Raw genomic sequence first — 72,089 nt, forward strand, 5'->3', positions numbered from 1 at the left:
ACCTTATTTCCATTGTAAAATCAGAAATGGGGATGTTTGCTAATGATTGCACTATGTTCAGTACCATTAGCTACTCCTCAGATATTGAAGCCATGCATGTCCAAATGCAGCAAGAGCTGGCCAATATCAAGGCTTGCGATGATATGCGGCAAGAAATATTCATGCACCATAAGTGCCAAGCAATGACCATCTCCAACAATCTAATCATCATACCTTGACATTCAGTGGCGTTACCATCACTGAATCCCCCACTATCAACATCCTGGGGGTTCTCCTTGGCCAGAAACTCAACTGGACTTGCCATGTAATTACTGTGGCAACAAGACAAGATCAGAGACTAGGGATCCCGTGTCGGTTAGCTCACCTCTTGTCTCCCCAAAGCCTGTCCACCATCTTCAAGGCACAAGTCAGGAGTGGAATGGGATACACTCCACTTGCCAGGATGAGTGCAGCTCCAAGAACTCTCAAGAAGCTCGACACCATCCAGGAAAAAGTAGCCCAGTTTGATTGGCTTAGATAGGGTGGACGTAGGGAAGTTGTTTCCATTGGCAGGGGAGACTAGGACCCGGGGGCACAGCCTTAGAATAAAAGGGAGTCACTTTAGAACAGAGATGAGGAGAAATGTCTTCAGCCAGAGAGTGGTGGGTCTGTGGAATTCATTGCCACAGAGGGCGGTGGAGGCCGGGACGTTGAGTGCCTTGAAGACAGAAGTTGATAGATTCTTGATTTCCCGAGGAATTAAGGGCTATGGAGAGAGAGCGGGTAAATGGAGTTGAAATCAGCTATGATTGAATGGTGGAGTGGACTCGATGGGCCGAATGGCCTTACTTCCGCTCCTATCTCTTATGGTCTTATGATTGGCATCCCTTCCGCAAACATTCACTCACTGCACCACTGACGCACAGTCGCAGCAGTATATATCTACAAGATGCACTACAGGAACTCACCAAGGCCCCTTAGGCAGCACCTTCCAAATCGACGACCACTATCATTTAGAAGGACAAGAGCAGGAGATACATGTGAATCCCACCACCTGTAAGTCCCCCTCCAAGTCACTCAGTGATTTGGAACTATATCACCATTCCTTCACTGTCACTGGGTCAAAATCCTGGAACTCCCTCCTAACCTCACTGTGGGTGTATCTACACCACATGCACTGCAGCAGTTCAAGAAGGCAGCTCAACACTGCCTTCCCAAGGAAAATTAGGGCTGGGCAGTGGAAGGTGGCATAGCCAATGAAGTCCACATCACTTGAATGAATTAAAACAAAATAGCGCCTGGAATCAGCCGTGCTGGTATAGTTAGGGTCAGTCAACAATTTCCTCTGGTTGAAAGCTGGGATTTAGCTGTGTAGTTATTGTGAGCGGAATGTGACCACATTTTTTCAAAGTGTCAGGCTCAGACCGAAAACTGGTGTGATGCTGCACAATCAGTTTTCACTCCAAATCGTGAGGCTCACTAAATGAAAAGAATGAGTGAGCATGGTTTACGCCATAACTCTGATGGGGCGGGGCCTGATAGAGCAGGCAAGGCCGGCTCCACAGAGATCGTGGCGCAATCTTTAAAGGGTGTCCCAATCGGAACTGAAGTGGAAAACCGCTCCCCACCCCCATCAGCCCACCCAACCACCCATGGAGTTATCAGGGACTCCCAACCCTGACACTCATCGGGCTCCCCCATCACTGTGGAGGTATTGCCGGCGTTCCCACCACTCTCAGTGTCTGCTCCACCCTGTCGTGCCTGCACGTTCCCCCCCCCTCACTGCCCGCTCTCCCCGCACCACCACACTACTGGAAATCCCATCCCCCACCAGGGCCCACCCTGGCACTGTCCCCTGGCATGGCTCTTTGGCCCTGCTTGGCACTTCCAGGGCCAAATGCACCATTGAAGGCATTCTTTCTGGTTGTATCACAGCTTGATATAGTTCCTGCTCTGCCCAAGACCACAGGAAACTACAAAAGGTCGTGAATATAGCCCAGTCCATCACACAAACCGGCCTCCCATCCATTGACTCTGTCTATAATTCCCGCTGCCTCGGAAAGGCAACCAACATAATTAAGGACCCCACGCACCTCAGACATACTCTCTTCTACCTTCTTCCGTCAGGAAAAAGATACAAAAGTTTAAGGTCACGTACCAACCGACTCAAGAACAGCTTCTTCCCTGCTGCCATCAGACTTTTGAATGGACCTACCTCGTATTAAGTTGATCTTTTCTCTACACCTTGCTATAACTGTAACATTATATTCTCAGTCTCTCCTTCCTTCCCTATGTACGGTCTGCATTGTTTGTCCAGCATGCAAGAACCAATACTTTTCACTGTGTACTAATACATGTGACAATAATAAATCAAATCAGGTTGGCACTGTGCCAACATGGCAGTGCCAACCATTCCAGGGGAGGTCAGAGCACATCTGGGGCATGTCCTTCTGACCTTGGGTACCTTTGTGACCCCCGAGTGATCCCCTCAACTGAATATTGTTGTTAAAAAGCTGCAGTAAACTTCACGTGCGTAACGTCACCATAGCGAGGTTTGAATATTCAGTGAAGGGGGTGATCATGTGGCGGGGGACTGGACATTGATAATTCAATTTATTGAAATCCATTAAAATGATGTTCTCGCACCGGAATTACATTCACAGGCGTCTTTGAATAAACTGAGGTGGCGCTATGGAATTGACCGTAGTACTTTGGTTATCCTTAGCGAATCACTTGAAACAGGAATGGTCTCTAAAGTTCAGCAGAAAAATGATAGAAATGCAGAAAGTTGTCAGAAATGCAATGGGGTACAACCAAATCCAGCAACGCAATTGCACCTATCTGTACTAAGAAGTATAACAAGAACATTTATTTCTATAGTATTCCAAAGCTTTAAAAATCAATGTTTAAGTTCTCAATTCTTCCGGCTTACAACCTCCCACTTCCACTTAGGTCATGTGATCCTGTTCTATGTGCCACCAAAAACAGATTCTCAGGCCATTATCACATTGTTGTTTGTGGGAGTTTGCTGTACAAAAGATGTTTGCAACATTTCCTGCATTATAGCAGTGACTACCATTTGAAAGTACTTTACTGGCTGTTCAACACGTTGGGACATATTTTGGTCATGGCAGACACTAAATAAACACATTTCTTCCTTTCTAAATCTGTCTAGTTTACCTGGAGTATATTAGCAGCATACACCCAGAAAAGCCACCACGTCTACCTCATTGGCTCTTGCTTTGACATATACAAATAAGATTAGTGAATACGGATTGTGTGGAATCCAGGGGCGAAATTCTCCTACCCGCCCCGCCACATTTCTGCCCCGACCGGCCGGCGGGAGTCTCCGTAACACCGGCCGGTCAATGGGGTTTCCCATTGTGGGGCAGCCCCACGCCGTCGGGAAACCCCCGGACGCCGGCAAAACGGAGACTCCTGCCGGCGGAGAATGACGCCCCAGGTGTCTCACAAAATGTCATGTTGCAAAGAATTAATTTCCCACCTAACAGAAAAACCCTGCTGCATCGATCATGCTGAAACAACACAGTTCCATAAATGAGTTTGGAGAACATGGTGATAGGGCATAGAATAGAGGAGGAGTGAGTGAGGTACAATTGAAGGAGCTGAAGTGAATTAGAGGCGCCAAAAAGTTTGATCTCCATTAGTATTGAAGAAGGTGGAGAAGAAAGTGTCTCGGATATCAGTGCACTGTTTATAATGATTCAAATTGAACAAAATGCAGAAACAAAGGTAACCATGTTTGCGATTGCTGGCAAAGTTGGCCGGGAGTTTGAGGAGTGGTGGGATGACAGTGGGAAAGGTGGGCAGAACATTGGGGAGTTAAGATAGATTGTAAGTCTCGGTTTGATACCTCAACTGAAAAATGGCATCCCCGACACAGTATAACACTCCCTCAGTACCAGACTGAGATGCCAGCCATGGAATGGGGCCACTGTGTTTTCTGACTCATGTCACGACCACCTGGGCTAGTGCATGGTCAATTAAAGCCCCACTCCATCCAGAGTCGTAATACAAATGAAATTAATAAATAATTGTATGGAAAATACCAGGAGTCTTTGGCCCATGGCCACCCAATAATTACAGTCACCAGGTGCTATAGATTTAAGCACTATTAATTTTTTATTAATAACAGCAACCATAATTACATATGCAGCAAATAAACTGGTGAACTATTATTTAATTCCTACCCCCCCCTATTTAACTTGGCCCATTCTCTACACACACGCACTCGCAAGACAGACAAACACACACAGAGGGGAAAAGGGGTGTGTAAAAATCATGATGGAAGTAAAAGCTGAGCGGATCAGTTAGATTTAATTAATTTACATCTTTCTTTCAGATGGTTATCTTCTGGCATATCTTCCTTCAGTGTGGGCTTTCGGTTTGAGGTTTTTGTTTTCCATCTGCAATGCTTTTCACTGTAGACACATCCAGGTTCTCTGTAGCTTTTCTGGAGAGAGAGAGAGAGAGACAGACAGACATAAAGAGACGTTCAGTTTCTTCTCTGAGCGTCAAGGACCGGTCTGTCTTTTCCTTTATCCTCTGAAAACCATCCCACTTAGGTAGGGCTCAATCACCGCCTGTTGCCGGACAGGATGCTCTCGCCATACAGCCAACCAATCAAACCAAGTCTCTCCGATCTCGCGGGTGACACAAAGTCTGAGTTCTGCTGTTCGAAAGCTAGCACAGTGTACTATTTTGTGACGCTTGAGTTCCTAACTTCCTCTACTTGACTTAAATGTACATGTCCATTAAACATCCATGGATCAAAAATTATAACGGCAAAATAAAAGAAATGGGAAACAAGGGAATCGACAGGAAGGGCCCTTACACTCTTGAGGCAAGAGAGAGCGACACTTTATACTTATTTGAGAGAATAGTGTACCTTAGCTTTCGAAAGTCACAATGAATAGGAATAAATTGATACTTGAGACTAAACACCCAGATTCAGGAAGAGGCTGTAAACACTGGAAATATTTATGCTTATGGCAAGGCACAGGGGAATCGTATTGACATACTGAGGGAACTAAGGGTTAAAGACAACATTTTACCCGAATAATCATGTTTTTACAATCATATACTCTGCAATAAGAGGACGCAGGCTGAGGCTCAAAAAGCAGAAAGCTGAGCGGATCAGTTAGATTTAATTAATTTACACACGTACATGTTTGGAATACAGGGGTGATGGAGACAGTTAATCAATAAAGCTATGAGGAATCAGGATGGGGCCTTCATCAAGAAAATGATTGAATGACATGAAGAACAAACTGAGGTTTGATCATTTTTGGTCTTCGAAATAAGCTGAATGAACAGTTTTCTCCAGACCCGTGTGTTCCTATTTATATTTATAATTTTAGCTAGGGTTAAAGCTGGTTTACCAATCTTGCTTACTCTAATAATGGAAACCACATTAGTACATGCCAAAAGAGAAAACAGAATACACACTCCTTCCTGGGTTCATTTACATCGTTCATTAAATTCAATATTGGCGGCATATCAATTCTAATCAAACTGCACCATTAAAGGAAGACAAATTGATTCTATTGATTGGCGTGATGTAACATATGGCAAAATAGCCCTGTGTCTGACACCTGGGGCGAGATTCTCCGACCCCCCGCCGGGTCGGAGAATCGCCGGGGGCTGGCGTGAATCCTGCCCCCGCCGGTTGCCGAAGTCTACGGCACCGGAGATTCGGCGGGGGCGGGAATCGATCTGCGCCGGTTGGCGGGCCCCCCCGCGCGATTCTCCAGCCCGGATGGGCCGAAGTCCCGACGCTAAAAAGCCTGTCCCGCCGGCGTAAATTAAACCACCTACCTTACCGGCGGGACAAGGCGGCGCGGGTGGGCTCCGAGGTCCTGGGGGGGGGGCGCGGGGAGATCTGGCCCCGGGGGGTGCCCCCACGGTGGCATGGCCCGCGATCGGGGCCCACCGATCCGTGGGCGGGCCTGTGCCGTGGGGGCACTCTTTCCCTTCCGCCTCCACCACGGTCTCCACCATGGCGGAGGCAGAAGAGACTCCCTCCACTGCGCATGCGTGGGAAGCTGTCAGCGGCCGCTGACGCTCCCGCGCAGGCGCCGCCCGGAGATGTCATTTCCGCGCCAGCTGGCGGGGCGGAAGTTCGTCCGGCGCCGACCTAGCCCCTTAAGGTTGGGGCTCGGCCCCCAAAGATGCGGAGCATTCCGCACCTTTGGGGTGGCGCGATGCCCGTCTGATTTGCATCGTTTTGGGTGCCAGTCGGCGGACATCGCGTCGTTTCCGGAGAATTTCGCCCCTGTTCTCTGATTCTTGCCATTATATTCCACAAGATGTTTAGGTATTACATTTGCATTGGAGTTAAGTTGATCACTCTTCACCTTGACCCACATAGAATCATAGAATTCCTACAGTGCAGAAAGAGGCCATAGTCGAATCTGCACTGACTCTCCGAAAGAGCACCGTACCTAGGCCCAATCCACTGCCCTATCCCCGGGACCCCACCTACCCTTTAGACACGAAGGGGCAATGTAGCATGGCCAATCAATCTAACCTGCACATCTTTGGACTGTGGGAGGAAACTGGAGCACCCGGAGGAAATCCACGGGGAGAATATGCAAACTCCACACGGGCAGCCACCTGAGGTTGGAATCGACCCGGGTCCCTGAAGCTGTGAGGCAGCAGTGTTAACGACTGGGTCACCGTGCCACCTGACTTTGATTTTGATTCTCCGTTCCTTCACGCCAGCGGGACTCCCCATTCCCACTGCAGTCAAAACTGCAGTCAATGGAGATTTGGGTAAGTGCCAAATTCTCCAACCTCACTGGCAGTGGTTGTGAGGCGGACTCGCAACGGAGGATCCTGCCCTTAGCAATTAAATGTTACAGATATTACAGAGCAGAGCATCAATATTTAGCAGAAAACAAGTATTTGGTGGCAAATTTTCAGCTGTGTGCAATCATTGTTATGAAAGGATACTTCTGTACAATGCTGGACGGGGACAAACCTTTTCTAGGCTAACATTCCCCTTTGAGAGGGAAAGCTGACTGGTAGTGATTTAACCTGAGGGTCACCACACCTCAGGCGAGGGGCAAGGTTGAGAAGGAAGGGCCTTCATGAATAACCTCAGCCGGTACGGGAGTTGAACCTGTGCTGCTGGCCTCGCTCTGCATCACAAACCAGCATCCAACACACTGAGCTAAACCGGCTCCCAGTCGTGTCTATGTTCACTGTCATAACAATATAAGATTTAGCACATTCTTTTCTTTCTTCAGTCTGCACTTTGCGGGAAGAATTTAAGAACTAGGGGCAAGAGTAGACCCTTAATTAGCCCCTTATCCTGAGGCTGGGTCCTCGGGTTTTAGATTCCCAGACCAATGGAAACTATCACACAGTGTCAATCCCATCAAGCCCCTTCAGAAGTTTCTTCAATATTTTATCTCTGGTGATATTAATTTTCCTAATTTCTTTGCTCTGTTTAAGCCCCTAGGTTGCAGTCTATTTCTGGTATGGAACCTGTGTCTTCTACTGTGAAGGAAGGCACAAAATATTTGACCAATGTCTCCGTTATTTCCTCATTCCTGATGATACGTTCACTTGCCTCTGCTTCCAAGGGACCAACATTTACTTTAGCTACTCGCTTCCTTTTTATATACTTATAAAAGCACTTACAATCATTTTTGGATATTCTGGGCTAGTTTGTCATCGTTCTATTTTTTCCCTTTTTTATCAACTTTCTGGTGGCATGTTCTTTGCATGCTCTGGAATGGAAATTACCAGAACCTTCTGAAATACAACATAAATGACCATTTTTAGCCATTGATGCCGTTTCTCTGGCAAAATCTACAAAACTTTTGGCACCGAACCCCTGTAGTAATACCAGGCGATTGCACAAACGAACAACTACACAATGTTGTAAAGGGAATTTTCTGAAAGTCCACAGAAAATGGGTGGGACTGTTAACCTATCGGAACTCTGCACCACACAGTTTCAGCCATGTGCAAGTGAGATCCACAGACATGGCTACAGCTCAAACATGACTACCCATGTGGGAACACATGAGAATATCCAAGTTCTGTTGTGAATGGTTCCATCCCATTCCGTTACTGCCACCCTCCTCTTGCATTATGAAAATCCTGAAGAAACTGCAAGAATCCCACACCCTCATTCATGGAAGCCAGTCACCTCCTGCAGTTGACATTTGATTAACATATATTTTGGGTGCATCTGTCCGAGGTGTCATCTCAACATGAAAGATAGTGTTCTAAAGGACAATCATTTCAAAGTGCTTTTAAGGTTTAGTTTAGTACCGTTGCCAGTTCAACCTTAGCTTTCAAAATTCATGGGTGGAATTCTCCATCGACCGACACCAAAATTGGGAAAGACGATTGGGCAGATAATCGCTCTTGCTGCCGAAATCGTGACGGGCAAAAGCCGGGTTCACGCCAAATCGGCAGTGGCGTCAATGCGTTTCACTCCGCATGTACAGAAACGCCGTTCGCATGCATTAGATGGTCTGACCCAGTATTCTTCGGGGCCTCCGTGTTTCTCCGCCTCCATAATAATAATCTTTCTTATTGTCACAAGCGGGCTTACATTAACACTGCAATGATGTTATTGTGAAAATCCTCTCGTCGCCACATTCCGGCGCCTGTTCGGGTACACAGAGGGAGAATTCAGAATGTCCAAATTACCGAACAGCACATCTTTCGGGACTTGTGGGAGGAAACCCGAGCACTTGGAGGAAACCCACGCAGACACAGGGAGAAGTTGCAGACTCCACACAGACAGTGACCCAAGCCGGGAATCGAACCCGGGTCCCTGTGAAGCAAAAGTGCTAACCACTGTGCTACCGTGACGCCCGTCAGGGCAAGGTCCCGTCAACGAGGTTCACTTGTGCCTTTACAAATCGTGGCTCACGAGGCAGAGAGAGGAGGTACATCACGGAGAGGTGCGACTGTGGGCTGCCAGGCCTGACACTGGCCAGGCTGGCTTGGGAACCCTGCTAGGGCCGGGGAGGGGGAAGGCCGTGGGGCCAGGGTGACCCCCCATGAGACTGAGGCGGTGTCCAGGCATGAACAGCCATTGTCGCATCCTGCAAGGCAGCTGTCTTGCTGCGAACCCCACTGAATACCAACCGTGGCACCAGGTTCTGCAGAGTGACACCAGCTGTCTGAGTGCCCCCAATCGCTAATACCAAAGGACAGGGCATTAAACGACCCAGCCAAGGGCAATGCCCACAGTATCTCCGACAGGGAGGTGGTGGGAGGGGCTGTGGAGCTAACCGCTGGCATTGGCAGCACCAACCACGGTAACCCTGGCAGCAGGGACAGGCGCCAGGGCCAGACGCACCTACAGTGCTGGGCACCGAAGGTGCCAAGGGATGGGGGGGGGGACTTGGAGGGGGCATGCGGGGGCATGTCCACAGTGTCAACCGGGGCCACTGTGTAGCCCGGTTTGACCTACCTGACTTAGTTGGGCATGGGGATATGTACCATGCAAATATGTCGGCATTTACACCTGCAGACAATGGATATTGGAATACAACCATCAATGGTGGCCTTTCTCCTCACCGGCGGGGCCCTGAGGGATGCATTGCGGCTGTACGAGCTGGCGCTGCTCGAGGAGGAGGAAGCTGCAGCAGCGGAAGCAGCTGGTGGGGATGGAGAGCCAGTCGCCCAACAGGATGAGGAGGAGGAGATGCAAAGGAGGCGCCGCATGAGGCCTCGTGTACCAGCAGCGCCTGTCATTCGAGGACCTGCCGGACCAGGCATGCTGTCGAAGGGAAAAGTACAACATACCTACCGGATCATGGCACACCTGGTGCTACTACTGCTGGTCAGGGTGACGGTCACCCTGAACTTTTATGCCACGGGTCCTTCCAGGCGCTAAGTGGAGACCAGAGCTCTGTGCACAGGTGCATTCACACTATCATGGAGGCCCTATATGCCCAATCGGCACAATGCATCCATTTCAATGTGGACCGAGACCACCAGGATGCCCGGGCAGTGGAGTTCGTCACCATCGCTGCGATGCCCCATGTCCAGGGGGTGATCGACGGGGTGCATGACCCCTATGAGTAGCTGCAGATGACAGGCCGCTCTACACAAACCGAAAGGGGTTCCATTTGATGAACGTACAGCTGGTATGCGACCATCAGATGCACATGATGCACGTCTGTGCCCGGCACCTGGGCAGTGTGCACAACGCCTTCATCCTGGCACACTCAATATTTCCGGCCTCTTCGCGGTGCACCCTCAGCTGGGGGGTTGGCTCCTGGGCGACAATGGTTATCCGCTGCGGTCATGGCTGATGAGGCCCATCCGGAGGCCACAGAACGATGCCCATGCAGCGACCAGGGGCATGATTGAGCTGTGCTTCGGCATCCTGAAGATGCAGTTCAGGTGCCTGTTCCGCTATGCAGATGCCGTCCAGTATGATGCTGGGAGGGTCACCAGCATCGTGGTGGCCTGTTGCTTCCTGCACAACATCGCGCAGCAGAGGGATGACGTGCTGGAGGAGGAGGATGAATATCATGCACGAATATAGTGCACAGTGTTGAATGTGACTATATAGATACATGCCCTACCTATCGCTGAACTGTACCCATGCCAACTTAACTGGTGACTAATTTTCTGGCATTACGACCCCGACGCCATGTCTAGATGGATCCCCAGATGGTATATCAGGAGTGGAGATTCCTACTGGGATTCCCGCCTTGTGACCTTGGGCCCCTTTGGCAGCCGTCTTCTGGGTCAACTGGGTTTGGATGAGCCGATTGCTACTCCGATGTCCCAGGTGGTATGGTGCCTGCTGGTCCCCAGGCTACTCCATGTGATGGGGTTGCGAGCGGAGCTATCCCTTGAGGCTCCCCTGACACCTGGTGCTGCCAGTCCTGGGGTCCCACTGCCATCTTGACAAGAGTCTGCATTCTGGCGGCCGTAGCGCACAGGGAGTGGACCACCTCCATCTGAGACTGTGCCACATCACGCTGCGACTATGCCACCACCTTCTGGGTCTGTGCCACATCAGCCATTGATTGTGCCATCTCCCTCTGGGACTGTGCCGCGTTGGATTCCTCTAACTGCACCTGCAGGTGCTGAATACTCGCCGACAACCGCTCATGTAGCCCCTGGCTCTGCGACTGCATTTTCACTATCGATGCGATTGTATGACCAGATGCCCGAGACCCATCTGGATGGCAGCTAGTCCCTGGGGTTGGCTTGCCCTCCGACCGTCCACCCCTTTGGGAGTTCCTACCTCCAACTATGTACTGGAACATATGTGTGGTGACCACAGATAGTGTCCCAGGAGCCTCTTCACTAAAGAGCACAACCGAGGTGAGTGTCTCTGGGATGTTGGAGGGTGTTGGAGACAGCTGAGACAGGAAATCAGTGTCATCATCGGACTCGAGCTCCGGGGTGTCCTGGGTCTCCGGGACATGGGTCGCCTCCATCTCAGTATCCGCGTCGTTGTTTGGCACCCAGGGCTCTGACTCTGGCTGTGGCTTGGGGCCGGGGCCACCAGGAGGCCCCGCCACATCACCAGCAGGTCCTGCAGGACACAAGACAAGACACATGATTAGACTGCGGGCGGTGGGGTAGTGTTGGTGCTGGGGATGTGGGGGTTGTGAGAGGGTGTTGTTGGGGTGAGGGTGGTATAGGGGTGAGTGTGCAGAAACAGAAAATGCACCGGGTGAGACAGTCCGGCCCATACAGTCCAGGGGTGGGTAACTGGTGGCTTCAGTGGCCAGGGCACCCAGAGGAGGTCATGCAGTTTTTTATGGCTGTCCAGTCCAGATGGGTGACACAGTAGCACAGTGGGTAGCACTGTTGCTTCACAGCTCCAGGGTCCAAGGTTCAATTCCCGCCTTGGATCACTGTCTGTGCGGAGTCTGCACATTCTCCCTGTGTGTGCGTGGGTTTCCTCCGGGTGCTCCGGTTTCCTCCCACAGTCCAAAGATGTGCAGGTTAGGCGAATTGGCCATGCTAAATTTCCCTTAGTATCCAAAAATGTTAGATGGGGTTGCTGGGTTACGGGGATGGTGTGGCCTTAGGTAGGGTGATCTTTCCATGGGCCGGTGCAGACTCGATGGGTCAAATGGCCTCCTTCTGCACTGTAAATTCTATGATATGATCTATGATCTTATGATCTATGATCTACTCATCGCACTTGCTGCCTCTGCCTCCTGCGCCCAGGCACAGGGATCGGTAGCGCCTGGCTGCCTTTTTCCCGGGTCAGTGTACAGGGTGGCCAGCCTCTGCTCCAGGGTGTCCAGGGGGCTCTCAAGCTCGACATCGGTGAACCTTGAGGCTGCTTTCCTTGCAGCCATCTTGTTGATAGGGATGGTGTGTGTGGGGAGTCAAGTGCGTGTATGCTGCAGCTTGTCAGTCACGAATGTGTGTGTCAATCACGAATCCGGCAAATCTGGCACCGTTTCCCATTGGAATAGATTGTGTTCCACGTGGCGCCGGTGCTAGCCCCTTAACAGTGGTTGAATCAGTCCAGGTGCGGCGGCAGTTTTGCTCTGGTAGAAGTCCACGACTCCTGCCCGGGAATCGAGTCAGCCCAATCTCCCATTGTGTTATTTCCCGTTAGTCATCCTCTCCATTAAATTTCTACTACAATTTTCCACTTCCACCGCTAGCGAGCTTCTGACATCCATTCCGATCTGCATCCTAGTGTAAACAGCACAAACCTATTTAAATTTTGATCTAAACTATGACAATTGAAGAATGTCCTTGTTAATGTTGATTCTTTTTTTTAAATGTTTATTAGGTATGACTGTTTATTGCAAAGGGTAAAACTAAATAATCATAGCAGGTAGCTAAGGTTATTAATAGCTCTGCACCGGTCAGTTCTAATGCTATATTTCACTGAAATATGCAAAAATAGGGAGCCTGTTACTTTACAGATCTAAATGTCGAATTTGATTTCAATTAGTTTAAAGTGTGCAATAATATGTGAATTTGATTATAATAACATCAAGTTGTTGTGTGACAAATGATCACTGCATGGTTTTGCATTATAAGATTCAGAAATGCTTCTGCAGTAACATTTGTCATTCAGGCAGTCATCACTGGGAATGATGCATTTTGTTAATGTGACCAAAATAAAAGAAAAATGAATTGTTAAGTCTTTGCACTGTCATTCAAATCATGATTATAACGCAAAGTAATTACGTGGTACGGTGCCTATCATACCCGAGAGTTGGGATTTTATTTTTGGTGACATACGTTAGTGAAAGGAGATGCATAGATACCTTTTACAAAATTATTCTTGTTTTCCAAAAAATTCATGGCCCAAACTCTTCCCATCTCCAGTCTTACACGTCGCCAAGATTCCTGTGCTCCTCCGATTCTGGCCTTTTGGCCTTCCCCGATTTGAATTGTTCCACCGTTGGCCGTGTTTTTTCAGTTGTTTAGGTCCTAAGCTCTGGAATTCCCTCTTCTCATATTCTCCATTTAAGACAAAGATGAGGAGGAATTTCTTCTCTCAGAGAGTAGTGAATCTGTGGAATTCTTTACTGCAGAGGGCTGTGGACGCTGGGTCGCTAAGTATGTTCAAGGCTGAGATAGACAGATTCTTTAATCAGTAAGGGAATCAAGGGTTACGTAAAGATGGAAAGTGGAGTTGAGGATCATATCAGATCAGCCATGGTCTCATTGAATGGCGGAGCAGACTCGATGGGCTGAATGGCCTACTTTTGCTCCAATGTCTTATGGTCTTCCCCTCGAGGTGCTGCTCAAGTCGACACACTGTGGCCAAGCTTATGTTCTAATATCTCCGTATGAGTCTCATGGTCAAACTTTTGTCTGTTACTTCTCCATGAAGCATCACGGGCAGCTTATAAATAAAAGTTGTTGTCGGTGTTTGACACGTTGTGGTGATTCTGTGGGAACTTAATGAATACTGCATGAAACAGTGGTGAACTAATCAAACCCAATGATCTGATAATGATGTTGGTGGGAGTTCAGAATTTATTTCAAAAGGATTATGAAGCATCTGGGCTTTCTAAATCTGGGAGCTGAGCTCTAATCCACAACTGCAGGATGGAATGAAAGCTTCTTCCCGTTCACACATGTGATGATTAAAGGAGTTTATTAAGTAATACTTAGCTAAAGCCACGATTGCCTAGATTCTAGCACTGATTAACAGATCACAAGGATTGCTCGGTAGAAAATGGAAATGCTACGATTGTATTTTAGGTGCTGTGACTTAATCCTAGACTTTCAGTCAGGAAATGTTGGGCTGGATTCTCCGATTTGGAGACTATGGGCGGGATTCTCCGGAATCCGGCTGGCGTGCCGTACTGGCGCCAAAGAGTGGCGTGAACCACACCGGCGTCGGGCCGCCCGGAAGGTGCAGAATCCTCCGCACCTTCAGGGGCTAGGCTGGCACCGGCGGGTTTGGTGCCGCGCCAAACGCCGGCGAAGGGACTCCGCCGGCCGGCCCGAGTTGGCACATGCGCGGGGGCGCCAGCATGTTCTGGCGTAATCTCAGTGCATGCGCAGGGTGGTTCTTCTTCACAGTGGCCATGGCGGGCCGTTACAGCAGCAGGAGCAGAGGGAAAGAGTGCCCCCATGGCACAGGCCAGCCCACAGATCGGTGGGTCCCGAGCGCGGGCCAGGCCACCGGGGGGGGCCCATCCCGGGGCCAGATCCCCCCTCGCCACCCCCCCCCCCAACCCCTGAGGACTCCGCAGGCTGCCCATAGAGCCAGGTCCTGCCGGTAAGGATCTTGTTTGATTTACGCCGGCGGGACTGGCCAAAAACGGGCGGCCACTCGGCCCATCGCGGAGCGGAGGATCGGCGGGGGGGCCACTGCCAGCGGCCCTAGACCGGCGCGATGTGATTCCCGCCCCCGCCGAAAAAAACGCCACTGGAGAATCGCGGCGCTGGACTGAGTCTGCAGCCGCCACGCTGAGTTTCCGATGGGTGCGACCATGAGAGACCCACGCCGTCGGGAATTCAGCCGGTTGAGGACGGAGCATCGTGGGGCGGGTCTCAGTCAATGTACGGAGGCCGTGAATATGGTGTGCGGCGTACTCTGTGAGTATGCCGCTTTTCAGGGGGCGGAGCATCGCGAAAGTGGTGCCACCCCCGATTTTGCCGTCATCGGGGATTCTCCGCCCCATCGCCAAACGCGATTTTGGCGTCAGGGATCGGAGCATCCATCCCGTTATATTTAAATCCATTCACCATCACCACCAAGTTCACACTTCAGCAAGGAATTAAATTCAAGTAATTTGAATCTGTTCATCTTCGAAACACAAAACCTTCATCCAACTTGAAAAGATTGTTGCCTTTTCTGTGCACTCTTAACGACAAGAATGTAAGAAATAAGAACAGGAGGAGCCAACCGAGCATCTTGAGTCTGCTCTGCAACTCAGTAAGATCATGGGCGACCATTGATATTAATTCTGTTATGTATCAGGGTGACACCTTTGTCTGGTGTTGTGGCACGCGTTACGCAATGAAGTCATCGGGGCCTTTTGCTGGATATTGTGGAATTCACCCCTGCACCCTGTTCGTGCAGCATCTTGGAATAAACCCCTTGGATTACGTTAAAGGACTCAACGTGTGTCCCAACTGAGTCTCTCTCTTTACGGCTACAACAAAGAACATAACAGAAGAGAAACTGGTGACGGAATCAGGGCCGTAAACAAAAAACAAGGGAGAAAAACAACATTCGACGATGATCTTGTGAGCCACAAGGAAGAATCATCAATGGAGATCCAGACCCATACACCATTGGCAGTGAGGTTGGAGGAAATATCATCAATGTCCAAGGCAAAATCATCGTTATGGCAAATAAAAACCACTCTCAAATAAATATTTGGACATCCTACAGCTTGTCTTTGGATGATACTTTGGCCAGACTTTGGGTGATACCCTTCGCAACAGATTAGTCTGTGGTCTCAGGAATGAAGCCATCCAAAGGAAATTGTTGACTGAAGGTGCATTATCCCTAAAATCAGCCACAGAAATTGCTACATCTATGGAACTTGCTGCGAGAGAAAATTTGTTGATTGGAGTTCAAGCTGAAGTACATTAGTCTGTGAGACGCATGCCCACCAAGAACCTACCATGTCATGACTGCAACTAAGTGAACATATGGCTGGAGATTCTGCGAGTATGCAGAACAAAAGCAAAAATTGTGGTAAAGTTGGCCATATTGCCAAGGCATATTGATCACGCCGACCTTCATCAGCACAAAAGAAATGTATTAAGAAAAATACTGCAAAGTCTACAAGGTGAGTTTACCAATAAAGCGATCCAGCTGAAGACTCACCGAGTACCAAAGTGTCAAGTCAGCTTAAGGTATTTAAGTGGGGCATTCTGGCAGTACAAGGAGGCCAGCAACGATTTTGGGTCTATCCAAAATTAAATGGGAACACTATTAAGTTGAAAGTGGATAAGGGCGCGACAGTATCACTTATCTTTGAATTGATATACCATCAGTAATTGAACTACTTGCCATTGAAACTATCTGATGTGGCCTTGAGGACATATACTGAGACGCTTGTGCTGCTGCAGGGCTTCATGAAGATGACTGGAAGCTAACGAGCAGAAAGTGGAGTTGCTCTTCAGATTGTCCAAGGAAACTTTCCAGCATTGTTTGGGACATCTTGGTTAATGAAAATTAAATTAAATAGTGTCATCGTGAACAAACTTGTTGATTCCACGTATGACCTTCAACCATTTCTGAGAAAGTATGTGAAATATATCAAGGAGTCACTTGGATCCATGACTGGGGTAGAAGTGAACCTCAAGATAAAGGCAGACAGCGTTAGTAAGCGTTTGAAAGCACGTCCATACCCAAGCCATTCAACCTAAAGTGGAAGAAGCACTCAAGAGGTCACTGATGCCATGAGTCATTGAGCCTATTAGAACCAGTGATTGGGCATCCCCATTCATCCCAGTCTTAAAGAAGGATGGTTCAGTACGAATGTGCGGGGATTTCAAAATGACTATCAATCCTGTATTATGTGCTGATCAACACCCTTTATCATTTTTGCAGGACTCTCAGGAGACCAAATATTAAGCAAAATTGATCTCTCCCAAGCCTACCTGCAAATGAACACAGCTAGAGAGTCTCAACCATTACTGACCATAGTAACACACAAGGGTCTGTTTTAGTATTGTAGACTTCTGTTCGGGATAACGTCAGCACGGGCCCTCTTCCAACCATCTATGGATCAGATCTTGAGTGGGTTATCAGGTGTGCTATGCTACCTGTCCAACATTTTACAAGGTCAAAAAATGAAGGGCATGTAAAGAAACTAGAAGCTACTGTTGCAAGGCTGCAACTACATAATCTCCATAAACAACATAATCTCAGGGTAAAGAAAGAGAAGTGCAAATTTTAAAGATGTTCTCTTTACTTTCTTGGACATGTCATTGAACAAGATGACTTTCACAAAGAATCTAGGAAAATGTCGGAGATCCTGGATGCTCCACGATCGCAGAACATGACTCAGTTAAGGTCATCTCTAGGATTATTAAATTACTATGGAAAGATTGTACTGTGTTTAGCTTTAATTTGTAACAAACAAACTTGGCTCTGGATGAAAGAGTTTGAGGATGCTTATCAAAATTATCAAAAGAAATTACAGGAATCGGGGTTATTGGTTCATTATAACCCAAAACTGAAGCTGCAGCTTGCCTGCGACACATCAGCCAATGGGGCTGGAGCAACTGTATCGCGTATAATGTCTTCAGGCGAAGACTGACCAATAGTATTTGCCTCCAGGATGCTGACTAGCACTGAGTCCAACTATGCTCAACTTGAGAAAGAGGCTCTCAGCATTATTTTTTGGTATCCGAACGTTCCACCATTATTTATTTGGCCGTTAGTTTATTCTATTGACCGACCATTGTCCCTTAACAACAACTTTGGGCCGCATAATGATGTCCCTTCACTTGCTGCTTGTCGATTACAACATTGGGCATTAATCTTGTCGGCACATGATTGTGTCATTGAATCGCTTTGTCGAGACCAGTGTTCTCAAACTTTTTTTCTGGGGACCCATTTTTACCAACCGGCCGACCTTCACGACCCACGCCGGCCGACCTTCACGACCCACGCCAGCCGACCTTCACGACCCACGCCGGCCAACCTTCACGACCCACGCCGGCCGACCTTCACGACCCACGCCGGCCGACCTGAGCGACCCACCATTTTCACTTACCTTGTTTGCTGCTGATAAAAATGGAGGAAATGGTTTTGGGTCCCTTTGGCCCTCGTACACGCTCCTCCAATGGAACCTGTTGGATGAAGGTGAAGCCTTCCGGTGTCGGAAAGTATGGAGTCTCCATCTGTCCAAAGTTCGGCATTTTTTTCCTGTAAAAGTGTATCAAATAAACCCCCCCCCCCGAACTTGTAAAACAAAAATTAATGAATGAAATAAATGAAAAAAAAATTAAATGAATAAAATAAATGAATAAAAAAACCCCGAACTTGTAAAATAAAAAGCTACGACCGTTTAAAAAAATAGCGGCAGCACTGCGCATGCGCGCCCGATCATCGGCGCACATGCGCATGCGCGCCAATGATCATGCACGCATGCGCAATGCGGCCAATTTTTTTTTACATGTTCGCGGCCATTTTAAAGGCCACTTGCAGCCGGCGTTATTAAAAGCTGGCTGCTGCCCGGGGATTTGTGCGATCGGGAGCGCCGCAAAGGACGGCTCCGCGAGCCTCCCGACACCTGCCCGTGACCCACCTGTGGGTTGTGCCCCTGAGTTTGAAGAACACTGGTCTAGACTGCCACTGCAAGATCCACAAGACCAAAAGGATAAGCACAAATCTGATGAACACTTCAACCACATATTCTATCTGTCTCATGTGGAAAATGATCCCCGAACGTCTTCTCAGGTGTGAAAATTTACCCAAGCAGATCCGGTGATGGGGAAGGTACTCAGATATAAGAGCACAGAAATAATCTAGACTTTAATCCCGATTTGAGGGCTACAACTGCCGGGTTTATGGAACCGGTTGTGACAGAATCATCCACACAACCAGAGACAGTTTCTGAGTTAGTTTTGCCAGATATAATACCAACCAGTGTACAGGAAGACACTCCAACTACCCCCAAGAGTCAAATCCCTGAATGCCATGTTCTGCCAAAATGAACCAGACATCCACTCAAGAGATTGGCCTACTAATATACATATTTGGGGCAGCACAGTGGCATAATGGTTAGCACTGCTGCCTCACAGTACCAGGTACCCGTGTTCAATTCCGGGTGGAGTTTGCTGTTTCTCCCCGTGTCTGCTTGGGTTTCCTCCGGGTGCTCCGGTTTCCTCCCACAGTCCAAAATTGTGCAGGTTAATTGGATTAGCCATGCTAAATTGCCCCTTAGTGTCCAAAAGGTTAGGTGGGGTTACTGGGTTACGGGATAAGGTCGGGGCATGGGCCTAGGTAGGGTATACTTTTCAAGGTTCGGTGCAGGCTCGATGGGCTGAATGGCCTCCTTCTGCAGTGTAGAGATTCTATGATTGTCTCATTCTATGGGCACGATCCAATCGGCACGCTGCGCCAGAAAAGCATCTCGCTGCTCTTGTGATCTACCCGGCTTGCGTGACCAACCTCTAGGTGGCACCCAGGTGGCACTGCCAAGGTGCCTAGGTAGCACTGCCAGCTGACAGGCGCACTACCAGAATACCAGGTTGGCACTGCCACGGTGCCAAGCTGGCATTTGTTGCGTGCGTGCGATCGGGCTGGGAGTTCCCCGTGTGGATATTGGGGGGGGGGGGGGGGGTTGCGGTGGGGGAGGGGGGCGGTGACCTTCCCATTGCCAGTGTGTGTTCGGGCAGGGGGGGGGTGCTTTGGGGATCGCTTTGATTTAAAAATAGTGACCAACACTCGCTACATGGGGGAGTTCCGGCGAGCGGAACTCCCGAGTATACAAGACGGGGCTATGTGCGGCCTCAGCCGTGCATTTCCCATTCAGGTCCCTTATACAATTTGAGTTGCGTTGAAAAGTCATGTGTTTCTTGGCGCTGGAAAACATGCAGCAAAACGTCCTTGCTAAGGGACTTTGTTCCATTTTGGGAGAATCACGCCCAGTGTATCCATAACATAATGTTAGATATGGCATAATATGTTGGATCTGTTTCAAATGTTTGGTTAAGTAAACATGCTGGGGACACTAAAGCAGTAAAGGGAGAGGGGTGTTATGTTACACCATTTGCTGGTGTAATGTTACTTGTTGAGCTATGAAGCGTTTTAGGGGCTTTTGTGGAGTTTACCTTTATACCCTGTTTGAGAAGCATCTTATCATAAACTCCTTGCACTACGTTATATGAACTCGGCATGTGCCACCTCTGATTCTTTTTCTTTGCGGCTACAACAAAAAACATAACAAATTCCATTGATTCATAACCCTCTTGTAAGGGCCCTTCCTGTGATCCCCTTAGTTCCTATTTCTTTTATTTTGTCTTTATTGATTTTGATCCATGGATCATCAATTGAGACATACCTTCAAGTCGACCAGAGGAAGTAGGGAACTCAAGTGTCAAAATAGTATGCTGTGATATAAAATGTTGTCTTTTGGGTAGAAAAACCCAGACTTTATGGCACCCAAGAGATTGGAGGTGTTCATTTTGATTGGTTGGCTGGCGGCGAATGGATTGGCTGGGGACAGTATTCTGCCTGGCAACCAACAGCAATCAGTTCCGGTCAGGTGAGGTTTTTCGGAAAGAACCAAGGAGACGCCACTGGACCCGCATGTGGAAGTAGCTTTCTTTCTATCTGCAGTCTACTGTTGCAAACTGAGGGCTCCAGATCCTGAAAGAAGAAGCTGTCGCTCTCAAATGTCAGCAGCCTACTATTTCTGTGAGCCACAGTGAAAACCATTACAAGCTGAAAGGAAATATAATATCCACCTGAGAGCCTAGTCTGAAGAAGAAAATAACTGGTAGACGTTCACCTGAAACAAAAATGCTTATCCTTTTACTTCCATCATTATTTCACACCCCTCTTTCTCCTCTGTGTTTGTTTGTGTGGATGTGTGTGTAGAGGGTGGACCGAGTTAAAAGGGGCGGGTGGTTAGAGATTATATTGTAGTTATATTGTGAAGTTACCACTCACCTTCTTCCAATAGCGACACTGAACACTGCCCCCCCCCCCCTCACACCACCCAGATTACCCCCGTTACCATGGACATACTACTCACCACTGGCCACCACTCTTAGTCAACTTCTTCCCAAGAATCACATTTCCTTGGCCATTAACCCCTCTCCTCATAACTCCTTCCCTGCTTCCCCCTCTTCCACCTCCTTTCCTGCTCTTCCTGCCCCTTCCCCAGCCTCACTCAGCAGAGGAGGAGCCGATCGCCTGGATCACCTGTTCGTTTGCAGGTCAAGGGGCGGGAGGGGTTATGTGACAGCCCTGTGCAGGGGATGTGAGGGGTATTCCGCTGTAGGTGAGGCTGTGATTTCCATCGAGTGGTCTCTCCTGTTGGTTCTACAAAGGAAACTGAGGGGACTCTGTGTGCTTTCCAGCAGCTCTGCTCCAGTTTCATAGGGAAGTCACACCAGCTCCTGACGCAGGTGACAGTTGATGCAACAGGATCCCGATTATGAATGGGCCGTTATGAATGGGGTCATGTCTAATTTCAGTGGGCACCAAATCTACCACGAGCACAGGAGGGGCTAAAATTGGGCATTTGCAGGATTGGAGCCCGTTCCATTTCCACTAAATGGACAGATTGAAAACTCTACCCCACCACCGCCCAGAGGAATGTTGGAGGGATCAGATTGGAGATAAACAAACAGTTTGAACATCCTGAAAGAGAGAAAAAATCAGTTTAAAGTTCTGAGCATCTGCAGAGATTAATTAAACTCCGACTATGGTAAAACAAAAATCAATGAAATAAAAAACTATCATTAGATAGTTACTTCTGACTTTGTTCTGAAGGCATGTATAATAAACTATACATCTATATTCTTGGCCTGTTGTATATATCCTTGCTCAAACTTCATGCAATAAATTTGCCTAATATTTCAACTTAAAGTCAGGTCTCCTGTGATGTTGCACTGCCCTTCAAAGACTGCATTGTGATCATATGAAGATGCTAGAAACATCCTGTTGCTAAAAGCAATTAATGAGCAGGGATTGCTGTTCACTTTTATTTGCAGCACAGTATCAAAAGCTGCAAGATAATTACAGACACTGTCGAGGATTTGAGGAGTTGGGACTCACCCCTGAGAGTAATTGAGGATATGAGAACGCAAAAAAATCTCGGCGAAGAAGATGAGGAAAATGGCAAAAACGTATAGCACTACCAGGTTAACTTCCATCCTTTACATGCCTCTTACCAAAGCTCCACACTGGCAGCAAAGACATGAAAAATGTGCCCAGTATTTTTTTAAAATTTCAATAAGCCTTTTTTGTGAATTAACAATCAGAACTCATTATTAACCTGCCAGGTCATATCAGTGCTAAAATATTCATGGAAATAATGATGTTGGAAGTCCTGAAACTCCAGGTGAGATCTAATCAAGTTACCAATTGAACTTTTGTATTAACTTGATTTCAGCCATGAAAATCGCCCTTGTGTCAGATGTAATTCCAATTGCTCAATATGACATCTTCATGTCATCTGACTCACACCCGATTAAATTACTGGATTGTTAGGTACAAGTTCACCTCTGTGTATGTGAGGAGCAGCATGAACTGCCATAATGAAACATCCAATCATGTTAAGCACCATGGAAGTGTTACCATGCTTTAGCACTGTTATGATATAAACAGGACTATTGATGAGGTTTGGGGTGATGCTTAATAGCCGATGACTCAACAGTGTAAAGTGCTCATAGTTATGTGTTGCGTACTTTAAGCATCTGGGTATTGTATCAATATAATTTAAAGCTTTTGTGAGCGATAAGAAACTTAAAATTCTTAACAGCCTATCAATCGGATTTCCATCAGTTAGTATCTGAAGTCTCATCATTAATTGGCTTAAACATATGTTGGGCATGTGATATTACAATTGATGTTCCGAGTTCCACTGTCATAACCTTTTCTTCAGCACCACAACTTGCTTCTGACATTGACAGTAATATTAAACATGCTATCAAAGGCAGAGAAGAGTTTGGGTTGTTTATATTCATGGAAACCGAACATGGAAGCACTAAAGCTCACTGAGTTAGGGTCTGTGTGATAATCTCAACCAGTTATCTGGTAAAATAAAGTAGCACTGAAGGTTACAGGTTATTTCAATGTAAATTGAAAGCCAATGCAATTGTGCTTGTAAGTGAATTTACTTGCATATTTGTGCCGAATAATATACTCCATTCCCAAGTGATCAATAAAAGGGATTCTATAATGCACTTAAATTATAATGATAACTTCTGGAATGAAAAAAGCAACATGGCTGCAGCATGAATTTTAATAGGTTATATTCCCTTCTTAACAGACTCAGGCAATCTCTCATCCAAAGGAAAATAAAGGATCCAGCACGAGTTATAACCCAATACTGGATTTATCATGTGAGTCAGGAAAGCATGTGATTCATGACGAGTGTAAGTAAAGACTTTGCCATGAATAAAATAGATCTGACCATTGACATGTAGCCATACACATCCATTGCTGTTTAAAGGTAGAACGGAATTGTGGAATATTTTTTATTTTGAAAACAGGCCACTTTATTGAACAGGTTGTTTGACAATGCTGATCCGAGGCTGCTGCTGACATAAATAGAGTCAGTGCGTACGGCTATACTGAGTTGTACTGCCAGATTCAACACCGCCATATAAATACCCACTAATATTCATCTAGACAGAGGTGGAGCTGCACCTGAGAGTTTCTGGTGCAGCAAGCAGTGGGCATAATGTTCAATTTCAATGGGTAGGCATCGATTGACTGCCTTTTACACACACTATCCGATTTTGTTTTCTATTGACTTCATGTAAAGTGCTCTCACGTCTGCTTCCTTTTCATTATTGACACTCCTCGCCGCCACCTAAAATGATTTAAAATGCTCGACTCAACGCTGGGGAGGACTCAATGAGCTCGGGCAGTATCTTTCCTGCTGCTGATGTTCTAAGCATTGCTGTTTTAACAAACCTGCTGATATTTTTAATCAGTTAAGTGACTTCTTAGCCCCTTGAAAAGTGTCAACAATGTTCCTGAACCATGATCATGTTACTCATAAAATTGCATTCTCAAGGACTTGACATGTCTGCGTGGGTTTCCTTCGGGTTCTCTGGTATCCTCCCACAGTCCAAAGCTGTGAAGGTTAGGTGGATGGGCCATGCTAAATTGCCCCTTAGTGTCCAGGGATGTGCGGGTTAAGTAGGGTTATGGAGTTGCAGGAATAGGGCGGGAACCTGGTGAGGGTGTTCCTTCAGACGGTCGGTGCAGACCCGACGGACTGAATGGCCTCATTCTGCACTGTCGGGATTCTATGATTTGTAAAAAAAAAAATGTGTATTTCTTCAATTTTTGTTATGGGTCATTGATTTTGATCAAAGTGGTGCATTTCACCTATTTTGTCAATGACAAGTGAAACAACAACACTCTTGAAGCAATTGTGATAGTTCAGTGTTGAGTATTATCTCAGTGCTTTCTCATGTATATTCTGAACTTGGTTAAGAGCAGTACAGCGTTTTATTTTAAGAACCTGAAAGTGCAAATGTTTACTAAAAGGATGAAGCAGCAAGTTTCATCTTAAATAATGAGTTAATCTCAACAAATTCAAAATATAATCAACACAGTTACTTATACTTTAAACCAAGCTTCAGAGATCAAATTTCTTTCCACATGCATCTGACATCAAATCAGATAGTCAGCTGGAATTGATAGATTAACTGCTTGATTCATATAAAGGCTGAGATTCCTGAGGCCTTTTGTTTAATTCCAGCGATGTTGTCCCTTCAAATATCCCCCAACCATCTCATGGTTGTCATGGTTGTAGACTCCCAAGTTCAACACAGGCATCATTAACGTCCTGGGTCAAAACTCTCCTTGTTCTAATGTTCTTGATCTCTGGAGTCTTGCATTGAAATTTGTACTCTCTCTGTCTCTCTCTCTCCCCATCTCGATTCTCAGTTTGACGATCCCAAGAAGGGTGCGATTTAACTAAAAGGGAACAAAGTCCCATAGCGAGTACGTTTAGCTGTGTGTTTCCTGCCACCCGCAGGACTGAAAACACAAGTCTATAAAATGCCACCCACGTTAGATAAGGGGCCTAAGCGAGGAACGCACGGCTGAGGCCGCACATAGCCCCATTTTGGGCACTGAGGAACTCTGCTCGCCGGAACACCTCAACGTAGTGAGAGATTGGGGCGCCATTTATAAATCACCTGGGCCCCAATACGACCCTGACGGATAATTGTTTCCCCAATAGCACATGGGCCAAGCCACAGCTCTTTGTAGCCATCTAAGATGGCCACCTGCAAAGGACCATGAGAACTATGGCCAACCCAGGACTCAGACAGATACAGAGCTTATGTGTATCTGAAACACAGGTAGCTAGATCTGATCAAAACCCCCACTCATTTGCATTCTTAATGGCCCATTTCCCAGGACAATAGGACTCCAATCAAGAAACCGATACAGCCACAGACTGATCGGCGCCACTCCCTTTACTCAGCGAGCCCAACTGCCAAGGCCAATGGCCGTTAAGGACCCGCCCAGCTACCAAGGCACCCGCCCTTTATTGGCCGAAATCGAAGACGGTGATCAGAGCCCTGCCAAACTATTGGGTCCAAGGTTGAGAAACGTCCCAAAGAGCGTGAAATCCCAGAGGGATAAAAGAGGACACAGCCATGTGTTTTCTGGTAGTCACCACTAATTGTACTAGATGTAGTAACTGTATATTAGATGTAGTACTAGACGTAGATGTACTAGACGTACGGGGGTAAATCCCTGCCTGCTGGATCCGCCCAGTAGGCGGTGTATAAATGTGTGTGCACATGGAGCTGTTCCTATTCTGGTAGCAGCTACAGGAGGCCATACATCTCTGCTTAATAATAAAGCCTCGATTATTCTCTACTCTCGTCTTGTAGTAATTGATAGTGCATCAATTTATTAAGCAGAGATTTTACAGCGATGGAACTTCGTATCAAGCCTGATTGCCTACAGCTGCACCCTCAAGCAGCCAACACCACGTCGGCCTTCGACCACTGGCTAGCCTGCTTCGATAGCTACCTCCAGTCATCGGCTGAACAACCCTCCGACGCACAGAAGCTCCAGGTCCTTTGTTCACCGGTGAGCTCTGATATTTTTCCACTTATCCGGGATGCGCCCACTTACACTGACGCAATGGAGCTCCTGAAAGGACATTACATCCGGCCGGTTAGCAAACTCTACGCCAGGCACTTCCTGTCCATGAGACAGCAACTCCCCGGTGAGTCCTTAGACGATTTCTGGCATGCCCTGCACATCCTGGCGAGGAACTGTGACTGCCAGGCAGTTTCGGCAGTCCAGCATACAGAACTTTTAATCAGAGACGCTTTTGTTACGGGCGTGGGGTCGGCGTACATCTGCCAGCACCTATTAGAAAGGGGTACCCTTGTCCTTGCGGCAACCAGGCAGCTCGCAAATTCACTAACAGTAGCCTCCCATAACGTACAGTCGTATGCCCCCGACCGCACGGCACCCTCATGGACATCGTGGGCCCCACCAGCTACCGCCCCCAGCCCACTCCAAGCCTGTGCCGCGCGGCAGCCAGCCAACCCCGGGGGGGCCCAAATGCCTCTTCTGCGGGCAGACCAAACACCCCCAGCAGCGCTGCCCGGCGCGGAGCGCAACCTGCAAGACCTGCGGAAAGAAGGGACATTTTGCTGCTGTGAGCCAGGCCGGGTCGATCGCCGCTGTTTCTAGGCCCAGCATGCCTACAACCCCCATGTGCAACCCGTGGATGCCACCATTTTCGTCCCCGCAGACCACGTGCAGCCCATGGCACCACCATCTTCTTCTCTACAGACCATGTGCGGCCCGTGGGCGCCACCATCTTTAACGCCGCCCGCCATGTGCGCCCCGTGGGCGCCGCCATCTTCGGGAACTTCGTCTGGCTGTTCATCCCTGCCACCACCGCCGACCAGCCCGGGGCCTACCAGCACCAGCCGCAGCTCACCTCGACCTCCCTCGACCAGTCCCGGCCTCACAACCTCACAACCTCGCAACCGCGACGACTACAGTGAAAATCGATGGGCACAAGACTTCCTGCCTTTTTGACTCCGGGAGCACGGAAAACTTTATCCACCCCTCTATGGTAAGGCGCTGCTCCCTCACGGTACGCCCCGTTACTCAGAAAATCTCCCTGGCCTCCGGATCCCATTCCGTGGAAATCCGGGGGTACTGCATCGCGACCCTCACCATCCAGGGCGTAGAGTTCAGCAACTTCCGACTCTACGTCCTCCCCAACCTCTGCACTGCCCTGTTACTCGGTCTGGATTTCCAATGCAATCTCCAAAGCTTAACTTTAAAATTCGGCGGACCCCTAGCACCCTTCACCGTATGCGGCCTCATGACCCTTAAGGTCGATCCATCTTCCTTGTTTACAAACCTCACCCCGGATTGCAAACCCGTCGCCACCCGGAGCAGATGGTACAGTGCCCAAGGCACTTCATCAGGTCGGAAGGTCCAGCGGCTGCTGCGGGAAGGCATCATTGAGGCCAGCAACAGCCCCTGGAGAGCCCAAGTGGTAGTAGTAAAGACTGGGGAGAAACACAGGATGGCCATTGACTACAGTCAGACCATCAACCGGTACATGCAGCTCAAGCGTACCCCCTCCCACGCATATCTGATATGGCCAATCAGATTGCGCAGTACCGGGTCTTTTCTACAGTGGACCTGAAATCTGCCTACCACCAGTTCCCCATCCGCAAGGCGGACCGCCAATACACTGCATTCGAAGCAGATGGCCAGCTCTATCATTTCCTTAGGGTTCCCTTCGGCGTCACTAACGGTGTCTCGGTTTTCCAATGTGAGATGGACCGAAAGGTTGACCGGTACGGACTGCGGGCCACCTTCCCGTACCTAGATAACATCACCATCTGCAGCCACGATCAGCAGGACCACGACGCTAACCTTCTGAAATTTCTCCACACCGCCAAACTCCTTAACCTCACGTACAATAAGGAGAAGTGCGTGTTCCACACCAACCGCTTAGTCATTCTTGGCTATGTTGTGGAAAACGGAGTTCTAGGGCCCGACCCCGACCACATGCACCCTCTCATGGAACTCCCCCTCCCCCACTGCACCAAGGCCCTGAAACGATGCCTGGGGTTTTTCTCCTATTAGGCCCAGTGGGTCCCTAACTATGCGGACAAGGCCTGTCCACTCATTCACTCCACCACTTTCCCACTGACGGCCGAGGCTCACCAGGCCTTCAACCGCATCAAGGCAGACATCGCCAAGGCCACGATGCATGCAGTCGACGAGTCCCTCCCTTTTCAGGTCGAGAGCGATGCATCGGACGTCGCTCTGGCCGCCACCCTCAACTAGGCAGGCAGGCCCATGGCATTCTTTTCCCGCACCCTCCATGCCTCCGAAATTCGGCACTCCTCTGTTGAAAAGGAGGCTCAAGCCACCATGGAAGCTGTGTGGCATTGGAGGCATTACCTGGCCGGCAGGAGATTCACTCTCTTCACTGACCAACGGTCGGTTGCCTTCATGTTCAATAATACACAGCGCGGCAAGATCAAAAATGATAAAATCTTAAGGTGGAGGATCGAACTCTCCACCTACAACTACGAGATTTTGTATCACCCCGGGAAGCTCAACGAGCTCCCCAACACCCTCTCCCGAGGTACATCTGCCAGCGCACAGGTGGACCGACTCCGGGCCCTACACGATAGTCTCTGTCACCCGGGGGTCACCCGGTTCTTTCATTTCATAAAGACCCGCAACCTGCCCTACTCCATTGCGGAGGTCAGGGCTGTCACCAGAGACTGCCAGGTCTGTGCGGAGTGCAAACCGCACTTCTACCGGCCAGACCGAGCGCACCTGGTGAAGGCTTCCTGCCCCTTTGAACGACTCAGCATGGACTTCAAAGGGCCCCTCCCCTCCACCGACTGAAACATGTACTTCCTGAACGTGGTCGATGAGTACTCCCGATTTCCCTTCGCCATCCCATGCCCTGATATGACTTCTGCCATGGTCATTAAAGCGCTCAACAGCATCTTCGCCTTGTTCGGTTTCCCCACTTTCGTCCACAGTCCACACATGTTCTGTCTCTTTTGGATCCAGCCTGTGCCAGCCGCATTTGAATCCGGCCTGTGCCAGCCAACTGTAGCAAGAACAGCCAGCCAAGTTCAAGACCAATGATCGCTACCTGACGGATGAGCCCAGCAGAGACAGAGCCACTTTCTTCGAACCAGCCGAGTGAAATCCAGATAAAGGCCTTGTCCATTTGCACAGTGCCGGTCGCCCTGAAGTTAAGCATAGGTTATTGTAGCTGATAGGTGTAGTTTAACTCGTAGTAGGTATTGTGTTTGCATGTCGAAGTAACCCTTGTGTATGTAAATAAACCATCTTTTGAACTACCTAACTGGTTGCGTGGTTATTTGATCGATATAAGGGAAGGCTTGTGGTTCACCAAGATAAATAGAAATACCCACAGAATTGGCGACGCTGTTGGGATATAACATCATATCATATAGAGCAACATCTTCCACAGGGCAGGCAAGCACTGGAAGGCAGCAGAGAAGTAGAATAGAAATGATCCCATGTGTAAAAGGGATAACCTATGAGCAAAGTTTAGGCAACATTAAACTCTCCAGGTTCGGGAAAATGTGAAGCAATAATGGCAATCAGCTGTACAAAGTCATAAAACGCCTGAATAGGATAAACTTAGAGCTTGCAGTCAGGCCTGTTGGATGTGAAGATATTCATTCAAATTAGAGAAGAGTACATTAAATAGGATCTTAGAAGAATGTTTTGTTGTTCATTTTGTCCATTCTCAAAAAGAATTATGTATGTTCTCCACAGAAATTGTACCTAATGATCCGTAGGCCTATTATTGCGTTTTATTTTTCTCATTTGCATAGTCAGAGGATCGGACAACTATTGGTTTTATTTAAAACCAGACATCATTGATGGGATTAGACTTGTGAGGCACTCATTCTAATGGACTCTAATTTAATATATTACTCATATTTCAAACATTCTGCGATTGAAATGGAGAACACATCCGATACTTACATCTCAGCAATCCGGACCTTCTCCTGACAATAAGCTATTTACAAAGCTAAAGATAATCATCCAAATTCACTGACAACTCTTAGAAAAGTCTGTCATTTTAATTCTGCACCATGCTTCCACTTTTGATCTTAGCCTCCTGCGGTGTTTTGATGCAGTTCAAGGAACAGGACCTCAGCCATCTGGACTCAACATTGAGTTCAGCAACTTCAGATCTTCTGCCCCCATTTTGATTCATTTTTCTTTTCTGCCTTTGGTGTCTTGTTTTTCTTTTTGAATGGAAGCTGTTCATGATTCTGCCAGATACATCTAGACTTCTCTGCAGCACGGTGGCACAGTGGTTAGCACTGTCTCCTCACAGCTCCAGGGTCCCAGGTTCAGTTCCGGCCTCGGGTGATTGTCTGTGTGGAGTTTGCACTTCCTCCCCGTGTCTGCGTGGGTTTCCTCCGGGTGCTCCGGTTTCCTCCCACTGTCCAAAGATGTGCGGGTTAGGTGGATCGGCCATGCAAAATTGCCCTTGGTGTCCAAAAGGTTAGGTGGGGGTTACTAGGTTACGGAGATGGGATGGAGGTGTGGGCTTAGGTTCAGTGCTCTTGCCAGGGGCACACTCGATGGGCCGAATGGCCTCCTTCTACCCTGTAAATTCTATGATTCTATGAAAAGCTAAGGCAGTTTAATCAAACAAAACAACAATCCTGTGAATGAAATTATTCATATAAGAAAATTAAGAGAATATTTTTTTCCAATAATGAATGACCCATTAATGATACTGCATTCGCAGGAGGCAGAAACTTCAAAGCTGAAAGTTTGCATTATCGATGGGCTATTAGTAACAGAGGAAAGCATGCATTCATCTCACTGAAAGAAAAAAATACTAATCTAATGTTTAACGTAACCTTTGTTTTCACGCTAATGAGTTCGTGTTAACGCAGAGACTGAAATCTCTGGTAAAGTTGCTCGATGTGGCCCAAGAAATGAAGCAGCAAATGGCACAAAAGCATTGTATTTCCAATTTAAGAATAAATTTAATAACAAGAAAATGTAATTTGTCAGCATTATCCAATTCGCAATTTGCCATGGTAGCACAAAGGATTCCATTATTGCTATTTCGTCATAAGGTGTGTATTATAACTGATTGGAATGCAAATAATAAGTGAGAGTGATGAATGTGTTGGTACTGCAGCATATCTTTTTAGAATTACTTTTATATTAGGATAATACAGTGATTATCTGTTATATGACATATTGTTAGAGTCTGTATATGGAATGTAAATTGATGGCTTGTAATGAGATATTGATCATTTTTCATGTCACCACCTTAGCCCAACAATATTATAGATTGCAATATTGGGCCTATTGTCTTATCAAATTATGCTTTACTTGGTTTATCCATTGTAATAATTTTTCCAAACCTGATATTATAATTTTTGAAAATCCTCCTCTTTTAAAACCATGCAGTGCCTTTGAGACTCACGCCTAAAATTGTGCAGTAAAGTGTTTCATTTGAAACTAATGACCACAGTATTTATACTCTGCTGCTAACTTTTATTTGGTTGAGAAAAAAACACTTGTATTCTCTTCAGTCATTCACTCTGGTATTGTCACTGGTAATTACATTCACGACCAACCTTTGTTTTGTCTACTCATGAACATTTAATATATTTCTCTGAGCCATACTTCACACAAGTATCCTGTTAGGTGGCTCTTCTCAATGTAGAGAAGAATGTTTATGGGTTTGTTTTGTACGCGATGCCAATTTGCTCCTTTCCCTGGATAGGCATTAGCCAAAACAGCTCTTTAGGACCCTAATGCAGCCAATTAAAGGAGGCTGACTCGGGTGTTCCAGGTTATTGCTGGCGGTGCTTGGAGGCAGGTTGGGTTGTGGGGGGACTGGGGGTGTGGGTGGAGGGGGGCGAGGGGCTCAGGTTCAGGGCATTGTGACCCTCCCTGCCTGCCTGCTAAACCCATTTTGTGATTTGAGCTTTGAAAAGGTTGGAGAGAGGGAGAGCGCCTCCATCTTGAAGCGCCTTCCCTCTTACTGACCTTGTGTTACAGCCACTAATTTCCCCTCAAGTTGGAAGGCCTCAGATTGGCCTCCAGCTTTGAGAGCCCATCCTCGATCGGGCTGCAAGACTCTCCCCATGGTAGCAAGGAGGTGCCCCCGTGAAAATCACAATGTGTTGCTATTTCCTGCAAGGAAAACTGAGCCTTTGTTACAGCAGTCTATTACATTGGTTCGGATCAGCTCAGCTAGTTATCACTGACTGTGAATCAAATATCTTGGACTGGAGAGCCCTGCGTTTGACTGGCTAAACTCCTTGGGGTAGACTTTAACTTTGTGTGATAGTGTTAAACAGATGTTAGAAAATCTATTGGGAAAGAAATGTGCGGAGAAATGTAAAATGGACCATCAATTCCTTATCACTTATTTTATTAATGATTCTTTGCTGACTATCCAGTGCAGCTCTGTGAGGAAGTACAAATAAAAACCAAAGTTTGAGAGGAATATTAAATTGTGGGAAAATCAACATAAGCAAATGCTATGCACGAAGGTGCTGGCAGGTTATTGGTATTATCAGAAGAACATCTATCATACTCATTCCTCTGAAGTCTAGAAAAATTCTACATTCATATTCCACTGAAAATCTTGTATTTGATGCACTATTACTGCTGACAGACCATTATTTTCTTCACAACAGTTTGGAATCACACACTTTATGCTTACATACAATATTGAGAATCCGCCTGCAAGTATTTAAAATAGGGAAACGTTATCTAAATTGTAAATTTTTTCCTGTCATGTCACAATGTAGTTACATGTCTCTACCACTTCGTGGAGCAATACCACCAATGTTGGTCCTGCGGCAATCTCCCTCACCGTTCCCTTATTTTCTAGTTGGGTTTACTTTTAAATCTTCTCTCATCTTTTAATTTCAATTCGCTTTTCTTGTTTATTTCTTTTCCCCCGGTCTTTGGAATTTTGAGCCGCCTTTGTCTTTGCTTCATTTTTGCCTGTTTTGCTTACATGGCCCATTCAACCTTTTTAAGGCCGAACCTTTATATGGATCCCCAGCAATTCTTCACGTGAAATGATCCAAGTCCAGCATGCTGAGTTTTTCTTCCACACACCGTGCAAAAGAAAATCTGCCTCACTTGGCCAATTGAGATCTTGCTTCTTTCATCCTTGACACCCTCATCTGCATTCCTCAACAACCCCCATCGAAACCCTGCCAAAATATAGGTGCCATTTTTGTTTTGCGTTCTGTTGGTGAACGTACAATCATTCAACTATTTTGGGACCATGACTACAGACTGCAGTTTGATTTATTTTAACTTTGTTTCATATCACAAGTTGTTTGGCCAACATTTGAGGTTTGCTGCCAGATTGGAACTTGTTCAGCCTATTTTCCCAGGTTCCTTTGTGCATATAGTAGGCCCTAGACTGTATTTTTATGCTTTGCTCCTATACATAATTAAATATTGCTCTCAACCAGTTGGTGTGTGTCCCCCTCCATCTTGTTAAGTTTACCAGTGGCTTTGCTTCAACTTCTGAGAATTACGTTGGGATTCTCCGTCAGCCGACGCTGAAATCGGGAAATGCGATTTGGCGGAGAATAGCTTGCCACGCCAAATTTGCAGCAGCCGCCGATTTGACGCCAAATCGCGATTCTCAGTTACCTCGAAAATGGCGTCAATGCGTTTCACTCAGCTCATACAATGGGCACCGTTTGCATTTCATGCCCCGCCCAGTACTCTCCAGGGCCTCCGCGATTCTCCGCCTCCTGGGCCAATTTCCCGACAGCATGGTTCCCTTGTGCTTTTAAAAATCGCGAAACTGGTGTGGCGGCTCCTTAGAGAGGGGGTACGGAAAGTGTCCAACATCGCCATAGTGTGCTGACAGTTGTGCCGCTGACCGAAGGGTTTCTGCCAGGACTGTGGGGAGGAGTGGGAGGTGACCAGGAGATGAGCTGTTGTGTCGGGGTGGACTGGTACGGAACACCATTACTGCAGCCAGCAAGGCAGCCTCGCAGCTGCGTTCACCGCTAACAGCCCACTTTGAACCTGGTGCCATGGGTCATATAGATGTAGCCCAGGGCACTCCTCTGGGTGCACTCTGGTCCGAGCCGACCCATCAGCTGAATGGGCGCTCTCCAGCACAACCAGTGCTATCCTTTTGGCTGGGAAATAGTGTGTGGGGATTGTAATGTGTGTGTGCGGCTGCAGCTTGTCAGCCTCCCAAGTGTTGATCACGGACCTGGCGAATCCCGCACCATTTTCCAGTGGAATCGAGTGTGTTCCACGTAGCACCGGTGCTAACCGCTCAACGGTAGCGGAATCAGTCCAGGTGCGATGCCGGGTTTTCTGTCGTAAAAGTCCACGGATTCTCCATTGGTGTCAACACTTAGACTCAGAAACTGATATTCCAGCCCATTTCTTGCATTTCGGTTTGCTCCCCGCTCAACCCTGCTCTTTCGAAACACCTCCTGCACCTGCCTCCCGATTCCCTGCTTATTGCATTTTCAGATATCCTTGGGCATGCTCCTGCCCTGCTAGCTTGGCCCTACACCTCATAAGCTCTGTCTATCATCCCACTTCCTCTTTCTTTGCGTATTACTCAGTCTATTGCCTCTCGTCACCCACTATGTTTTCCTTCTCTCTGTTGCCCGACTACCTCTTCTCCTAGATGTTGCAACACCGGTTGCAACTAAACAGTGAGGGACACTAAACACAGACTGAACAGAACATTGACCCAAAATCCATTGCAACAGCGAAGCAACAGCACTCGCCAGTGACACCAAAAGGAAGCTGCCCTCAAAGTTCATCCGTGGTGTGGATTTCCGCTTTCCCAAAATCAATTTGAATCTGGCGCCAGGGCAAGGGCAATTTCAGCCGGGTAAACAGCCAATCAGATTGGAGAAATTTCCCAGATGGCAACTCAAGAAGGAAATGGACATCCTTCACCTTAGATTTTCCACAGAATGAAATAAATGATTGCGACACAAAACATGCGATTAAGGTAGAGGCTGAAATATCATCAACAAATTTGGTGTTCCGCAAACCTTAAAAAAAATGTTTTTCCAGGCTCAGAGAGGTTTTTCAGTAGTAATTATATGCCTATTGTGCGATCACAAACACAGTTACACCTCTTTTTCTGAGAATTTTTCCAGAGAAACTAATCGGATACAAGTGAAAGTTCCCAATATTTCCATGATTTCTAGTTCATACTACTCTGGGGGAACCTTCAACAGTGCATCCGATAGAGAAGCATAGGATCCCCAACAACAACTTCTAGATCTACACATCTAATTGTTACAGATGAACAGACTCCAGAGGTTGTCACTTTCAGAGGAGTAATGACTACGGATGCTGACAGTTTTGCCGTCATGAACACTGCAAAATATAGGTCAGAATGCCCTGCTTTCAGATTTCCCCTAAATACCTGGTCAAGATCAACTGGCTACAACATGCAGGGCAGAGCAAGAGACAGGTCAACTCATCAATCAGAAGCAGACATCAATATCAGACAATCACGTCACATACACGTCAATGCAAAATGAAACATTTCATCTCAAACAGAACAGGAACAAAAGAATTCATACATGCGTGCCTCCAACCTACTTCATGCAAAACAAAAGGATATTCACTATTTCTATTTTAATATTAACAGGAAGAATAATGGACAAATTAATGTATTGTCTGCTTTGTGAAAAGAAATTATGGGCCCCGATTTGATGGAAAAATCTCCAAGTGTGATTTTGGGCGCCTTTGGTGGGGTGTTCCTCGGCAGCCATATTGGCGAGATCGCGGACCGTATTTAATGGCACTTGATGTTGGAAATTAGCTCCCACTTGCTTTTCGCCATTATTGGCAGTCACGCCGTCTGATTTTCTAGAATTGTGTCTCAACAGCTCGCCGCTAACAAGGGGGAGCTGCTTTTAAACGTTCCCTCAGCACTCACTCCCAGTCATCACACAAGCAAGGCAGTGCGCAGACCTGCTCTTCGCATTGGGCATGCCAACCTGGCCAGGCTTCTCGATGCCGTTGATGTGAGATGGGACATCCTGTTCCCCCGAGGGGGTCGGAGGACCAGCAGCAGGGTCACCAATCCTTCCTGGGAGGCAGTGGCAGCGGCTGTCAGTGCGGGCAGAATGACCAGGAGGACCGCCATCCAATGTCAGGAGAAGACCAACGACTTCACCAAGCTGCAAGGGTAAGTTAGCACCTCTCTCCTGGCATCAGTTCCGCCTGCCACTCCACCCCACGAATCATTGGCTGACACACCCTCCCCACATCCGATCTGTGTGCTTGCTTCTCAGAATCCACTGGCACCCTCCAACACAACCCCTTTGTGTCTCGGTGCGGTGCCCACAGCATGCCATCTGCTACCGACTTCCCCCTGGCCCATCAAGTGTGCAGCTCCCGATGCCCTCTCTCTGTCCTTGCAGGAGTAGACAGCCCATAATAAGCAGGAAAGGCTCAAGATGGAGGGGCAGAGTTCCAGAGATTCGAGTCCTTACTCCCAATGAGGAACGGGCCCTGGAAACCGCGGGATTGACCAAGGAGAGGGCAGCCACTGACAGCGAGGCTGGCCTGCGCCGTGGGAGCTGAGGATCCACTGCCCCTTCAGCCAGGTGACCGTCTTAAATGAGTTGCTCATGTCAGACAAAATGACCCTTCCCTCTCACTGACCACATGTCCATTGTCCCGCAGGATCTCCATCTGATGAGGCCGGGCCATTCAGAGCCGTCCCCACCCCCTACCACCCAAGAGACCACCTCAGAGGAGTCCACCGTCAAGGTGTTGCAGCTTTCACAATACCTTCCATCAGTGCAGAGCCACATATGTCGGTGGGTGACATCAGTAGAGAGGCTTCTGGGGCACAATCTGGTGAGCACCACACAGTTGCTGATGCACATCAGGTGGAGGCAGGAACATCCAGGGAGACAGCAGTTGGAGGTCTGTTGGATTCCAGGACCCAGCTGGATCCCAGTCAAATGCGGAGCCTCTGGACAAGGTTCTCTCAGAGCTGGTGCAGATGATAGGACACAGTCATGAGATTCAGGAGGGGTTGTCAACGCATTCCAGCGAGTGCATAGCCGATTGGAGGAGACCCAAAGACTACAGACGCGGAAGATAATGCCAACAATGCGTGTCACCGAGGCCAACATTCTAGGCTTGCGACTGCCATGGAAAACCTGGAACACAAGTTAGCGTCTTGAGTAGTCATGCCCAAACCATGGCTCAGTATGTGACGACCATGGCTGAGGGCCTTGACATCATGTCCCAGACACAAGTGGACATTGCCGAGGCACTGTAGAGCGTGGCACAGTCACTGAGGACCATCGCTGAGGGTGTCTACGCCATGGTGCAGACAATGGGGAGCCAGCAGGGTTGGAGGAACCGGGTGACTCAGAGGCCTCTGGAGCTCACTCCAGCTACCTTTCCATGCCATGAAGACCCCTTGGGCCCTATGGGCACCGTCAGGGAGGAGGAAGCGCTGGATGCCAACCTGGGGCCTGCCATTAAGGAGGCAGCACCTGTGCATCTCAAGGGCAGCAGGCGGAACAGGGTGACACGACACTGGCAGTATCACTGGTAAGTCGCCAGGGCCTCCCGGCTGCAGGCCCTCCAGAGGATGTCCACCTAGGGCATCAAATGCCACAGGGCGTGGAAGGCAGCAGGCTGCCTCCACCTCCAATATGCATACTGGGCACACATCTAGACACAGCAGTAGACCACAAAACATCAAGAAGAGAGAGGATCGCTGAGTGGGCACAGTGGGGGTGGGGGTGGGGCACTATCTGTAGCTAGGGGAATGGAAATGTCCAGTGTTCACTATTAAAACATGTTACACCTGATACATGTGAAGCCGCTGTCACATTAATCTTCACAGCGAACTCCGGGCTGATGTTACACAGGTCCATGGAGGATGGAACAGGGTAGTCGGGGAATTGGGGAGGGTGGGGCAGGGTGGGTGATGCGCAGGATCAGGAAATGTGGGTAGAGGCGGGAGGAGAATAGGTGGGAAGGGGGGATGGAGGGAGGGAGGTTTGGGGATAAGGAGGGATTGGGGGGATGGAGGGAGAGGGGGATGGGGGGATGAGGGATTGGGGGGATGGAGCGAGAGGAGGATTGGGGATGAGGGATTGGGGGGATGGAGGGAGAGGGGGATTAGGGATAAGGAGAGATTGGGGGGATGGAGGGAGGGGGGATTGGGGGAATGGAGGGAGGGGGGATTGGGGATTAGGAAGGATCGGAGGGATGGAGGGAGGGGGTATTGGGGATAAGGAGGGATTGGGGGGAATGGAGGGAGAGGGAGATTGGGGATAAGAAGGCATTGGGGGGATGGAGGGAGGGGGGATTGGGGATGAGGGATTGGAGGGATGGAGGGAGAGGGGATTGGGGATAAGAAGGGATTGGGGGGATGGAGGGAGGGGAGGGATTGGGGATAATGAGGGATAGGGGGGATGGAGGGAGGGGGGATTGGGGATGAGGGATTGGGGGGATGGAGGGAGAGGGGGATTGACGATAAGAACGGATTGGGGGGATGGAGGGAGGGGGGATTGGGGATAAGGAGGGATTGGGTGGATGGAGGGAGGGGGGATTGGGGATAAGGGATTGGGGGGATGGAGGGAGGGGGGATTGGGGATAAGGGATTGGGGGATGGAGGGAGGGGGGATTGGGGATGAGGGTTTGGGGGGATGGAGGGAGGGGGGATTGGGGGGCTGGAGGGAGGGGTGATATGGGATGAGGGATTGGGGGGGATGGAGGTCGAGGGGATTGGGGATGAGGAATTGGGGGGGTGGAGGGAGAGGGGGATTGGGGATAAGGAGGGATTGTGGGGATGGAGGGAGGGGGATTGGGGATGAGGGATTGGCGGGATGGATGGAGAGGGGATTGGGGATAAGGAGGGATTGGGGAATGGAGGGAGTGGGGGATTGGGGATAAGGGGGGATTGGGGGGATGGAGGGAGAGGGGGATTGGGGATAAGGAGGGATTGGGGGGATGGAGGAAGAGGGAGAGGGGGTTTGGGTGGAAAGGAGCAGAATGTGGGGGAGTGGGGATTAGGGGAAAGGGGGCATTGGGGACAGGGGGTAATCTGATGGACTAAGCCTCATCCTATGAGTCAGCAGCAGGTGAGGATGGGGGCCTCCCTGCTCCTCCGGGTATGCCAGACCCATGCCGCCCCTCCTCCATTCCTCCTGCTCCGCCTGCGGGTTCTTCCTGGGTTTGTTCTGCATTCCCTTCTGGTCCACATCCTCCTTAGACGAGGCAGCATGTCCCTTTTCCTCCTCCAGCATGTCACCCCGCTGCTGTTCCAGGTTGTGAACGGCACAGCAGACCTCCACAAAACAGGAGACCCTCTGTGGTGTGTACTGCAGTGCACCACTGGAGTGGTCCAGGCATCGGAACTGCGCCAGAGACCCGGGTTCAATTCCAGCCTTGGGTGACTGCCTGCGTGGAGTTTGTATGTTCTCCTTTTGTTTGCATGAATTTCCTCTGGGTGCTCCAGTTTACTACCACAGTCCAAAGAAGTGTGGGTTAGGTGGATTGGCCATGCTTAATTGCCCCTTAGTGTCCGAAGATGAGTAGGTTAGGTGTGGTTAATGGGTTACAGGGATGGAGCGGGGGAGTGGGCCTAGGTAGGATGTTCTATCAGAGGGTCAGTGCAGACTTGATGGGCTGAATGGCTTCCTTCTGCACTGTAGAAATTCTATGATTCTATGCTTCTACCACTCAATGACAGCACAGGTGGCAGAATGGGCCTCATTATATGATGTCTCCGATTCGGTCTCTGGCCCCCACACTGGTATCATCAGCCAAGACCTCAACAGGTACCCCTTATTCCCCAAGAGCCAAGCCATTATCCTGGGGTGGTCCTAGAACATACTGGGGATCTCTGAGTGTCCCAGGATGTAGCTGCACATTCCCTGGGAAGTGTGCACATGCGTGCATCATCCAGAGGCGGTGGTCACACACGAGTTGAACGTTCAGGGAGCGGAACCCCTTCCTGTTAATGAAGGCCACTCCCTGATGTCCCAGTGTGCAGAAGGCGACATGAATGCCATCTATTGCTCCCTGGAGCTGGGCATCCTGGTGATGGCAGAGAATCCTGCAGCCGGGGCATCTTGATGGGCCTGGTCCAACTCGATAATGTTTGATGCCCGGGCATACAGGGCATCTGTAATTGCACGGATGCACTTGTGGCCTTCAGCTTGGGAAATGCCAGACAAGTCCCCACTCGCACCCTGGAATGAACCGGTCGCATAGAAGTTCAGTGCTGCGGTGACCCTCACGACCACCTGAAGCAGGTACCCTCCTCCTCCACGGGGTGCCAAGTCCACAGGGACATAGCACAGGTGCCATACTGTCTCTTTGTTGAGACGGAGTCTCCTGCAACACATGCTGTCCATCATCTCCTCGGAAGACCAATGATGCCTGGTGTCCCACTCAGGGTTCCTCCTTGGCCTGATGGGTGCCTGGGTCTTCAGGATGTGCGATGGCCCCTGCACATGGGGTACCGCTTCCAGCCTGCGTTGATGATTGCAGCCACCTTCTCTGGCATCTGCCTACTTCGACTGCCACCAGCAATGCGAGGATGGCCTCAGTGGGACCAACTTAACCAGCGCAACTGGCTCGGTGGATGGCACACTGAGAAAAGGCGGTGCAAAGAATGGGGTTAGTTTGGGGGATTTGAGCAGAACCAGATCTATTGTTAGATCTGTAAGGAATTGGGGAAGGCGAGAGACCAACAATCAGTTAGGGCTTCTACCCAAGACGGTCAAATCCCCCCAAACTACCCCCATTCCGTGCCCCGCCTTCTCTCAGAGAGCCATCCAACGAACCAGTTGTGCTGGAAAACCTCACTCTGCACGCTCACCCCCAGCCTGAGCGGGAGCCCCTAGACCCCAGGCTCCTGCCGGGATCAATGGGCAGACCGTGCTGAGGTGCCCTCCCCTGAATCATACACTTACCCTATGGCCACGAGGATATCCCCAGTGCAGAAGCCCAGCTTTTGAGTGTTTGATTGTTGGTTGCTACCTCTATGGTGCTGATGCTTCTAGAGTTCAGGCAAACTGTTCAGGCTTCAAAGTTTGATTGAAACGTGATGCACGCATCACCGAGACATGGCGCCTGTACCCACGAGCAGCCACTTGAGAATATTTTGCTTATTAAATGGTCAACAATACCTTTATTCAATAAGGTGAAAACAAACTATTTAACAGTCCATATATCACAGTAACCATTAATCAACAAGGAAATGGCACTGTGTCAGGCACACATCAGCACCTTTTTGCTATAGAATATGGTTATAAACTCAAAACTACAACAGTTCATTTCTACAAAGCAAACCAAATAAACAGTCAACAGTATAACAAAGTCACTAACAATCTGCAAAAGCATTTCTTCAAAACCTTCATCAAGTTGCTCATTTGGACCAATCCTCCTCTCTCTCCCCCTCCCGCCACTCCCATCAGTAGATTATCTGCACTGGAAAGTCACACCGATGCAGAGCATGCCAGAAGAAAGAAAAAGCACACCTTCCCTTCTCCAGCACTGGCAGCAGGTCATCTTTCCTTACTCCAGGCTACAGAAGCAAAAGCAGCGGCAGCAAACAAACTCACAGCCTTCAGTTATGTGCAGCTACCCGCAGGAGTGAGCAGAAAATACAACCTGAAGCACCACTTGAGAATATTTTGTGTACATCCTCCCTTTCCGCGCTCCAGTCAACAGAAGCAAAAGGAGCGGCAGAAAGCACACGGCCTCCAGTCATTGAACATTAAATAGTCAACTGTACAACAAAGTGGGCGGCATGGTGGCACAGTGGTTAGCACAGCTGCCTAACTGCACCGGGGTCCCAGGTTCGATCCTGACCCCGGGCACTGTCTTTGTGGAGTTTGCACATTCTCCCTGTGTCTGCGTGGGTTTCGCCCCGCACAACCCAAAAGATGTGCACGGTAGATGGATTGACCACGCTAAATTGCCCCTTAATTGGAAAAAAAAATTGGATACTCTAAAAATAAAACAGTACAATAAAGTAACCACAATCTGCAGACATTTCTTCCATATCTTCATCAAGTTGTTCATTCAGATCAAACCGCCTCTCTCTCTCTCTCCCTACTGCAGCTTCCAGCAGTACACTCCTCAACAGGAGAAATTCACACTGATACAGAGCAGACCAGAAGAGAGAAAGAGCTCCCCTTCCCCTGCTGCATGGACAAGCTGGGCTGAAGGGCCTGTTTCCATGCTGTAAACATCTATGACTCTATAGCTCTTCTCCAGCACTGGCAGCAGGCCATCTTACATCTTTCCTTTCCTTACTCCAGGCCACAGAACCAAAAGAGGCTGCAGCAAACAGACACACAGCCTTCAGGTATTTGCAGCTACCAGCAGGAGTGAGCAGCAAGCACAACCCGCAGCAACTCATGAGAATATTTTGTTTATTACAGTCAACGGTAACAAAGATGTGAAAATCAACTACGTAACTTCCAATGTCACACTCACAATTAAACACCAAGGAAACGCCACCGTTCCATATTGGTACGAATACAAAGCTATATCAGCCCATTTTCACAAAAAGATCCAAACAAACGGTATATGCTATCATGTCCAGACCTTTGTCATAGAAATGATCTGTCCATCAATGCATTACTTGTTCCACATATCAGTGCAAACCCGCCAATCTCTGTCCAGGAGCAGCAGCAGTGCAGGCCCTCCCACACGGCACAATCTCACCGGAACCAAATTCCGGCATCCACATATTCCAATGGTGCTCAAGGTGCAGTTGAACATCCTTGACTTCCAGCGTGTTTAACGCACGGGGACGTGACAGGTACATGCAGCACTCACCACAACTGCAACAAAAGCAGCAGCAATCTCTGAAAGCATTTCTTCAACGGCGTCATCAGGTGGTCCATTTGGATCAATGTCGCACACTAGGTTCCACAGCGTCTTTTTGCTTCAAACCAGAATGTCTTTTTGACTCATACCTCCCCCTGAGCCCGGTGTTCCAGGAAAGGCGACAGAAAAGGAAGGAAACAGCAACAGCAGCCTCCAGGCATCTGCAGACACCAGCAGGAACAAGTAACAAGCACAAGTTGCAGCTGTGAAGTGCTCCCACAACTAATAAGGCCAGTTCCTTATTAGCGATAGCCTTTAGCTGTGAAGCTAAAGTCTACTCACATCCAAAGGGAAGTAAAGTGACCTTCAGTATAGAACCAAGTGCAGGGTTCTGTCCTGAAAGTGTTTGGTAGGACAGGCAGGCAGCAGCTGCTGTTATGGGTCTCCACAATATTTGAAGGTGACTTGCAGGTCTTATAGACAAAAAGCACAATCCACCCCGCCGCCGAGCACTGGTACAGCAACTCCAGTACCCTTGAGCTGCATGCTGGAAAATGGAAATGACTACTCACCTCCTCAGTTCCCCTCAGCAGCCATTGCGCCTGCTTCACATTTTAAAAAGGGGTACAAAACGACACCGACATGGGGTGGGATTGTCCCATTCGGCGGCAGAGTGTCCACGCCGTCAGAAACCCCGTCAAGGGGGCCAGCACAGCGCTGGAGCGGTTCACGCCGCTCCAGCCTCCCATCCCGGCGTGAACTGTGCGCCGCGCCAACCTGCGCATGCGCGGTGGCCTCCCTCAACGTGCTGGCCCCGACGCAACATGGCGCGGAGCTCAGGGGCCGGCACGTAAGAAAATAGGCCCGGGGAGCAAGAGGCCGGCCCGCCGATCGGTGTGCCCCGATCGCGGTCCAGGCCCCATCAGAGGCCCCCCCCCCCACAGGCCGCCCCCCTGACCATGAGCATTGAGTTCCCGCCAGCTGCGACCAGGTGCGGGTGGCGCCGGCGGGACTCTGCCTTTTTAGAGCGGCCGCTCAGCCCATCCGGCCCGGAAAATCGTCGGCTCGGCCGCATAGAGCGGCCCATGACCGGCGCCGTGCCAAACGCGCCGGCACCAGTTCTCTGCTCCGTGGAGAATCGCGTGCCAGCGTCAGGGCGGCGTGGCGCGGTTGCGGGTGTTCTCCGGGCTTGCGCGGGGCTGGGAGAATCCCGTCCATGATTTCTTGCTGGGGAGCCGGTTAATACCCATGGTTTTGACTTCAATCTCGGTAATGAGATGGAACTGAAAGCAAATGAGGATTAAGGATATGCTTACCATATTTAGCCGTGATCCGGAACTCATTCTCAGGAGCGTGCAGGTTAGATGGCAAACTGATTCGCGCCTGGCTCAAATCTCGATTTTGGCCTTTCCTGCTATCTAACCGGCGTGCCCTGATCTGCATCGGGCACAACACAGTGGTCAAATCGTGCCCTATACCTTTGGTCATTCGGTAAAGTAAATCAACGTCTCTGAAGTTTTCATGGCATCCAGAATATGTGGCTCTGTATTAAAAGTTGAGAGTGAACAGCTCACAGTAGAGGAGAATTGGATCGAGATGATGGAATGATTCTTTCAGCGCGTAGCAGATCCATAACTCACTGGTGACATTGACAGGGAAATAGTGCCAAAGTCCCAGTGACTAATGTTTGTTTATTTTTCTGCTTTCGGTCTGTTCTCAAATAGGGCACAATGTTGTGTGTGTTATAACTAATATTGTGGCCTCACACCAAAATGAAGTTCCAATCGTGCAAGTTAACTTTGCATGTGCAAAATAACCACTAACCTTCATACTAGGCAGTGAATGTTCCCTGATCGAAAGACATGTATCTCTCATTTACAAGTTGAGCACATACAGGACATATTTAAGCTGGGATACTGCATAAGATAAGGGTGCATGGCATTACAGGTAATGTATGAGCATGGATAGAGGATTGGTTAACTAACAAAGCAAAGAGTGGGGATAAATGAGTGTTTTTCTGTTTGACGATCAAGTGGCTAGTGGTGTGTATCAGAGATCAGTGTGGGGACCACAATTGTTTACAATTTACATAGATGATTTGGAGTTGGGTACCAATTGTAATATGTCCAGTTCGCAGATGACATTAAGACGAGTGGTCGAGTAAAGTATGCAGAGGACACTGAAAATCTGCAGAGGGATATAGATAGTTTAAGTGAGTCTGGCAGATGCAGTTCAATGTTGGCAAATGTGAGGTAATTTGGTAGGAATAACAACAAAATGGGCTATTATTTAAATGGTAAAAAATTGCAGCACACTGCTGTGCAGAGGGGCTTGAGTGTCCTTTTGCATGAATCTCAAAAAGTTGGTTTGCAGGTGCAGCAGGTAATTAAGAAGGCAAGTGGAATTTTGTCCATCATGACTAGAGGGATGGAGTTTAAAAAGAGGGAGGCTATGATGCAGCTATATAGGGTGCTGGTGAGGCCACACCTGGAGTACTGTGTACAGTTTTGGTCTCCTTACTTGAGAAAGGATGTACAGGCACTAGAGGGGGTGCAGAGGAGATTCATTAGGTTGATTCCAGAGTTGAGAGGATTGGCTTATGAGGAGAGATGAAGTAGACTGGGACTACACTTATTGGAATTTAGAAGAATGAGGGCGGATCTTATAGAAACATATAGGGCGGTATCCTCCCCCCCCCCCCCACGCCGGATGGGAGAATCGCCGGGGCACCGCGTGAGTGGAGCCCATGCTGCCCCGACACTCGCACGCGGTTCTCCCACCTCCCGAAACCAGCGCCGCGCGAATTGCGCCGGGCCGCTCGGAGAATCGCCGCAAACGGTGAGCGGCGATTCTCCGGCCTGGATGGGCCGAGCGGTCAGCAAAAAAAATGACAGTCCCGCCGGTGCCATTCACCCCTGGTTGCTTCCGGCGGGAACTGTGCGGGAATGCTGGGGCGGGGGGGGGGGGGCGGCCTGTGGGGGGGGGGGGGGGGGCTCCTTCACCGGGGGGGGGGCCTCCGATGGGATTTGGCCCTCGATCGGGGCCCACCCCCTTCCACGGCCAGCCCCAGAACCCTGGCGCCATGTTGGTGAGGGGCCGGCACGCGTAGCAAGATCCCTGCGCATGCGCAGGATGGCGCGGCCCAACTGTGCATGCGCACGAATGAGCTGCCCCAACTGTCCATTTGGCACCGCGTAAGGAGGCTGGAGTGGCGTGAACCGCTCCAGCGCCATGCTGGCCTCCTGTGTGGGGCCAGAATAGGTCGTGCCCGGGCCCTTCACGACGGCGTTCACGATGGCGCGGGCACTTAGTCCCGGGAGCGGAGAATCCCGCCCATAAAATTTTGACGGGAATAGATAAAATAGAAGCAGGGAGGCTGTTTCAACTGGCAGGTGAAACTAGAATAAGGGGGCATGGCTTCAAAATAAGGGGGAGCAGATTTAGGACTGAGTTGAGGAGGAACCTCTTCACCCAAAGGGTTGTGAATCTGTGGAATTCCCTGTGCAGTGAAGCAGTTGAGGCTACCTCATTGAATGTTTTTAAGGCAAAGAAAGATAGATTTTTGAACAGTAAAGGGATTAAGGGTTATGGTGTTCGGGCAAGGAAGTGGAGCTGAGTCCACAAAAAGATCAGCCCTGATCTTATTGAATGGTGGAGCAGGCTCGAGGGGGCAGGTGGCTTATTCCTAATCTTATTTCTTATTTTCTCAAGTTCTTAGGTTCTAGGATACAGGGTCTTGCCCACTAAAAGAAGAGTCGGGTAGATCCCCATGTTGTCTCTTTGAAATGAAGACTCTCCTCATTAACTGCCAAACAGCAGAATTTAAAATCGTTTGGTTTATCATTGTATTGAAACGTTTTTCTAAACATTAAAGAAAATCTAAATGGCCAGGATAGGAAAGTGGCACAGTAGGGGTGGCACAGTGGCTAGCACCGCTACCTCACAGCCCCAGAGACCCAGGTTCAATTCCAGCCTTGGGTGACTGTACAGCTGTAATCAAAACACAACTTCAAAGAAAACTGACAGGAAATATAATTTCTGGAGGGTGGTGATGTACCCCAGCCTCTGGGGTGCCCACAAGTCATGGAATTGTCCCTTCATATACACTTTTAAGAAAAGCAACAGTTGATAAATTAAACAAAAATTACGGGGGTGACAGTCTCGGGGGGTGGGGTGGGGTGGGGTGGGGGCGGGGGGGGGGGGGGGGGGGGGGGGGAGATGCATGCGCTGGAACCAAAATAAAACGTCAAAAGGAAATGTAATTAATTAAATCAAAATGTCTTCCCCGGGGATGATGATGTACCCCAGCACCCCGATGACATCTTGATATGCACTTTTAAGTATAAAAATGAACAATGAAATAAACTATTTTAAGGGTGCGACAGCCCCTGATGGGGCATATCCTCTAATTATTCTCTTTTAAAGTTCCAAAAATCAATGAATTAAATGAATGAGAGGGGTTGCAGTCTTTTAAGAAAAACAATAATCAATAATATCAGGGGTGACAGTCCCTGACGGGGCACAGTAACTAAAATAAAACAACAAGAGGAAACTTAACTAATTAAATCAAAATGTAATTTCTGGGGGAGATGATGTACCCAGACCCCATGGAAAGAGTCCCTTACTGTCCCTTTGTTAATAAACAAGAAATAAACTAACGAGAGGGGGATCCCCTATTTATACTCTTTTCTTCAAACCAATAAATTAATCAGTAATTTCACAGGGTTGATAGTTTCTGGTGGGGCACTGTAACTAAATTGAAACGTACAAAGGAAATTTAATTAACTAAATCAAAATGTCATTCTCGGGGTGAAGATGCACCGCCGAACCCTCAATGCCCACTGGTCACGGAAGAGTCCCTTTTAATTTGTGTTCAAGATACTTGATCAGTCAACATCCTTCGCCAGTTTATCCTTATTATTAACTGTAACAATATAATTATCATGGCATTAATGGTAATTATACTCCCACGATTTTAATGAATACTTTCAAGACCATTAGTAACGAAAAAGCATTCTGTTCGTATAGTCCCACTCTGTGGATTCCTTGATGGTTAGCATTTAGTACTTGCACTGTTGTAGCCCAGGTATGAATCCTGCTTTCGAGACAAAGGTTTATTCCCACTCTAAACCAGAGGCGGGATTCTCCGTGAATCGGCGCGATGGCCCGAACCCTGCGCCAAATACAGCGCAAATCACTCCGGTGTCGGGCGAATTCTCCGGCCCGGAATAGGCTAGAAGCGGCGTGATGCCATTCGCGATGGCGTCACCCGTGACCATGCGCGCGCCGTCCGTGACACCGCGTGGCGTCGCAGCACAAAGGACGGCCCCCCTGCGTTGCAGCACAAAAGACGCCCCCCCCCCGCATCGCAGCACAAGAGACGCGCCCCCCAGCCCCGGAGACCCGTCAAAATGGCCGCCCGCCGCACAGCGCCGTGGCTCCAGGAGCGGGATATCGAGGCGCTCCTGAACGCAGTGAAGCAGAGGAGGGAGGCTCTGTACCCCGGTCGGCTGCGAGGGGGACAGCCATTGGAACAGGCCCCCATCGCAGCCGACCCAGGGCACACCTACCCAGGACACACTTACCCAGGACGCATCTACCCAGGACACACCTACCCAGGACACACCCTACCCAGGACACCCCTACCCAGGACACCCATACCCAGGACACCCCTACCCAGGACACATCTACCCAGGACACACCTACCCAGGACACACCCTACCCAGGACACACCCTACCCAGGACACACCTACCCAGGACACCCCTACCCAGGACACCCCTACCCAGGACACCCCTACCCAGGACACATCTACCCAGGACACATCTACCCAGGACGCAGCTACCCAGGACACAACTACCCAGGACACAACTACCCAGGACACCCCTACCCAGGACACCCCTACCCAGGACACCCCTACCCAGGACACACCTACCCAGGACACATCTACCCAGGACACATCTACCCAGGACACATCTACCCAGGACACATCTATCCAGGACACACCTACCCAGGACACCCCTACCCAGGACACACCTACCCAGGCCACACCTACCCAGGACACACCTACCCAGGACACACCCTACCCAGGACACACCCTACCCAGGACACATCTACCCAGGACACACCTACCCAGGACACACCTACCCAGGACACACCTACCCAGGACACACCTACCCAGGGCACACCTACCCAGGACACACCTACCCAGGACACACCTACCCAGGACACACCTACCCAGGACACACCTACCCAGGACACACCTACCCAGGGCACACCTACCCAGGGCACACCTACCCAGGGCACACCTACCCAGGACACACCTACCCAGGACACACCTACCCAGGACACCCCTACCCAGGACACACCTACCCAGGACACACCTACCCAGGACACACCTACCCAGGACACACCCTACCCAGGACACATCTACCCAGGACACATCTACCCAGGACACATCTACCCAGGACACACCTACCCAGGACACATCTACCCAGGACACACCTACCCAGGACACACCTACCCAGGACACAACTACCCAGGGCACATCTACCCAGGGCACACCTACCCAGGACACACCTACCCAGGACACACCTACCCAGGACACATCTACCCAGGACGCATCTACCCAGGACACACCTACCCAGGACATCCCTACCCAGGACACATCTACCCAGGACACATCTACCCAGGACACACCTACCCAGGACACCCCTACCCAGGACACATCTACCCAGGACACATCTACCCAGGACACACCTACCCAGGACACACCTACCCAGGGCACAACTACCCAGGACACATCTACCCAGGACACACCTACCCAGGACACACCCTACCCAGGACACACCTACCTAGGATACTGACGCCCAGGACACTGACGCCCAGGACACTGACGCCCAGGACACTGACGCACATGACGCTGACGCATACGACACTGACGCACAAGACACTGATGCACCGGACACTGACGCAAAGGACTCAGATGCACACGACACCCACACACAGGGGACGGATGGACAAGAATCACCACTCCAGGGGACCCTGGTCTCGGGTCGAATGAGGAGCACAACACTACGCCACTGCTATCTCCTACACCCTCCACCATCGCAGAGACACTCACCTCGGTTGGGCACTTTAGCGATGAGGCATCTGGGACACTAACTGGTGCGCACAACACAGCCGTCCCGGTACAGCAGGTGGAGGCAGGAGCAGCCGAGGTGCCGGACGGTCGGAGGGCAGCCTGGCGCTGGCAATCATCTGCCGCCCAGATGGTTCCCGGGTTCCTGGAGTTACCACACCCACCCATTGACCCGATGCAGGCAAGGACCAAGGGACGATCGAAGGGGGTGACGGCCGGCTTGCGGCAGCTGCAGACGTAGGTCGAGGAGTCCACCCGCGTGCAGGAGCAGGGAGTGGTGCCGGTCATGCATGCTGCCCAGGCCGAAACCGCATGGGTCGCAGTTTGCAAGGCCTGGGGCGTCCTGTGCGGGCGCCGTCCGTGGCCCAGGACATGGCTGCCCTCTCACAGGCAGCCATGACCAGAGCCAGCAGCAGATCACAGAGACGCTCAATGCCGTGGCCCAGTCTCAGCAGGCCATGGCGCAGTCCCAGCAGGCCGTGGCCCAGTCTCTGCAGGCCGTGGCTGATGCATCGGCGTCATTGCACAGGTGCTGGCCGGCGTTGCCCAGACACAGACATGGATGGCCAACTTTTTGAGCTCCATGGCTGCAAACCTGCCGACCCTTGTTGATACCAGGGCGGGCCTCCAGGACTGGTAGCGCCAGGTGTCGGGGGGGCGTCGGATGCTCGGTCCGTTCGCATCCCCGATCCATGTAGAGGCCCGGGGGCCATCGGGAAACCTGAGGGAGGAGGAGGTGCTGGGGCCCGTGCTGGGGCCCGTTCCGGGTGCCCCTGTAGGGGAGGTCCCGGAACACCACGACAACTCGGACTCTCCCCCTTCCGTCCCAGGTGTATCTGGTGGGCAATGGGCAGGACAGGCTGGCAGCTCGCCATCCCAGTCGCCCGAGCCGCAGCCTGGCCAATCTAGGCCGGGCCGCCCCAGGGAACGTCCGCCAAAGGGGTCCCTCGTCACAGGGCAGGGATGGAGGGCAGCACGGTGGGGCAGTGGTTAGCACTACTGCCTCATGGCGCCCCAGATCACTGTCTGTGTGGAGTTTACACATTCTCCCCATGTCCGCGTGGGTCTCACCCCCACAACCCAAAAATGATGTGCAGGATAGGTGAATTGGCCAAGCTAAATTGCCCTTTAATTGGGAACAAAAAAGAATTGGGCACTCTAAATTTACAAAAAAGAAGATACTGTTGCACCCATGATAAGCAGGTTAGTGAGGAAGAGGGCTAGTATGTTCTTCCATCTTGTTTGTTCCCTCACCACCTGTCGCAGAGCCAGATTAGCAGTTATGTCTTTTAGGACTCAGCCAACTCAATCAGTATTGGTACAACGGAGCCACTATTGGTGATGGTCATTGAAGGCCCCTATCCAGAGTATATTCTGTGCCCTTGCCCTTAGAGGTGCTTCCTCTAAGTAGTGTTCAACATGGAGAAGTACTGATTCATCAGTTGAGGGTGGACAGTACACGATAATCAGCAGGAGGTTTCCTTGCCCATGTTTGACCTGAAGCTATGAGATTCCATGGGGTGGAGAGTCGGTGTTGAGGACTCCCAGGGAAACTCCTCCCCAACTGCGCTGCCACCTCTGCTGGGTCTGCCCTGCCGGTGGGACAGGACATACCCAGGGATATTGATAGTGGTGTCTGGGACGTTACCTGTAAGGTTGAAACTCAATGCCTAAATATCTCAATTCCCGCTTCAAAAGACCACTCACGGCCTCTCCAGTGAGGTTTTTAGTTTTTATCGAACAAGGACTCTTACATCAGACTCCTATTCATGGACTACAGCTCCACCTTCAATGTTAGACGTTTTAGTTGCTATGATATGAAGAGTCTAAATTTCTGTTCCTTTTTCACAAACACACATTTATTTCCTTCCAACAGCCTTTGCACAAAACTTTCACCATACATCACCTGACAGAGGCCACCTGAAGCCCCTTTACATATCAGTGTCAATTAATGGATACTTAACATAAATGAGACAACTAATTGCAATGTCTCTTAACCCATTACTTAACAGTCTCCCATTCCTTGGAGAAAAAAAAATTAGGTGAAAACACACATGATTCCCCCCCACCCCCCACCCCACCCTTTTTTTTGTTGTTTGGAGGAGAAAGAAAGAAAAAGTCACAGAAACAAGTGCTCTTCATTAACAATATCTAAAAGTTTCTGTGAACTCGCCCCTCTTTTCGTAAAACAGTCTGACAGTTGATAGCTCCTGTCGACCCATTTAATTTTTGTTATTTCCCCTCTGTCCAACATCTGCTTCAAACTTGCGATGTCTATCCATAACCTCTTTTCATTGACACTTTTTGTAGAGTGCACATTTTCCCACAGGGATTTATTGTCAATGTGACGATCAATAGGTATATTACCCAAATCCCCTAATCCCAAAATTTCTGTCAATATCATACAAAGCTTAACGTCTCAGCAGCCAAAGTGCTTTTTACCACTCTCCTTATTTTCTTTGTTTCCCACACAAGCGGGCAACATTTACCATTGTTCCCCAAAAGGAAAATTATAAAATCTCCTGCGCTTGAAACACCATCACATAAATTTGTGTAGGTCGCATCACTATAAACTGAGTTTCAAGTGCCTAAGGTCACCTAAAACCGGGAACTTCAAAACACACTCCTGCATTTTTAGTTTGGCCAATGCTTTATTTGCTCTTATTATGTCTTCCACTTTGGGATCATTCATTTTTGTACTCAACTCTAAGACATCAAAACTCACGTCTGGTCTACCTAACCAGTTCAGTTGCCCAATTAAACTTCGCAGTTGCTCTTTTTCTATCTTTGAAACCATTGCGTCTTTTTGTCATAGATCGCAGTTATGTAAGTGTGGTCACACCCAAGGTGCAGGCAGAGAAATGGGTGACCACCAGAAAGGGCAGGCAGTCAGTGCAGGAATCCCCTGTGGTTGTCCCCCTCTCGAACAGATATACCCCTTTGGATACTGTCGGGGGGGATAGCCTATCAGGGGAAAACAGCAGCAGCCAGAGCAGTGGCACCACGGCTGGCTCTGATGTTCAGAAGGGAGGGTCAAAGCGCAGAAGAGTAATAGTTATAGGGGACTCTATAGTCAGGGGAACAGATAGGCGCTTCTGTGGACGTGAAAGAGACTCCAGGATGGTATGTTGCCTCCCTGGTGCCAGGGTCCAGGATGTCTCCGAACGGGTAGAGGGAATCCTGAAGGGGGAGGGCAAACAGGTAGAGGTCGTCGTACATATTGGTACTAACGACATAGGCAGGAAGAGGCATGAGGTCCTGCAGCAGGAGTTCAGGGAGCTAGGCAGAAAGTTAAAAGACAGGACCTCGAGGGTTGTAATCTCGGGATTACTCCCTGTGCCACGTGCCAGTGAGGCTAGAAATAGGAAGATAGAGCAGACAAACACGTGGCTAAACAGCTGGTGTAGGAGGGAGGGTTTCGGTTATCTGGACCACTGGGAGCTCTTCCGGGGCAGGTGTGACCTGTATAAAATGGACGGGTTGCATCTAAACCGGAGAGGCATAAATATCCTGGCCGCGAGATTTGCTAGTGTCACACGGGAGGGTTTAAACTAGTATGGCAGGGGGGTGGGCACGGGAGCAATAGGTCAGAAGGTGAGAGCGTTGAGGGAGAACTAGGGAATATGGACAGTGTGGCTCTGAGGCAGAGCAGACGGGGAGAAGTTGCTGAACACAGCGGGTCTGGTGGCCTGAAGTGCATATGTTTTAATGCAAGGAGCATTACGGGTAAGGCAGATGAACTTAGAGCTTGGATTACTACTTGGAACTATGATGTTGTTGCCATTACAGAGACCTGGTTGAGGGAAGGGCAGGATTGGCAGCTAAACGTTCCAGGTTTTAGATGTTTCAGGCGGGATAGAGGGGGATGTAAAAGGGGAGGCGGAGTTGCGCTACTTGTTCAGGAGAGTATCACAGCTATACAGCGAGAGGACACCTCAGAGGGCAGTGAGGCTATATGGGTAGAGATCAGGAATAAGAAGGGTGCAGTCACAATGTTGGGGGTATACTACAGGCCTCCCAACAGCCAGCGGGAGATAGAGGAGCAGATAGGTAGACAGATTTTGGAAAAGAGTAAAAACAACAGGGTTGTGGTGATGGGAGACTTCAACTTCCCCAATATTGACTGGGACTCACTTAGTGCCAGGGGCTTAGACGGGGCAGAGTTTGTAAGGAGCATCCAGGAGGGCTTCTTAAAACAATATGTAAACAGTCCAACTAGGGAAGAGGCGGTACTGGACCTGGTATTGGGGAATGAGCCCGGCCAGGTGGTAGATGTTTCAGTAGGGGAGCATTTCGGTAACAGTGACCACAATTCAGTAAGTTTTAAAGTACTGGTGGACAAGGATAAGAGTGGTCCGAGGATGAATGTGCTAAATTGGGGGAAGGCTAATTATAACAATATTAGGCGGGAACTGAAGAGCATAGATTGGGGGCGGATGTTTGAGGGCAAATCAACATCTGACATGTGGGAGGCTTTCAAGTGTCAGTTGATAGGAATACAGGACAGGCATGTTCCTGTGAGGAAGAAAGACAAATACGGCAATTTTCGGGAACCTTGGATGACGAATGATATTGTAGGCCTCGTCAAAAAGAAAAAGGAGGCATTTGTCAGGGCTAAAAGGCTGGGAACAGACGAAGCCTGTGTGGCATATAAGGAAAGTAGGAAGGAACTTAAGCAGGGAGTCAGGAGGGCTAGAAGGGGTCATGAAAAGTCATTGGCAAATAGGGTTAAGGAAAATCCCAAGGCTTTTTACACTTACATAAAAAGCAAGAGGGTAGCCAGGGAAAGGGTTGGCCCACTGAAGGATAGGCAAGGGAATCTATGTGTGGAGCCAGAGGAAATGGGCGAGGTACTAAATGAATACTTTGCATCAGTATTCACCAAAGAGAAGGAATTGGTAGATGTTGAGTCTGGAGAAGGGGGTGTAGATAGCCTGGGTCACATTGTGATCCAAAAAGACGAGGTGTTGGGTGTCTTAAAAAATATTAAGGTAGATAAGTCCCCAGGGCCGGATGGGATCTACCCCAGAATACTGAAGGAGGCTGGAGAGGAAATTGCTGAGGCCTTGACAGAAATCTTTGGATCCTCGCTGTCTTCAGGGGATGTCCCGGAGGACTGGAGAATAGCCAATGTTGTTCCTCTGTTTAAGAAGGGTGGCAGGGATAATCCCGGGAACTACAGGCCGGTGAGCCTTACTTCAGTGGTAGGGAAATTACTGGAGAGAATTCTTCGAGACAGGATCTACTCCCATTTGGAAGCAAATGGACGTATTAGTGAGAGGCAGCACGGTTTTGTGAAGGGGAGGTCGTGTCTCACTAACTTGATCGAGTTTTTCGAGGAGGTCACTAAGATGATTGATGCAGGTAGGGCAGTAGATGTTGTCTATATGGACTTCAGTAAGGCCTTTGACAAGGTCCCTCATGGTAGACTAGTACAAAAGGTGAAGTCACACGGGATCAGGGGTGAACTGGCAAGGTGGATACAGAACTGGCTAGGCCATAGAAGGCAGAGGGTAGCAATGGAGGGATGCTTTTCTAATTGGAGGGCTGTGACCAGTGGTGTTCCACAGGGATCAGTGCTGGGACCTTTGCTCTTTGTAGTATATATAAATGATTTGGAGGAAAATGTAACTGGTCTGATTAGTAAGTTTGCAGACGACACAAAGGTTGGTGGAATTGCGGATAGCGATGAGGACTGTCTGAGGATACAGCAGGATTTAGATTGTCTGGAGACTTGGGCGGAGAGATGGCAGATGGAGTTTAACCTGGACAAATGTGAGGTAATGCATTTTGGAAGGGCTAATGCAGGTAGGGAATATACAGTGAATGGTAGAACCCTCAAGAGTATTGAAAGTCAAAGAGATCTAGGAGTACAGGTCCACAGATCACTGAAAGGGGCTACACAGGTGGAGAAGGTAGTCAAGAAGGCATACGGCATGCTTGCCTTCATTGGCCGGGGCATTGAGTATAAGAATTGGCAAGTCATGTTGCAGCTGTATAGAACCTTAGTTAGGCCACACTTGGAGTATAGTGTTCAATTCTGGTCGCCACACTACCAGAAGGATGTGGAGGCTTTAGAGAGGGTGCAGAAGAGATTTACCAGAATGTTGCCTGGTATGGAGGGCATAAGCTATGAGGAGCGATTGAATAAACTCGGTTTGTTCTCACTGGAACGAAGGAGGTTGAGGGGCGACCTGATAGAGGTATACAAAATTATGAGGGGCATAGACAGAGTGGATAGTCAGAGGCTTTTCCCCAGGGTAGAGGGGTCAATTACTAGGGGGCATAGGTTTAAGGTGAGAGGGGCAAAGTTTAGAGTAGATGTACGAGGCAAGTTTTTTACGCAGAGGGTAGTGGGTGCCTGGAACTCACTACCGGAGGAGGTAGTGGAGGCAGGGACGATAGGGACATTTAAGGGGCATCTTGACAAATATATGAATAGGATGGGAATAGAAGGATACGGACCCAGGAAGTGTAGAAGATTGTAGTTTAGTCGGGCAGTATGGTCGGCACGGGCTTGGAGGGCCGAAGGGCCTGTTCCTGTGCTGTACATTTCTTTGTTCTTTGTTCTTTGTTCTTTGTGAAACCTGGCCACGACTAATTGCTATTGGGCTGATGCTTTCCATATAAGATTGCTGACGTAAAGTTGCCCCTAACTTAGTCCAATTTCCAGTCCAATATATTTAAATGCACCGGAAGCCTGACTTCCAACCCTGAATTCTTTCCTCAAACCAGAGATTACAATAGCTTCAAAATCACTAGTCTCACCCCACAAAAAAATCATCGACATGCATCATAAAAATGCCAGAAAGATTTTCTTTATAATGCCAGTAAAACATTGCAGGATCTGCTTTCAACTGGCAACAGCCTAACTTTAACAAAACTGACCTTACCGAAAAATACCAGACTCTAGATGCATCATTTAATCCAGAAACATTTGTTCAACTTCCAGAGTACCCCTTCTGTGTTAGCTGCTTCTTTATGAGGACGGAGAAAAATGTCTCTCTGGAGCTGATGCCCCTGCAAAAAGACAGCTTTTATATCTATAGATTTGCATTCCCATGCCTTTGTGGCTAATAGAGCCAAGAAGATCTTGAAAAAAACCTTTCCTGCTGTAGGTGAATCTACCCTTAAATCCTGATCATCTAAGTTTTCTTCAAATCCCCTTGCCGCAAGCCTGGCCTTTGCCTTATAAGTTCCATCCGGAAGAACCTTTTCCGTGCAAATCCATCTGTGGGATAGAGCACTTTGTCCCCGATCCGGTACTTCCGTGTATACCCCAAATTCACTCCAACTATGCAATTCTTGCTGTTTAGCTTCTTTGATAACTTTTTCATCTAATTTATTTGAAGCCACCAAAATCTCACATGCATGTGGGCTTCTACTCCTATTAGTATTCGTAGTCTTACTCATGTTCCGAGATCTTGATAAACTACGTCCCCTCTCCCGCCTGGTATCTCGTTCTGTACTGTTACTGCTTGATCTGTCGCTTCTGCTGTGGGATGTCCTTTCAATAGTTCTCGACCTTTTCCTGTGGACCTGTTCACTATCTGATGTACTATCTGAACTGGCACTGCGTTTCTGTGCCCTCCATTTTTGAACTTCGTTTTCCCAATCCATTGTCTTGACTCCTTCCCCTGAATGCTGTACATTCAACCAATGTTTATACTTTCCAGTGGCCTCCCCTGCTCTGCTAATAACAGTTGCATCCTTCCATTGACTAGACCCTTCAGGCAAGTATGTCACTTTTGTACCAACTTTTGGCAGTTGCCCTTTCGGAAAAATGGCCTGTTCTAATTCATCAGAAGTGTTGTGTTCCTCCACAGAAACCCTGTTTATATCAGTTAATTGGTCCTCATAGTTCTGTAACACATGCATACCAGATGACTCTGGTTCCTCGTCATGTCTGTCTGCTCTGTCTAAGTTTGAAAATGTGTAATCTGTACCCATTATCCTTGATGAATGTACCCTAACAGTTTGATTACCATGTTGCAAAATAATTGTTTTGCCATCTGTGCCTATGATCTTCCCCGGGCCTTTCCATTCATTAGAATTGTCTCACTTATAGTATACCATGCTTCCTTGCTGAAAAACGGCATCTGATGGCCGAACGAGATGTCTTAAAGCTCTGCAAATTCTTTGAGAGACTTCTGCTTCCAAAAAAGCTTTTCTACTGCGATGTAATGCATTTAAATGTTCAGCAAAACCAGAGCTCATTGTAGTCCCATCCCAAGCTGGAGGCTGGTCATCCAAAATGGATGGAATTTTAGGATTTCTACCAAACACTAATTCATAAAGACTATAGCCCCCAACCATCTGCAATGAATTCTTTGCATGTACTGCCCATGCTAAAGCTGAATTTAGCCTGCAATTTGGTCGATCTGCCAAAATTTTCCAAAGCATGTCATCGATGACAGCATGATTTCTTTCACAGACACCATTACTAAATGGGCTTTCTGCAGCCGTATTCATAACTCTGATATTGATGTTTTCACACATATCCCTAAACTCATCATTAGCAAATTCTCCCCCATTGTCCGTAAGGAATTTTGCCGGTGGACCCATTCCTGTCCCTATCCATTTTTCCACGATTTGATCCAGAATTACTCTCTTTTCTTTACTTTGTACAATCATTGATTGACTAAATCTGGTTGCTAAATCTACAAAATGCAAAATAAATATATTATTTGCTTTATCCCAGATCTTAAGGTTCATGGCCACAATGTCATTAAAATTCCTGGCAAAAGGTAGGGTTACTATCGGTCGTGCTGGTGTCCTTCTGTACTTCCCACAAACTTCACAGCGGTCACTAACCTGTTCTACTAGTTTAGTAAAGTCATCATCCCTTACCCCTGCATCCTTTAATACATTTTTCAGCCTCCGAGGAGACGGATGTGCAAATTGCCTATGCAGTTTTAATACCACAAGCTTTTTATCAGCTAAAGTCCCTTTTTCAACTGCCATTAACACATCCTTAACCACTCCACTTGAAATATTATTTGTCAGTAATGGAATACAATAGTGTCCCAACTGTGTAAATTGCAAGTCCACAGTCTTTCCAAAAACTGTTGCCTTATCCTATTCCATATCCAGTTTCATGTGTGCTTTCTTCATCGACGGTCTGCTCAGAAGCAAAGGTACACTTGATACAACATTCATGCTAATGAAATTATTCACTCCGGCAATATTGCAAGGGATCACCACTATTTTCAGTGACTTGAGAGTATTATCATCCCCAAACCTGAAACTTGTGGAACTTTCAATTTCCTTAACCTTGTTACGATTTTCAGCATTCAAAGAGTCCAGGTAACATTTTAACCAGTCAATTCCACACACAGTAGATGTGCAGCCACTGTCCAATACAGCACAGTTGGAGGATTCTGCAACCAACACCCTCATTACCGGCGTAAAACTGCTTGTCAATAGGACAATGCCTTCTTTCTGGTCACTATCTTTTTCCTCTTCTGACTCTTCCGTGTCATGTGTCACTTCAAACACTCTATCATAACGAATTGGACAGTTGAAAGCATAATGGTATTGAGAGTCACATCGAAAACATCGATTTATCATGCCCCGTGCATTTCTGGGGTTCATCTTCCTATTGTAGGTTCTGACTGGGTTTCTGTCTTCATAATTTCCTTGTCTCGGTCTCCGTCTATATGCTTGAGCCCTGTTCGTAGCCATACGATTTTGCCATTCTGTTAGTAGTGTACCTTCCATATTCTGCCTTATTGCAGGCTGACCTATTTGGGTCATCAGAGCCATCCGGAATCGAATGTTACCCCAGAAACCTTTGTAAAGCTTTTGTCATCTGTTCGAATAAGGTATCCTTATCAGTAAACTGAACTCTTGTCAAAATCAGGAGCCTATCCATGTTGCTCACTCTAGCACAGTCAAGTAATTTAAAGGCCAACACAGACTGTGGAAATTCCAGGTTGTGTTTCTGCAATCTTTTATATAATCTGCCAAATTCTATTATCTAGTCTTCCATGGTGATATCCTCCATTTTCCAGAACTTATAAAAATCCGACGATGCTTCATATGCACTTAACAAGTCATCTTTCTTATAAATCTTATCCATCTCATGTAATGAAGTCTCCAGACCTTCTTTTGAGTCTAAGTCTTCCAATCCAGCTCAGAAAGCACTTTGTTTCGGATTTTACTGCCATAAGATAGAGAAAGAGCCAATGCCATGCCTTGTTTTCTCTTTCCCAAAGCAGTTACCTTAGTCCACATAACTACTGCACTTCTCCATTGGTCGTACGATTCCCTTTCAGAAAATAAGGGAGGATAGTCATATCCAGCCATCTTTATCCTCGGTTCAGCCATGTATCCCTTTTTTTTTTCTCACTCACTCCTTGGTTTGATCAGGAAAAGTTGTATCTTTCAACCCTTCACATTTACACAGCAACCATCCTCTGCTACCAATTGTTAGACGTTTTAGTTGCTATGATATGAAGAGTCTAAAGTTCTGTTCCTTTTTCACAAACACACATTTATTTCCTTCCAACAGCCTTTGCACAAAACTCTCACTATACAACACCTGACAGAGGCCACCTGAAGCCTCTTTACATATCAGTGTCAATTAATGGATACTTAACATAAATGAGACAACTAATTGCAATGTCTCTTCACCCATTACTTAACATTCAACACCATAATCCCAGCCACGCTCTTATCCAAACTCCAGAACCTATGACTTGGCTCCTCCCTTTGCAACTGGATTCTCGACTTCCTGACTCTTATACCACAATCAGTAAGAATGAATAACAACTCCTCCTCCATGATAGTCCTCAATACCGGGGCCCCACAAGTCTGTGTACTTAGCCCACTACTATACTCCTTATACACACATGATTGTGTGGCAAAATGTGGCTCCAACTCCATCTACAAGTTTGCTGATGACATGACCACAGTGGATCAGATCTCAAGCTACGATGAGTCAGAATACAGGAGGAAGATAGAGAACCTAGTGGTGTGGTGCATTGACAACAATCTCTCCCTCAATGTCAGCAAAACTAAGGAGCTGGTCATCGTCGTCAGGAAGGGAAGTGCCGTACACACCCCTGTCTGCATCAATGGTGCCAAGGTGGAGATGGTTGACAGCTTCAAATTCCTAGGTGTACCAAAAACCTGTCCTGGTCCACCCACATTGACGCCACAACCAAGAAAGCACAACAGCACCTATACTTCCTCAGGAAATTAAGGGAATTTTGCTTTCCCACATTGACTCTTACCAATTTTTACAGGTGCACCAAAGAAAGCATCCTATCGGGCTGCATCACAGCCTGGTATGGCAACTGCTCAGCCCAAGACCGTAAGAAACTACAGAGAGCCGTGAATACAGCCCAGCCTATCACGCAAATCCGCCTCCAATCCATTGATTGTCTCCACCTCCCCCTGCCTTGTGAAACCAGGCAGCATAATCAAATACTTTTCCCACCAAGGTTAATGTCTCTTCCAATCTCTTCAATCAGGCAGATGATACAAAAGCCTGAGAGCACACACCAACAGATTCAAAACCAGCTTCCACCTCGATGTTACCAGACTCCTAAATGGTCCTCTTATGGACTGAACTGATCTCTCTGCACATCTTCTCTACTGTTGTAGCACTACATTCAGTTTGTTTCACCCGATGTCTCTGTCCATGTATTTACGTTGTGTATTTTGTGTTGTAAATTTAGAGTACTCAATTATTTATTTTTCCAATTAAGGGGCAATTTTAGTGTGGCCAATCCATCTAACCGGCCCATCTTTGGGTCGTGGGGATGAAACCCACGCAGACATGGGGAGAATGTGCAAACTCGACACGGACAGTGACCCAGGGCCGGGCTTCGAACCCGGGTCCTCAGCGCCGCAGTCCCAGTGCTATCCACTGCACCGCGTGCCGCCCCTACATTGTGTATTTATTGTTTGTCCTATGTTTTTCATATATGGAACGATCTGCCTGGACCGTACGCAGAACAATACTTTTCACTGTACCTCTGTACACGTGACAATAAATCTAAATGATTAGCCCTCAGTGTTAGCAGAGTGCTTAAAGATAAATTATAAGAGACAGCATGGGCTGGATTCTCCATTGGCGGGATCCTCCGCTTCACTTGCAGCGCACTCACGCCCATGGATTTCCCGACGGTGTGCGCGGGTGCCCACAATGGGAAACCCCATTGGTCGGCTGCTGGGACGGAGGATCCTGTTGCCGGCAGGGGCGGCCGCACCAGAAAACGGGTGTGGCGGGAAGGAGAATCCCACTCCATATTTCAAGCAACGCTTAAGATAACAGGGAAGAAAACTATTTAACTAATTAACTTTCATAAGATTGAGACTCTATTCCAACGATGAAGAAAGTTGGCTGACCTGCTTCCACAAAATTTGCTGCAGCAGTTATTTCCCACAGATAATCTATGAATATATAATAAATTATCATCGGTATCTCTCCAGGAAGGAACCTCCCTATCGAAGCAGTTGGTTTTCCAGCCTCTTATTCTAGCTGACTGGAAACTTCAATGCATTTCCCTCTTCCATTAGGCTGTTAAAAAATGTTGGCTTGAAGAGTAAAGTATCTATTTCCCTTGTCATTTTTATAGGTTTCCGTGTTTTATGTCATGTTATTTTCTCCACAGGCACATGGTGCACACTCCTCACTGCAGTGCAGTTGACAGATGGGGACATATTCGTGTCATGTTGTCTTTACAAACTCCCATAACTGCAACTTCACAACTAATATGTTATATGTCTAGATGCCCCATGTTGCTGACAGATGTGCTAGCTGCAACAAAAATACTTCAGAAAGTTAACTGAACCGGCTTCAAGACACTTTTCCTTAAATTGACCTTTCTCGACTGAGGAAAGAGCTGATTTTCTCAGGAAATCACAAGCTGACTGCTACACACAGAACTGCACACGTTTTCTTACAGGCCATAAGATGTTTTGTATGGAAAGTGGTCTGCCTTTTCTAAACCTTGGGAGTGAGTACCCTCATTGAATACTTCAGCAGCAAGCTTTTTAAAATTTAGAATAAAGGTAGTTATTTATTTGCAGACACACAACATCACACATAAACAAAGGTACACAGAAACACACATATGTACACTCACAAATATTGGATACAAATAAAGTTATTGCACTTTTACCGATTACAATCAATTCAGTCTCTAATTTTCAATTTCCAGTTTCCCACATGGATGACTTGCAGTTTCTTAAATGGGGTACTACAGTTTAAAGTTGAAATGAAGGGCCTGTAAAGTGAAGGGTTCACAGCATAGGTATTAAGTTTTTTTGCTGTCGAATATCTAGGAGGTTGATCCTCAGTGAACTTTGAAACTGGAATAGGTTAAGTACTTAGGCCTCTTGATGACGTGCAGGTAGTTTAACAGTCTGGCTCTCAGACTGTCTTATGACTGGTAGTTCTGCAACAATATGGATACAACCCCGGAAACCAGTTTCTGCCACATAACTATTGGGTTAACACTTATGCGGGAGAGGCCATTGTGATCCAATGGGAAAGTTGATAGTTGCCATTAAGTTTTGATTATCATTTTTGTACAGCATGAAACATGGAGACAGGCAATCTTGAAACTCCATAGTCTTTATTTGTTGTTCCATCCTGGGCTCGAGGGAGATAAAAGTCTATCTATTGGATTGGCTTTGTGAACTTAAAGACAGTGAGGGGTGAGCATATTGTGGTTGCTTTTCAGGTGTGGTATTCTAGTTTAAGTAGGGAGCGTGTTGTGGACAATGGCTCTTTCATAGGCTCAGAGGTTTTTGGGGGTGGAGATGGTCACACGCAGTACCTTACGGACAGATACTAAAAGCAGACTGTTAGATTTGGCAAAAACATTGCAGTTAACATTACCTGACAAAATGCGAAAAGATGAGGTAATTATGGCAGTGGGCTAAGCATTTAAAGTTGCCTGAGATACAGTTTGACTCATTGGAAATGGCAAAAATTAAATTCCAAATTAAACAAATGGAACATGAGAAGGAATTAAAGCAGCTTGAATACGAGAAAGAGGAAAAAGAAAGAGAGAGAGAAAGGGATAGAGAGGAAAACGAAAGAGAGAGAGAGGAAAAAGAAAGAGAGAGAGAAAGAGATAGAGAGGAAAAAGAAAGAAAGAGAGAGGAAAAAGAAAGAGAGAGAGATGAAAAAGAAAAGGAGAGAGAGAAAGGAGAAAAGAAAGAATAGCCCTAGCAGAACAAAAAGAAAGAGAATGGGAGATACAGATCAGGGAAAAAGATAAAGAGAGAGAGTTTTAACTTCAGAAAATGGCCATAAAAAATGACAGTCAGTTAAAATTGGTAGACGTAAAGGGAAATGTACAGTTGGATGATAGTGATGAGGATAGTGAGAAAGAGCGTCAAAGTCGAAGTCTTGGTGGGAATCCAATTAAATATGTCCAAGCATTGCCACGGTTTGACGAGAAGGAGGTAGAAGCCTTTTTCATTTAATTTGAGAAGGGGGCTAAATAAATGAAATGTCCACAGGTCATGTGGGTATTACTGATGCAAACAAAGCTGGCAGGTAGAGCTAGTGAAGTGTTTGCATCACTACCGGAAGAGGTATCTGGGATGTATGAGCAGGGGAATAAATCCATCTCAGGTGCATATGAACTAGTGCCTGAAGCCTACAGACAAAGGTTTAGAAATTTAAGGAAAGAATTTGGTCAAGCATACATGGTGTTTGAAGGGATCAAACAGAGTAATTTTGATAGGTGGATAAGGGCTTTGAAAATAGACCAAACATATGAAGCTCTCAGAGAAATTATACTTTTGGAGGAGTTTAAAAATTCAATTCTTGATGTAGTGAGAACTCATGTGGAAGAACGGAGGGTTACAACTGCAAGATTAGCAGCAGAAATGGCAGATGATTATGAATTAGTTAATAAATCAAAGCTTGGTTTCTGACATCAGTTTCAGCCGATGAGGGATAGAAACTGGGGACATGAGAAATACTCAAGTGGTAGAGGCAAAGGTGATCTGATGGGTGATAATAAGGAGAGTGTACCTCAGATTAAAAAATAAATCCAGGAGGGTAGAAAAGAAATGAAAAGTTTCAAATGTTTTCACTGTAATAAACTAGGCCATGTAAAGTCACAGTGTTGGTGGTTGAAGAAAAGCACTGGGAAGGCTGATGTGGTAAAACAGGATAAGACAGTGGTGTTTGTTAAAGTGGTAAAGGAAAGCCCAAGTGAAGCAAAGGAGGTGCAAAAGATTGTACAGCCTGATCAAGAGGTGATTGATAAGAAGATGCCAGATCTCTTTAAAGAATTTACTTGTGTGGGTAAAGTTTCCTCATGTGTATCGAGAGTAGCAGGTAAAGAAGCCACAATTTTAAGAGATACGGGAGCTAGTCAATCTTTAATGGTAAGAGATGAGGAGTTATGTAGTTTGGGAAGAATGTTGCCAGAAAAGGTGGTAATATGTGGAATTCAGGGTGATAGGAGTAGTGTTCCATTATATAAGGTAAGGTTGGAAAGTCCAGTGAAGAGTGGTGAAGTGGTAATAGGAGTAATAGAGAAACAATGTTGTCCAGGAATACAGTTTATCTTGGGTAATGATATAGCTGGATCGCCGGTGGGAGTGATGCCTACTGTGGTTGATAAGCCAGTGGAAAATCAAAGTGGGCAGAAGTTCATCAAGTAGTATTGCCAGTAGGGTATAGAAAGGATGTGTTGCGAGTTGCACATGAGGTACCAGTGGGAGGTCATTTGGGAATAAGGAAACCTCAAGCTAAAATACAAAAACAGTTTTATTGGCTGGACTACATATAGATGTAGTTAAATTTTGTCAATCATGTCACATATGTCAAGTGATAGGGAAACCTCAAGCATCGATAAAACCAGCGCCCTTAATACCCATTCCAGCATTTGAGGAACCTTTTACACGGGTCCTAATTGATTGCGTAGGACCGCTTCCTAAAGCAAAAAGTGGGAATCAATATCTTTTGACTATAATGGATGTGTCTACTAGGTTTCCAGAGGCCATTCCAGTACATAATATTACAGCTAAAAAGATTGTGGAGGAGTTACTTAAATTCTTCACTAGATATGGACTACCCACAGAAATACAATCGGATCAAGGATCAAATTTTACCTTAAGGTTATTCAAAGAAGTAATGGATAGCTTAGGAATAAAACAATTTAAATCAACTGCGTACCAACTGCGCAGGGAGCGTTAGAAAGGTAGCATCAGGCATTAAAGACAATGTTGAGGGCTTATTGTCATGATTATCCAGAGGATTGGGATAAAGGAATTCCATTCGTACTGTTTGCAATTAGGGATGTACCTAATGAGTCAACCAAATTTAGTCCTTTTGAACTAATTTTTGGTCATGAGGTAAGAGGACCACTTAAATTGATTAAGGAAAAATTAGTGAGTGAGAAATCGGAAATTACATTATTGGATGACATGCCAAATTTCAGGGAACAATTAAATAGAGCAGGTGAATTGGCTAGAAAAAATTTAAAAATTGCACAAAATGTGATGAAACGGGTAGCGGACAAGAAATCCAAAGTTGGTAGTTTTGCCAGTGGAGAAAAAGTTTTAGTGTTGTTACCAGTGGTAGGTGAACCTTTAAAAGCTAGGTTTAGTGGACCTTGTCAGATTGAAAGGAAATTAAGTGAGGTGAAATATGTGGTAAAAACACCAGATAGAAGGAAGACTCACCGAATGTGTCATGTGAATTTGCTTAAAAGGTACTTTGAAAGTGAAGGAGAGAAAAAGGAGGAGGATTTAATGATTCTAACTCAAAGTGACAAACCAAATCCAGATGTCTGTGAATTTGACATACCTCAAATTAAATTGGAAAACGAGGATGTTCTTAAAAATTGGGATAAATTGTTGAGTTACCTTCCAGAGGAAAAACAGACTGATCTGAAAGGGTTATTGATATCAAGTGAGCAAATTTGTAGAGATAAATTGGGAAGTACTAAAATGGCTATATATTATGTAGATGTGGGAAATGCTGTTCCAATCAAACAACATCCATACAGACTTAACCCTGTAAAATTGGCACAGGTTAACAAAGAGTGTGAGAGTATGCTTAAAAATGGCATAATTGACGTGGATTGCAGCCAATGAAAACTCACCCATAGTGATGGTACCTAATCAGACGGTACCCAACGGTTGTGTGTGGACTATAGAACGGTTAATGCAGTTACAAGAACGGACTCTTATCCTATCCCATGTTTGGAGGATTGCATTGAGACATTGGGACAATCAGTTTTTATTTCCAAATTGGATTTAACTAAAGGTTACTGGCAGGTACCTTTATCCAAAAGGTCAAAGGAGATTTCAGCTTTTGTGACTCCAGATGGTATATACCAATTCAAAGTTATGCTATTTGGCATGAAAAACACCCGAGCCACATTTCAACGGTTAACTAAAAAAGTCATTTCAGGATTATCCAATTGTGCGGTATACATCGACGATCTGGTAATTTTCAGCCAGACATGGAAGGAACATTTAAAACACCTGATGGAGTTATTCGATCGACTTCAGTAGGCGGCATTGATGGTAAACCTTGCTAAAAGTGTATTTGGAAAAGCCCAAGTCACTTTCCTTGAGGACTTTCCGATATCCTCGAGATGAAGGGAAATAATGCGATTTCTTGGCATGAGTGGATTTGATCGAACATTGGTGAAAAATGTTTGTAGCGTGGTTGCTGCACTGATGGACTTGCTGAAGAAACGTCAAAAATTTCAGTGGGCAGCGAATTTTCAACAGGCTGAAAACTGTGATAACCAATGCTCCTGTGTTGGAGAATTACAAGGGACTCTGTGATCAGATTGAAATAAAGTATCTGACTTGAAAGAGACATGCCGAGGTGTAGAGAAATGGATGGATCGTGCAGAGACCTTCTTATTCAAAGAGACTGCCGATCGAGAAAGATTTCAGTTGGAGGAAGAAGAACAAAAAAAAGAATGGACTATATTATTAAACCTGTTTGCGTGTGTTGTTTTTTGAAACAAAAAAGTATATTTACTGTGTGCATGTCTTAAAGGATAGTGAAAAGGTGAAAAATGAAACCATCTTGAAGTTGATGGGTTTTTTTTTCTTGGGGGGAGGTGTCATGTGAGAGTGCCTTTAAGAAATGGGTGCTTCCGAAATGTACCTTTAAGAAATGGATGTTTACTACTGCAGTGATGTCAGAGTGTGGATGGAGCTGGACTGTCTGTCTGCTTTTTACTTTTGTTTTAGGCTGTTTGCTGCAGGGTGTGTTTTAGTTTTGTTTTTAGTGTTGGAGCTGAAGCCAGACAGAGCAGGTGCACTGTTGATCTCTCTGCCATGAAAAGACTATCTCTTGATCATTTGGTGAATTCAGAATTATAAATGTTCTCAGTCGTCAATGTAAACCGAATGTGCTTCTGTTGAAAGATGTTTCTTTTGTCTTCTGGATGTTGTTTGGGAAGTTATTAAGCATTACTTAGTGTTGTATTCTTTGGGGGTTGTATTTGAATTAATGGTTGCTAAGATGTTCACTGTATGTTTTAAAAAGATAACTTGAGTTCATAGAATTAACATTGTTTTGCTTAAAAAATTACTTTTCCATTTCTGCTGTGCCACACCTGTAGAGTGGGCCGTGTGCTCCCCATACCGCAATCTATTAAAAGTTGTGGGCCAGGTGAACTCCATGATACACTTTGGGGTTCTCTAAACCCTGACCCATCACACATCCTTAAACAACGAGATGTGTTATCTCCACAAATGGCTGTGAGGTATACTCACCAGAGGCTTGAAATATTCACTAGAGACTTGATGCTGCCTGTTGTCCAAATGTCAAAAGTGACATAGTTTGCGGCAGCCATCTTTTTAGAATACAGGCCATTGATATAAATTTTTTAAACTATTATTATATGACACACATGTGTTATGATCCCAGTTGATTTTAAAACTGGACGGAAAGATTCCAGAATGGAATCCTGGCTCAAAAGACCGTAACTTTATTTTATAATACATGGAGGAACAGAATCACAAGACCGGTAATTAGTTTTAACAACAAGAAAAAAACATTTATTAAACATGAAAAAATTGGATTGTGATACAATACACTTTACTCCCCCCTTAATTTCGCAACTACTCAGAGATTTTATGGTGAACAAGGAGGGCAAAGCATATCTTAAGTTACAACAGTTTCAAAAATACAAAGTCATTTTAAATACACAAGGTGATTGTGGGTAAATACACTCTCCACTCGGAACCTCCCAAATGATTGTCACGCAAAAGTTTCCAAACTTCACTCCTTAGCACAGGGCTAAATCGCTGGCTTTGAAAGCAGACTAAGGCAGGCCAGCAGCACGGTTCAATTCCCGTACGGTTCAATTCCCGTACCAGCCTCCCTGAACAGGTGCCGGAATGTGGCGACTAGGGGCTTTTCACAGTAACTTCATTTGAAGCCTACTTGTGACAATAAGCGATTTTCATTTCATTTCATAAAGTACGCTTTAAAATCTCTCATAATTATGCTTTCCCTTCTGGTTTGCATTCCGAAATGCAGAAGCAGGTTTTCCAAATGATATTTTTAAACAAAGCTTTTGCTCTACTTTTAACAATTAATCCAGTCTACGATTTTACACCAACCCCTTTAGGATTTCTTTATCTTAACTGCTGTGAAAACTGCTCACAATTAATTTTAACTCTTGATTCTCAGACTGTATTAAAATGGCACAAGATGCTTGGAGGCTGCTGTCCCACTTTAAATCTGGCTACTGCAATTGTCTCATCAAGTCAGAACACTTTGCTTATTCTTCTTTGGATTCTGCTGAACCATAGCTTGGTCTCTGTTCATTTAACTCCAGTCGTCTTAAACATTCTTCCTGTCCCAATTCCCAAGTTATCTGGACCATAATTTGTATTTTTGGAAGCCTGCTTCTTTGCAGCTCCCGTCCTGTCCAGTCTTCTGGCAGAGTTGGGAGATGTTCTGTCCCCAAGGTGTTGTCTCCAACTGCAATCAAATTAGCACCGTTAGCACAGTTGCTTCACAGCTCCAGGGTCTCAGGTTCGATTCCGGCTTGGGTCACTCTCTGTGCGGAGTCTGCACATCCTCCCCATGTGTGCGTGGGTTTCCTCCGGGTGCTCCAGTTTCCTCCCACAGTCCAAAGATATGCAGGTTAGGTGGATTGGCCATGATAAATTGCCCTTTGTGTCCAAAGATGCCCTTAGGTGTTGGGTGGGGTTATTGGGCTATGGGGATAGCGTGGAGGTGTGGACCTTGGGTAGGGTGATCTTTCCAAGAGCCGGTGCAGACTCGATGGGCCGAATTGCCTCCTTCTGCACTGTTAATTCTTTGATTCTATGATAAGGATTCCTCACTTTCACTCATTCCATTCTCATGTTGGCAAGTTGTGACTGTCATTCTAACATTAACAGGCTTTGACTAGTGGGGTACCACATGAATAGTACTTGGGCTCAGGCTGTGGGTGCCAAATATTTCCAAGTTTATGGAGGACACAGTGTTAGGTGGGAATGTGATTTGTAAGCAAGGTACAAAGCTACTTCAAGGGAACTTCGGCAGAGTTAGTTCATTCGGCAAGAATATGGCAGATGGAATATAGGGTCGGAACTTTCTCGGAGTGGCAATCAACATGGGATTACCACTCGGCACCCACTTCTCTGTACCAAATTCTTTGAGTCCCCATCTCACCCCACCTTCATAGAACATAGAACATTACAGCGCAGTACAGGCCCTTCGGCCCTCGATGTTGCACCGACCTGTGAAACCACTCCAAAGACAATCTACACTATTCCCTTATCATCCATATGTCTATCCAATGACCATTTGAATGCCCTTAGTGTTGGTGAGTCCACTACTGCTGCAGGCAGGGCATTCCACGCCCTTACTACTCTCTGAATAAAGAACATACCTCTGACATCTGTCCTATATCTATCTCCCCTCAATTTAAAGGTATGTCCCCTCGTGCTAGACATCACCATCCGAGAAAAAAGGCTCTCACTGTCCACCCTATCCAATTCTCTGATCATCTTATCTGCCTCAATTAAGTCACCTCTTGACTTTCTTCTCTCTAACGAAAACAGCCTCAAGTCCCTCAGCCTTTCCTCATAAGATCTTCCCTCCATACCAGGCAACATTCTGGTAAATCTCCTCTGCACCCTTTCCAATGCTTCCACATCCTTCCTATAATGCGGTGACCAGAATTGCACGCAATACTCTAAATGCGGCCGCACCAGAGTTTTGTACAGCTGCAACATGACCTCATGGCTCCGAAACTCAATCCCTCTACCAATAAAAGCAAACACACCGTACGCCTTCTTAACAACCCTCTCAACCTGGGTGGCAACTTTCAGGGATCTATTTACATGGACACCGAGGTCTCTCTGCTCATCCACACAACCAAGAATCTTACCATTAGCCCAGTACTCTGTCTTCCTGTTATTCCTTCCAAAATGAATCACCTCACACTTTTCTGCATTAAACTCCATTTGCCACCTCTCAGCACAGCGCTGCAGCTAATCTATGTCCCTCTGTAACTTGTAACATCCTTCCGCACTGTCCACAACTCCACCGACTTTAGTGTCATCTGCAAATTTACTCACCCATCCTTCTACGCCCTCCTCCAGGTCATTTATAAAAATGACAAACAGCAGTGGCCCCAAAACAGATCCTTGTGGTACACCACTAGTAACTGGACTCCAGTCTGAACATTTCCCATCAACCACCACCCTTTGTCTTCTTCCAGCTAGCTAATTTCTGATCCAAACTGCTAAATCACCCTGAATCCCATGCCTCTGTATTTTCTGCAGTAGCCTACCGTGGGGAACCTTATCAAACGCTTTACTGAAATCCATATACACCACAGCAACTGCTTTACCCTCATCCACCTGTTTGGTCACCTTCTCAAAGAACTCAATAAGGTTTGTGAGGCACGACCTACCCTTCACAAAACCGTGTTGACTATCTCTAATCAAATTATTCCTTTCCAGATGATTATACATCCTATCTCTTATAAACCTTTCCAA

Source organism: Scyliorhinus torazame, chromosome 2 (assembly GCF_047496885.1).
Source record: "Scyliorhinus torazame isolate Kashiwa2021f chromosome 2, sScyTor2.1, whole genome shotgun sequence".
Lineage (NCBI taxonomy): Eukaryota > Metazoa > Chordata > Chondrichthyes > Carcharhiniformes > Scyliorhinidae > Scyliorhinus > Scyliorhinus torazame.